The sequence below is a fragment of the Hyperoodon ampullatus genome (assembly GCF_949752795.1).
Source record: "Hyperoodon ampullatus genome assembly, chromosome: 11".
NCBI lineage: Eukaryota > Metazoa > Chordata > Mammalia > Artiodactyla > Ziphiidae > Hyperoodon > Hyperoodon ampullatus.
This window is the reverse complement of record NC_136924.1, coordinates 60,664,721-60,735,396: the sequence shown is the minus strand read 5'-3', so window position 1 is coordinate 60,735,396 and position 70,676 is coordinate 60,664,721. Positions and strand designations below refer to the sequence as shown.

At 46.7% G+C, this 70,676-nt stretch overlaps 4 protein-coding genes and 2 pseudogenes across 6 annotated transcripts in view; 5 read left to right on the top strand and 1 right to left on the bottom strand.

Moving 5' to 3' along the window:
• The first annotated feature begins 562 nt into the window (after positions 1 to 562).
• LOC307060445 (retinol dehydrogenase 16-like) lies at positions 563 to 3,550 on the top strand (annotated as a pseudogene). The gene is made up of 2 exons: positions 563 to 862; positions 3,280 to 3,550. The product of its transcript is annotated as a retinol dehydrogenase 16-like (transcript).
• Positions 3,551 to 10,613: 7,063 nt separating this feature from the next.
• On the top strand, positions 10,614 to 15,279 carry LOC307060224 (retinol dehydrogenase 16-like; the record flags this gene model as incomplete). The annotated part of the gene is made up of 4 exons (XM_079714659.1): positions 10,614 to 10,926; positions 13,249 to 13,507; positions 14,344 to 14,507; positions 15,062 to 15,279. The coding sequence occupies 4 exons, from the start codon at positions 10,614 to 10,616 to the stop codon at positions 15,277 to 15,279; spliced, it is 954 nt and encodes a 317-aa protein (XP_079570785.1).
• A 3,604-nt stretch (positions 15,280 to 18,883) lies between these two features.
• On the top strand, positions 18,884 to 23,346 carry LOC307060999 (retinol dehydrogenase 16-like; annotated as a pseudogene). Its single transcript has 4 exons — positions 18,884 to 19,196; positions 21,279 to 21,536; positions 22,407 to 22,574; positions 23,129 to 23,346. The product of its transcript is annotated as a retinol dehydrogenase 16-like (transcript).
• Positions 23,347 to 24,964: 1,618 nt separating this feature from the next.
• LOC307060444 (retinol dehydrogenase 16-like) lies at positions 24,965 to 30,551 on the top strand (the record flags this gene model as incomplete). The annotated part of the gene is made up of 4 exons (XM_079714955.1): positions 24,965 to 25,286; positions 25,932 to 26,190; positions 27,518 to 27,585; positions 30,340 to 30,551. Coding segments are annotated over 4 exons (861 nt in total), but the record flags the coding sequence as incomplete, so codon positions are not given.
• Positions 30,552 to 31,257: 706 nt separating this feature from the next.
• On the top strand, positions 31,258 to 41,735 carry SDR9C7 (short chain dehydrogenase/reductase family 9C member 7; the record flags this gene model as incomplete). Its single annotated transcript, XM_079715931.1, is given in 7 exon segments — positions 31,258 to 31,344; positions 31,346 to 31,607; positions 34,977 to 34,981; positions 34,985 to 35,235; positions 35,890 to 36,062; positions 41,518 to 41,543; positions 41,547 to 41,735. Coding segments are annotated over 7 exon segments (945 nt in total). The 5' UTR covers positions 31,258 to 31,305.
• A 21,074-nt stretch (positions 41,736 to 62,809) lies between these two features.
• Positions 62,810 to 70,676, bottom strand: part of LOC307060864 (17-beta-hydroxysteroid dehydrogenase type 6) — a gene marked incomplete at both ends in the record, with an annotated part of 10,373 nt that continues 2,506 nt past the window's right edge. The window contains 3 exons of the mRNA XM_079715691.1: positions 62,810 to 63,027; positions 65,494 to 65,657; positions 70,035 to 70,293. Coding sequence (XP_079571817.1) covers positions 62,810 to 63,027; positions 65,494 to 65,657; positions 70,035 to 70,293 — 641 coding nt within the window. The remainder of the gene's footprint in view (positions 63,028 to 65,493; positions 65,658 to 70,034; positions 70,294 to 70,676) is intronic.

Below are 70,676 nucleotides of genomic sequence, written 5' to 3'. Positions count from 1 at the left end.
GGGAAGATCCCACATGCCGCGGAGCAGCTAAGCCCGTGCGCCACAACTGCTGAGCAACCCCCGCTCGCCACAATTAGAGAAAGCCCGCACACAGCCACGAAGACCCAATGCAGCCAAAAATAAATAAATAAAAATAAATTAAAAAAAAAAAAAGAAATGCAGGGGAAAAGGAGAGTGGAAGAGGATGTTGCGGTGATCGTTCATTCATCTCTGTCAGATGCTAGGCACTGCCAGGTCCCGGAAATACAAGAAGATGAGACTCAACCCTTGCCCTCGGGGGGATCTGAGGCAGCAATTCTCTAGAATTCAGCACACACAGCACAGTCCGTGTGGCTTCATTAACATGAAACCATTGCTTCAGGCTTAACCTGGAACTTCTGGATTTCACTAAATCCAGAAGTCACTAAAGAGGGTGAACAGGAAAATCTTGAGGACTCCATGCCAGAGAGCCTGGAGGCTGGTTGGCCAACCAACATCATGTGTGTTCTTTAGTCCTCCAGTTTGAACACTAGCCTGACTCAAGTTTCACCCCAGCCTGCCTGTGTCTGTCCCCTGCAAAGCCATGTGGCTGTACCTGGCAGTTCTCGTGGGCCTGTACTACCTCCTGCGCTGGTACCGGGAGAGGCAGGTGGTGAGCCACCTCCAGGACAAGTTCGTCTTCATCACGGGCTGTGACTCGGACTTCGGGAACCTGCTGGCCAGGCAGCTGGACCTGCGAGGCTTGAGGGTCCTGGATGCATGTCTGATGGTGCAGGGGGCCCAGCAGCTGAAGGGCCAGACGTCAGACAGGCTGGAGACAGTGATGCTGGACGTCACCAAGACTGAGAGCATCGCTGTGGCCACTGAGTGGGTGAAGGAGCGTGTGGGGGACAGAGGTACCACCCATATTTCTCAAGTCTAACTCCTCTCTGTGAAGTGGAGACCCCTTGACAGCTGCCTGGAGAAGATTCCCAAGGTGTTTTCCAGGACTTGAAGTCCTCCCTGTGTTCTTCTCCTCACCTAGCTTACCAGCCAAGCCTCTTCCATCCCACACCCACCTTGCAACCTTGAGACTCTGCAGCCTGGGGCAGAGTTTTCCCTGATGAGAATGTGTCCTTGCAGACTTCCTGTCTGGTGTCCCCTCCACTGTCGGTAAGAGGTCTGGGTTTCTTTTTTTTTTTTTTTTTTTTGTGGTAGCGGGCCTCTCACTGTTGTGGTCTCTCCCATTGCGGAGCACAGGCTCCTGACGCGCAGGCTCAGCGGCCATGGCTCACGGGCCCAGCCGCTCCGCGGCATGTGGGATCCTCCCAGACCGGGGCACGAACCTGTGTCCCCTACATCGGCAGGCGGACTCTCAACCACTGTGCCACCAGGGAAGCCCGAGGTCTGGGTTTCTTGATGCTGAGTGACCAGGGGGATCAGGGTGCAGATTCTGGAGGAGGGGTGGAGATGGGCACTCTGGCTGGAAAGCTGCATGGGGGGCTGGGGGGCAGCACTGGAGCTGAGCTGAGTTCTCAGCACTTGATCATGTTCTTGCTGGTGACCCCTAGTCATCCGACTTGTGTTTAAATGTCACGCATTTTTCAGATGTCGACACTGAGCTGTCAGGACTTGTCTAAGGAAGGTCAGAAAACTACTGTGGGGTCACTTTCTCTTTTTCTTTTTCTTTTTTTATTTACTACAGTTCTGTCTTTTTTTTATTGGTGAGGGAAAGAACATTAATTTCTTTTATCTTAGTATAAATGTAAAACATGATCATTGTGGAAATGGAAAAGTACAGGGATGAAAACCAAACTCACCCAAAATCTCACCACCCAGAGATAAGTACTGATAATATTTTGACATACATGGTATTATATTTTGCATATAGTGGTATCTTAATTCTTCTCATTAAAAGAAGTTAATAAATTTTACAATATAATAGAAAAATTTCAAAAACATAATTTTTAATAATGGAATATTGTATCCTTTAGAGTAACATTACTTACTAAAGCAGTACATCATGATATAATATGTAATGGTTTCCTAGATTTTATTCATTGTGTTGAACGTAAATGGCGTCTTGGTAAGATTTATTTACCGAATTTTCTAGTCTATAACCATGTATATTTTTGTTTGTTTGGTTGGTTTTTTGGTTTGTTTTTGCCTTAAAAATTTTTTTTTACAATTTTTAAAGGTTACATTCCATTTACAGTTATTACAAAATATTGGCTACATATCTCATGTTGTACAATAATATAACCCTGTATGTTGATTGGGTCTTTGGTGTCAAATATGGTGGGAGAATATACATTCCTACAAGGGCTGACTTGGTACAGAGCAGGGGAGGGACTAACTCTGTGTATTAATAATTCCAAACCCTGCACCCAAGTCCTCTGACCCTGCTTTTCTGCTCTGAGTTCTGTTAGTTGGTTAAGTCTTTAAATTCTTGGTACATGTCTCTGAGTCTTGCAGAGAGGTTTCCAGGAAGCTGGGTGACCTGTGAACAGAGGGGCTTAGGGCCAGAGTGGCCTCCTTGGGTGGGAGGAGAGGGTGGGTTTTTCTGGGGCAAAGTGTAAATTCCGATTTGGGCGAGGGTGGTTAATAGAGGCAGCCCTGCCTCCCCCTGAAAGCCTACCCCATGGAATTCCCCAGATTCCTGCAGGAACATTGCTCAGTATCGATGCGGGCATTTCAAGGCCAGGCCCTAGAGGTCAATACCAGGCCTGTCAACATGTTCTCCCAAACCTGGGATTTCAGGTCTGTTTTACCCAGCCAATCTCCACCCAGATATTACTCATCTTTTTGTTTTTGTCTTTTATCCCTTATCTTTTAATCCTCTCTTCCCCTCCCTTCCTCATTGTCTCTCTCTGTTTCCCTCTCTTTCCCTCATACTAGCTGTCGAGCACTCAGTCCTGCAGCTGTCAGAAAATCTGAAAATGTAGGTGAATATTGATAATGTCTGCAAGGACAACATGGACTGTGAAAACCCAAAACTTCAGCCTCCGAGTTCCAGACTATGGACCCACTAGATTTCCTCAGCCTCAGTCCCGGCCTTCATCCAACCTGGGGTGCTTGCCGCTTGTCACCAGGCAGTGGGCTGAGCGTGAAGACTGAGTCAGGGGGGCGGCGCACCTTCTGTCCTCCAACCGCTTACAGGGTCTGGTCTCCCCAAACCCGCAGGCAGCATGTTGGTCTCTGTTCCAGCTGTTCCCCCTGCAGCCTCTCTCCTAAAGTCCTCACTGGGTGGAAGGTGACTTGGAACCTCAGCTGGGTCCTCACTTATGGGCCCAGCACGGTGTTGCCCTCTCACCCTCACAGTTCCCGGGACTCTGGGGCCTGGTGAATAAAGCCGGCATCTCCATGCCCACCGCACCCAATGAGTGGCTGACCAAACAGAGCTTCATGAAGATACTGGACATGAACCTGTTGGGGGTGATCAAGGTGACCCTGAGTCTGCTGCCCCTAGTGCGGAAGGCGAGGGGCCGTGACGTCAATATCTCCAGTGTTGGGCCGGGTGTCTCTCTTTGGTGGGAGCTTCTCCATGTCCAAGTACAGTGCTGAGGCCTTCTCAGACCCCCTCAGTTATTAGCCTGGGATGGATGCACTTCCTCTGTCCTCCTGCTTCTGTGCTCTGGGGAAGCCTTTTACAGGGGTTTCCTGTCACCAGAGAATTCGAGGCCCATCCTTCCAGGTCCCTCTCTCCTGCTCTGTGTAGGTCTTTCACTGGGAAGAACCCTTTTATCTTTTGGATGTCCAGGTGGGTGCGAGGCCTAAGGAGTTTGATTCAACATATTCCTGCCTTGTGTGAGGGTCCACAGTCACCAAGTGTCGGAGACAGAATTGGAACTGATATTATTTGGCTGTGAAGCCCATCCATGTGCTCAACTGCTGTGGTATTTGGGTTCTGGGAGCCCTGTGGGGAGTGTACCCCATGAAGCCATTTATCCAGGGAGCTACTTAATCATATCTGTGAGAGAGACTCCACGGGCTGCAGGGAGAGGGCGCTTTTAATTGTGTGGAGCTGTGTCCACAGGCAAGGTGATGTTCCTTAGAGGAACGATGTCCAGGGGGTTACGCAGGTGGGAGAGGGAGAGAAGGGACTGAGGAATATGGCAAAGGTAAATTGTGCCTAGTTTGGTGTTTGATTAGAGGTGAGGGGAAGAAGAGGAGGTAGCATTTAAGTGGTGCCTTGCCTCATAATTGGTAGGATTTAGTGCTAAGAATTATAAGTTTGTAAAATATTTGGAAATATATTCAAATTTTACACAGAAGTAATACCATCATCATAACATTTCTTCTCCTGGCTTCTATACTTTACAACTTTCCAGAGGTTTCCATTTACCCAACACAGTTTACTTTGGTGACTTTGTTTTTTGGTGCATTTTTGTGTTTTGTTTTGCAAGACCTCTGAAGTCCTTGTCCCTCTCCCTGTGTCCCTTGCAGGAGAGAGCGCTCTACTTTGGGGTGAAAATAACTATGATCAAGCCTGGTCAAGACAGCTATGTCCAGTACTGAGGTGCTTTCTCGAAGTTTCCAGGCTGCATAGGATCAGGCCATCCCAGAGGTCAAGGTACTCTATGGAGAGACATTCCTGTCCTTAGATGAGTGAGCTGTGGACCTTGGGGAGTGAAGCAAACTCTTGTCTGGAAGCCTGGGTCCATCATTAGCACCTCTTCCAGTCTCAGGTCCATCCTTCGGGCTCTGACTCACCCACACAATGGGAACATGAACTCCATCCCCACAGTCTCGTGTGGTCAACTTGTAACATAAGGAAAGTATCCAGGCTTGGTAGACGTGGGGACCAGTGTCTCATTGGAACCCCTTGTTATCTGGAGAGAAAACTGAAGCCAAAAATAGAAGATAGCCGTACTCATGGCAAGTTGATTTTCAGGTGTGTATATTTCTAGAGTTTGTAGAGACCTTCAGTTTATGCAGTGCGCATATTCTCAGGAATAGAGCAAGAGGGGGTTTAGTCTGGAGTGTGACCCTGGGGTAAGAGGTGGGACACACTGCTTGAATGATTTGTAACATGATTTGGCAGGACCAAGAACCTTTTAGAAACTTTTTCCTGAAGTTGATCTAAAAGTGGGAGGGTTGGGAAGTGAGGATATATTTGTATGGCATCTCCTTCTGGATAGTCATGAAGTCAATTGAAATACTGAAGCCAAGATGACCTGAGAATATCTCCTCATGTGGGACTGCATGGATCATGCCCTGACGCCTGCCACCCCCAGATCCAATACTCACCTGGCTGTGATGGCATGGTCATCTATCTCCCCGTGAGCTACTTGCCCGCCTTCCTGATTGATTCAATGATCTACTGGAGATCCCCAAGGCCTGCTAAGGCCCTGAAACCATCAACTAGAAAAAAAAAAAAAAAACCCACAATGTAAGAGCTGTGAGTTGAGTTGATTTAGTGTCTTCCTGAGTACTATGGCCCAGGGTAGAGCCTCTCAGATACCTCTGAGGACCTGCCCCGAAGAGGCAGAAGGAGAAACCAGCACCTCTGTGATTTTGGTCGAGGGGTATGTGCAATCAAGCATACATCTAGGTAGAAGGTTTCTCCTAGTCACAAGGAACAGATAACTCAGTTAATGATTTTAGTGCTTTCTTAAGTATGGAAACATGCAAGATTCCATGGTAATAAAGAATTTCTCCAGAAATGTTTCTATCTAAGGGCCTGTTCACTATTTTCCCAGAGCAGAGCTCCTCATCCTGATCTTTGTTCTGAATTCCTTTCAAGGTATATTGTAGGTCAGCAATGTAGTGACTAATGACTTAATACTTGTAGAACCGGATGATGAGTGACATTCCTTGTTTTTTATAACCAAAGACTGGGGTGCATGGTAAGGGGGAGTTGGGGACTGTGTGGGGAGGGGATGCATCGGGGGAGGGAAATAAAGTGGAGAGAGGGGTTCTCATGTCACTGGGAACACCCATCCCACCTCAGTCCCCACCTCCTCCTCAGGCTTCTCTTGGGACATTACTTAGGATTCTGGGGATATTAGGAAGAAAGGAACAAGTTTTGTGGCTGAGGAACAGGGGTCAATAGCTCACGTATGTGTCCTGTTCCTTGAGTGGCCTCTCAGTGCCTCATGACCCACATGCAGCTGTGATAAGTCCACACTTTGGGGAGGGTGTGAGGAGCTGGCAGTGTCTCGGCCCCCCACCCTCTGCCCCTGTCCACCTCTTCCGGGTGTGCCTTGGCCCTGGCCAGTCTCGCCCTCCCACGGGATAAAAGTGGTCTGGGGGAGGTAAAGGTCCCTCCCCCCCGAAGATACCTGTAGACGGGGGTGTGTGTGGAGGGTGACCACCAGCCTGACACATCAGCCTAGGTGCCAACTCAGCAGACCTTGGCTGGAAAGGGCTGTCCTCAATAGGGGTCCTGACAGAGGACACAGAAACCAATTTTTGTTTTGTCTTGAAACCATGCATTTCCATTGATTATATTTTCCTGAAAATAAAAGTTGAAAAGTTTACGCAGGCCCAGTGATTGGGACCGAGGCCTTGGGCAGCAGTGGGTGTGTGCCTACGAGAGGAGGAGTCAGGTGACCTCACAGAGGAGAAGGGGTGAGTGGGGTGACCTGAGGAGGGATTGGAAGAGGGAAGTGAGGTCATCCCTTCATCCACAGAAGTGAGGGGCTAATGTGTCTTTCTGGGGCTTCTCAAGTGACCTGGGTTCCCAGGATTAGACACAGGATGGACAAACAAGGAGAGGTGTCTAAGGGGCAGGCAGGGCCCAGACCCTTCCCTGGGGGCATCTAGTCTCTCTCTCACCAGAAACCTCTCTCTGTGGTCCTCCCTCTGTCCCCTCCTTTAGAGTCACCACCGTCCATCCTCTGCCAACCTCCGCGTCCCCTGGTGCAGATCCCCTCCCCCGACCCTCCAGTGGAGGAGAGTGGGAGTCACTTCTGGACCCCAGTCTTATGTTTTCTGCTAATCTTTACTGAGCACCTACTGTGTGCAGGGCAGGAATTCCCTTGATGTCCCAGTGCTTCCTGAGACCCCGACTCTTTATGTGTCCACTCTTCTCATGATGGTCTGAGTATGGACTCAGTGCAGAAGGCATCTGTTCAAAATCATACAGATTTCTGGGCTGAGTACAAATTGGAGTGGGAGGGACCTCTCCAAGTGTCAACTAAAAAACTTGAACTTTTTTCTCCTTTTGTTCAAAGTCGAGGGTATGGAGTCTTTAGGGGAACCTTATGTTATAGAACAGTATCACCATTTTTGAGCAGAGAGTGAGTTCGAAAGTTGCAAGGCCACTGAAACTCAAGCCTGTAGTGAGCACTTGGTGTCAGACAGGGGGCTGCTGAAGAGATAAAGATGGCTAGGAGTTTCCTCAAGGATCTCTGAGTCCTTCAAGGCTGTCATGTCAGCCCCTCAAGGTCTATCATGTCTACCTCTCTTTTTTTTTTTTTTTTTTTGTGGTGCGCGGGACTCTCACTGTTGTGGCCTCTCCCATTGAGGAGCACAGGCTCCGGACGCGCAGGCTCAGCGGCCATGACTCACGGGCCCAGCCGCTCCGCGGCATGTGGGATCCTCCCAGACCGGGGCATGAACCCATGTCCCCTGCATCGGCAGGCGGACTCTCAACGACTGCGCCACCAGGGAAGCCCCTATCATGTCTACCTCTTAAATGCAAAGCTAGAGCTTCATACTTGATCTGAAGACCCCAGATGTTCATATTTTTATTTATACACACACAGAGAGAAACACTCAGAGCCAGATTCCAAACAAACAAATCAAATAAAGCATCATTGATTCACTTTACGCCTTGGGGGTATGTGTTCAGGAGGTTTGGACTCACCTCCAGGAATCCTCTCCAGAATGTCAGAGAACTTGTGAGATTAAAACCCCTGGCCCTCCTTGCTGGTCCTACACAGGGGTGGGGAGGCAAGGGTTACACTGAGATGGGTTCCATGGCCCACAGTGTGGACTGTGACTCAAGGGCCCCAATTCAGACAAGATGGAACAACAAATGCGTTGAAAAAGAAGTGCAATGCACACCAGCCCATGTCCTCAGCCTAGACCCTCAGCAGAACCCCATTTCTCCTCCTTCCAGGCTGCCTTCCTTGGAGAGGGAGCCAGGTCTTGTCTGATGGACCTGTGCAGGGACTGCAACCCATGCTACGAGGATTCAGGGGAGTGCCACAAGGAAGCTGCTGTCACTCTTTCCCTCGGCTGTCCTGGCCCTTTGTGAGTCACATAGGGTCAGTGACTCCCCACCTGTAACCCTCATCCCCTCTGAGCACCAGATCTTCAACACCTGAAGGCCCTGGTCTGTTTCTACATTTTTGGGTCTCCACTCCAGACAGTGGAACTGCGTACATGTAGAGATGGAAACAAGCTTGCACAGTTAGCCCTTACTCTCTACCCCTTCCAGCTCCCCCAGTTGTTACCTATACCTCCCCCTGTTTAGAGGACTCGTCCTGGGTAGAGAAGAGGGAGTGGGTGGGAGATGGCCTTAAGCTTGACAGTGGTCCCCACTGAGATGCTGTTGGGCTACGCCGGGGGGTGTGTGCGTCAGCTCCAGCTCACATGAGGGTCACAGGTGTTGTCCTGGAATCTGGCCCAACTGCCCTTCCCAGGACATAAGGTGCAGAGATTTTTGTCAGTGAGTCTCCCTGACAAGGTAGCCTCTGAAGGATTTCTTCTTCTGATCCCTGCAGCTCCCAGGTGAGTGAGTGTCACCCGAGGCTCCTCTCTCTTACTGCTCTCTCCGTACCTTCCTGGGGTTGTTTCCACCTGGAATGTAGTCTGAAGCTCCTGAGACCCCCGCAAACCATCATATTACTTTCAGGATTCACAAAAAGGAAGCAGATGGCATAAGGGCCAGGACATGTCTTCTGCATGGCCCCTTGGGAGTTTATGGTTGAAGGAATTCGTGGTCACTGAGGAAAAAACCCTCTTGTTTCTTCCAAGTAAAGAAACCACGACCTTCTCCCATAGCAGGGTTTGTGTTTGTCTAGGATTTGCATGTCAACCCCGCTTCCTGACAGTTTCCAGGGCGCCGTCCTTCATCCTTGCCTTCTTCGTCCTCACCTTTTGGGAAGCCCCTGTAGGAGGGTCCTGGTGGTCACCCAGGAAGCAGGCACAGGCTGGTTTCTGCAAGACGAGCCTTTCTATTACTGCTGCCAACTCCCACCTGAGGGGCAAACACTTGCAGGATGACAGTCAGCTCCCTGCACTTGACAGTTACTGTTAAAGGCTGAATCTGTGCCCCTGTCTGTCTTTGTTGGCTGCTGGGGTGGGTTCCAGGGGCACTGGAGCCTCTGTTTGCTTGGGGAAGCCTCTCCTTCCCTCCCAGTGCCTCTCGTATTTCCTTACTTACCAGTCAGAGCTGTGGTAAATGTGGACGGTCAGGAGATGCCCAGCGCCCTGAACCAGGCTCCTTCTGTCTCTGTCCCACTCACCAGCTCTGTGCCCCTGATGGGTCCACGCCCGTTACTGAATAGTATCCTCCACCTCACGGTGAAAGTCCCTGCATGCACAGCTGTTCTGGGGTCCAGCCTCTGGTCATTTCTGAAATCTCCTGAGGGGGCAGCTCCCTCCTCTTCTCCATCGTCACCCTGATACAACTGACCTGATTCTTTCCAATTATTGGGCTTTACAGCACACCCTGATCGGGGGAGGTTCGCACACCCCACCCCATGATCCCTGCTCAAATCAGTCTTTTCTCAGGGTCTGAATGGTCTGGATTCCGGGTGTGGTGCCGGGCAGGGCAGGGCCTCACTCAGCACAGGAGGGGCAGAGGGCAATGTAGCCGGGCACCCAGGGCTGTGGGCAGGGCATCTTCACAGAGCGAAAGGGGAACAACCGTTAGACCAGCTTTGTGTGAGTCCTTCCAACAACTGGCCCAGCATCTGGGAGACGTCTCACCATTGCCTGTGTCGCCCCCATTCCCTTCTTGTCCCCTCTCCTTGCCTCTGAGATCAGACACCCCCGCTGTTCTCCTGAACACCTTTCAGGCCCAGGGAACCACTTCATCAGGAGAGACCTTATTCTCGTTTGCCTTCCCCTTCTAATCCTAGAGAGGCTGAGAGGGACTTAGTCTTTCGAGAGTGAATTCTGTGAGCTGAGCCAGAGGAGGAGACCAGGCTCAGAGGCTAAGCCAGCTGCCCAAGGTCACACAGCTTGTTGGCAGCAGAGGTGGGTTTTGAAGCCACTTGTGTCTTGATTCCACGTGTATTCCCCTTGTAAGAATCTCCAGTAGGTAAGGGAGACCCTGGTCCCAGGCTGAGCAGGAAAAAAGGAAGAAGATAGTTGTGAACCATGAAACCTGGGATATAAGGGTTACAACGTTTGGAGGTGGGGTGGAGAGGGGAGACGTGGGTAGAGGGCAACAGGGAGGAGTGGGAGCACCAGGAAGAGGTGGCTGGGAAAAGTATTGTCATCCTTAAGAAGTTGTGTTGGAAACGCAATGACATGTATTAGAAATGCTGTGAGCGTACCAAATAGCATGCATTTGGGATTAGAATCAATAATACTCACCAAAGAGGGTGAACAGGAAAATCTTGAGGACTCCATGCCAGAGAGCCTGGAGGCTGCTTGGCCAACCAACATCGTGTGTGTGCTTAAGTCCTCCTGTCTCAACACTAGCCAGACTCGAGTTTCACCCCAGCCTGCCTGTGTTTGTCCCCTGCAAAGCCATGTGGCTGTACCTGGCGGTCCTTGTGGGCCTGTACTACCTCCTGCGCTGGTACCGGGAGAGGCAGGTGGTGAGCCACCTCCAGGACAAGTTCGTCTTCATCACGGGCTGTGACTCGGGCTTTGGGAAGCTGCTGGCCAGGCAGCTGGACCTGCGAGGCTTGAGGGTGCTGGCTGCATGTCTGACGGAGCAGGGGGCCGAGCAGCTGAAGGACCAGACATCAGACAGGTTGGAGACGGTGATCCTGGACGTCACCAAGACTGAGAGCATCACTGCGGCCACTGAGTGGCTGAAGGAGCGTGTCGGGGACAGAGGTACCACCCAGATTTCTTTTTTCTGTTTATTCTTCTCTCTCTGTGAAGGGGAGACCCATTGACAGCTATCTGAGGAGATTCCCAAGGTGTTTTCCAGGACTTGAAGTCCTCCCTGCATTCTTTACATCGCCCAGCTGACCAGCAAACCCTCTTCCATCCCACTTCCACCTCCCAAACTTGAGGCTCTGCAGTTTGGGGGAGAGTTTTCCCTGATGAGAATGTGTCCTTGCAGACTTTCTGTCTGGTGTCCCCTCCTCCCTCAGCAGGAGGTGTGGGTTCCTTGATGCTGAGTGACCAGGGTGATCTGGGTGCACTTTTTGGAGGACAGGTGGAGATGGGCGCTCTGGCTGGAAGGCTGCATGGGGGGCTGGGGGGCAGCACTGGAGCTGGGCTGTGTTCTCAGCACTTGATTATGTTCTTGCTGGTGACCCGTAGTCGTCCTACTTGGGTTTAAATGTCACCAATTTTCAGATGACAACATTGAGCTGTCAGGACTTGTTTAAGGAAGGCCAGAAAACTACTTAAGGGTTACTTTTTCTCTCGCTCTCTTTGTTTTCTGTTTTTCTTCTTTTCTTTTCCTTCTTTTTTTTTTTTTTTTTTTTTTTAAATTACTACAGTTGTGCCTTTGTTTTGCAGGGGAAGGAGAGAACTTGAATTTCTTTCTTTTTTTTTTTTTTTGCGGTACACGGGCCTCTCGCTGCTGTGGCCTCTCCCGCTGCGGAGCACAGCCTCCGGACGTGCAGGCTCAGCGGCCATGGCTCACAGGCCCAGCCGCTCTGCGGCCATGTGGGATCTTCTTGGACCGGGGCACGAACCCGTATCCCCTGCATCGGCAGGCGGACTCTCAACCACTGCGCCACCAGGGAAGCCTTGAATTTCTTTCATCTGAGTATAATTTAAAACATGATCATTGTGGAAACTCAGAAAAGTGCAGGGATTAAAACCAAACACTCTCAAAATCTCACCACCCAGAGATAAGTACTGATAATATTTTGACATACATAGTATTATATTTTGCACATATTAGTATCATTTTCTTTCCACTAAAGAAAGATGTACAGATTTACAACATAATAAAAATTTCTTCCAAAAATTAATAAATTATGATTGAGAATATAATACCTTTTAGAATAGCATTACTTAATAAAAAGTACCTCATGGTATGATACATAATTATTTCCTACCTTTTATTCATCATATGCAACATAAATGATATCCTGGAAACTTCTTTCTACCCAGTTCCCTACACTATAACCACGTATGTTGACTGTGCCTTTGATGACAATGGTTGGAGAATATTCTTCCTACAAGGCACACGTGTTACTGAGTAGGGGAGGAACTCATCTCTCTGTGTGGATACTTCTGGCAGCCCTATCCCATCCCTCAATAGCCTGCTCCTGCCACCCTGAGGCCTATGGTTACCAAGTCTTTAAAACCTTGGGATTGTGTCTTTGATACTTGCAGAGAGGTCTCCATTAAGTTGGGTGAATCTGCTCCAAGGAGATGGGACTAGAGTGGACTCCTGTGTGGGTGGGAGGAGAATATGGAATTTTCTGGGGTAGGGGGTGAACTCTGTGCTCTGGGGGTGATGGGTAAACAGAAACATCCCTGCCTCCCCCTGAAAGCCTACCACCATGGAATTCCCCAGATTCCTTCAGGAACATTGTTCAGTATTGATGCGGGTGTTTTAAGGCCAGGCCCTAGAGGTCAATACCAGGCCTGTCAACATGTTCTCCCAAACCTGGGATTTCAGGTCTGTTTTACCCAGCCAATCTCCACCCAGATATTACTCATCTTTTTTTGTCTTTTGCCTTTTGTCTCTTTTATTCCTCTCTTCCCCTCCCTTCCTCATTGTCTCTCTATATTTCCCTCTCTTTCCCTCATACTAGTTGTTGAGCTAGTCTCAGTCCTGCAGCTGTCAGAAAATCTGAAAATGTAGGTGAATATTGATAATGTCTGCAAGGACAACATGGACTGTGAAAACCCAAAACTTCAGCCTCCGAGTTCCAGACTATGGACCCATTAGATTTCTTCAACCTCAGTCCCGGCCTTCATCCAACCTGGGGTGCTTGCCCCTTGTCACCAGGCAGTGGGCTGGGCATGAAGACTGAGTCAGGGGGGTGGCGCAGCTTCTGTCCTCCAACCGCTTACAGGGTCTGGTCTCCCCAAACCCGCAGGCAGCATGTTGGTCTCTGTTCCAGCCGTTCCCCCTGCAGCCTCTCTCCTAAAGTCCTCACTGGGTGGAAGGTGACTTGGAACCACAGCTGGGTCCTCACTCATGGGCCCAGCATGGTGTTGCCCTCTCACCCTCACTGTTCCCAGGACTCTGGGGCCTGGTGAATAATGCCGGCATTTGCACGCCCATGGCACCCAGTGAGTGGCTGACCAAACAGGACTTCGTAAAGATGCTCGACGTGAACCTCTTGGGGATGATTGAGGTGACCCTGAGTCTGCTGCCCCTAGTGAGGAAGGTGAGGGGCCGTGTGGTCAACGTCTCCAGTGTCATGGGCCGCGTGTCCCTCTTTGGTGGAGGCTACTGCATGTCCAAGTACGGCGTGGAGGCTTTCTCAGACTCCCTCAGGTAATGGCCTGGAATGGAGGTCTTTCCTCTGTCCTCCTGCTTCTATGCTTCTGGGGGGCCCTTCTACAGGGGTTTTCTTTCTTTAGAGACCTAATGGCCCTTCCTTCTAGATCCCTCTCTCTTGCTCTGTGTAGGTCTTTCACTGGGAAGCACCCTTTTATCTTTTGGGTGTCCAGGTGGGTGCGAGGCCTAATATGATTCAACGTATTCCTGCCTTGTGTGAGGGTCCACAGTCACCAAGTGTCGGAGGCAGAATTGGAACTGATATTATTTGGCTGTGCAGCCCTTCCATGTGCTCAACTGCTGCGGTATTTAGGTTCTGGGTGCCCTGTGGGGAGTGTACCCCCATGAAGCCACTTAATCAAATCAGTGTGGAGACTCCACGGGCTACAGGGAGAGGGTGGCTCTGATGTGGGGGATCTGATACCGCCGGCAGAGAGATGCTCCCTAGAGGACAGGTGGCCAGGGGGTTAGCAGGGTAGGAGAGGGGAGAGAGGGGACTGGGGAGTATGGGAAAGATAAAACGTGCAAAGTGTGGTGATTGATTGGAGGTGAGAGGAATAGGAGGAGATAACATTTAAATGATGCCTTGTAGCACAATTGGTAGGATTTAGAGCTGATAGGCACAGGTAAAATAATTGGAAAAATATTCACACTCTATACAGAAGCAATACCATCATCCTGAGTTTTCTCCCCCTGGCTTCTGTGCCTCACAACCTCTGAGAAATTCCAGCGTATCCCACCCCAGTCCTATGTTGGTGTCTTACTGTTGTTTCGTGTTTTGTTTTGCAAGAGGATCTCTGAAGTCCTTGCCCCTCTGCCTGTCTCCCTTGCAGGAGGGAGCTCTCCTACTTCGGAGTGAAGGTGATGATGGTTGAGCCCGGTTACTTCATGACCAATATGACCAGCCCTGAGGTGTTTAATGGAAGCCTCCAGGCATCATGGGATCAGGCCAGCCCAGAGATCAAGGAACTCTATGGAGAGAAGTTCGTGGCTGACTGTGAGTGAGACCTTGGGGAGAGAAGCAAACCCTTGTCTGGTAGCCTGGGTCCATCATTAGCACCTCATCCAGTCTCAGGTCCATCCTCCAGTCTCTGAGTCACCCACATAGCGGGGACATGACCTCCATCCCCAGGGTCCCATGTGGTCAATTGGTGACCCAAGGAAAGGATTCAGGCTTGATAGACCTGGGGACCATTTTCTCTTCCAAAAGTCTTTTAATTTGGTAAGGAAACTGAAGCCAGAGAGGGAAGACACCCGTGGAATCATGGTAAGCTGGTGTTAGAACCAGCTTTTTTCAGGTGCCTCAATTTCTAGTGTTTGCAGAGACCTCCAGGTTATGTAGCACACATATTCCCAGGAATAGATCCAGAGGGGGCTTAGTGTGGATAGAGACCCTGGGTTAAGTGTTAGGACACACTCCAATGAAATCCATGGATTTGCTTTGGAGTATGATTTTGGAAGAGAAAGGAATTTTTAGAAACTGTCAGGTTGATCTGAAAGTGGAAGCATTGGGAAATGAGAATATTTTGGATGATGTCTCCTTCTGGACAGTCATGAAGACATCTAACTTAATGAAGCCATCATGGTCTGGGAATCTGTCCTTGGTGACCAACTGCATGGAGCATGCCCTGACTGCCTGCCACCCCCGCACCCGGTACTCCGCTGGCTGGGACGCCAAGCTCTTCTACCTCCCCATGAGCTACATGCCCACCTTCCTGGTGGATCTCATGATGTACTGGGGTGCCCCACGGCCTGCTAAGGCCCTGTAACCCAAGACTGGGGTGCATGGTGGGGGGAGCTGGGGACTGTGTGGGAAGGGGATGCATCAGGGAGGGGAAATAGAGTGGAGAAAGGGGTTCTCATGTCACCAGGGACACCCATCCCACCTCAGTCCCCAGGCTTCTCCTGGGACATTACTTAGTTCTCTGGGGATATTAGGAAGAAAGCAACAAGTCTTATGGCTGAGGAACAGGGCTCATTATCTCACGTCTCTGTCCTGTTCCTTGAGTGGCCTTTCTGTGCCTTATGACCCACATGCAGCTGTGAAAAACCCACATGCAGCTGTGAAAAACCCACACTTTGGGGAGGGTGTGGGCAGCTGGGAGTTTTTAGTCCCCCATGCTCTGCCTCTGTCCACCTGTTCAGATGTATCTTTCCCGTGTCCAGTCTCCCTCTCCCCCAAGATAGAAATGGACAGGGAGATAAAGGCCCCTCTTGCCTGAAGGCATGTGTTGACAGTGGAGGGTGACTACCAGCCTGACTCATGAGTCTAAGTGCCAACTCAGTAGACCTTGGCTGGAATGGGATCCTGTCAGAGAACAAAGAAACTGGGTTTTGATTTATCTTGGAAACAAGAATTTCCATTGATTATTTTTTCCTTAAAATTATAGTTGAAAAGTTCACCTGCTTGAATGCATGCTAGAGCTTCATGCTTAATTTGAAGACTCCTGTTTTTCAAATTATTATTTATACACGTAAACACTCACATACACACACAGACACCCAGCCAGTCACACCAAACAAACTGAAATCAAATAAAGTATCATTGATTCACTTTATGCCTTGGGGGTATGTGTTCAGGAGGTTTGGACTCAGCCCCAGGAATCCTCTCCAGAATGTCAGAGAGCTTGTGAGATTGCAAATCCCTGGCCCTCCTTGCTGGTCGTACAGGGGGGTGCAGGGCTGCACTGAGATGGGTTCCATGGCCCACAGTGTGGACTGTGACTCAAGGACCCCAATTTAGACAAGGCAGAGCAACAAAAGCACTGAAAAAAGAAGTGCAATGCACACCATCCCACGTCCTTACCCTAGACCTTCCGTAGATCCCTATTCCTCCTCCTTCCAGGCTGCCTTTCTTAGGGAGGAAACCATGAGGGTCCATGCGGCTGTCACAAGGAAGTTTCCCTAATCCTCCCCTTGGCTGTCCCGGTGGTTTTTGACAAAGGATCAGTGATTCCCCACTGAAAATCTCATCTCCTCCAAGTATCAGATATTCAGCCCCTGAAGGCGGGATTTGTCTCTCCATTTTGGGAGCTCACTCCAATAGGGGGACTGCATACATGTAGGGCTGGAAAAGAGCTTGCACAATTAGCCCTCACTCCTGGCACCTTCTAGCCCCCTTTGGTTACCTACGCCTCTCCCCTCTTCAGGGAACCCAATGTGGGATGAGTAGAGGGGATGGTGTGGGACGCCCTGTCTTGGCCAGTGGTCCTACTGAGACTGGGCAGAGCGACACCAGGTGGTGGCAGCCCCTGCTCCAGCACAAACAGGCTCACAGGTGCGGCCTCGGAATCTGGGCCAGCTGCAACTCCCTGGACCATAGATGCAGAGATCCTTGTCAGAGAGTCTCCCTGACAGGGTTGCCTCTGAAAGATTTCTTCTTCTGATTCCTGCAGCTCCCAGGTGAGTGAGTGTCACCCCAGGCTCCTTTCTCTTACTGCTCTCTCCGTACCTTCCTGGGGTTGTTTCCACCTGGAATGTAGTCTGAAACAGCTGAGACTGCCGCAAGCAGTCATATTACTTTCAGGGTTCACAAGAGGGAAGCAGATGGCATGACGGCTGGGATGTGGCTGCTGCATGGCCCCTTGGGAATTTATGGGTGAAGGAATTTTTGCTCACTGAGAAAAAAAAATCTCCTGTTTCTTCCAAGTAAAGAAACCAAACCTTCTCCCTTAGCAGGGTTTGTGTTTGCCTAGGATTTGCATGCCGCCCTGGCTTCCTGACACCGTTTCCACACAGCTTCCAGGGCACCATCCTTCATCCTTGCCTTCTTCATCCTCACCCTTTGGGAAGCCCCTGTAGGAGGGTCTTGGTGGTCACCCAGGAAGCAGGCACAGGCTGGTTTCTGCAAGACGAGCCTTTCTATTACTGCTGCCAACTCCCACCTGAGGGGCAAACACTTGCAGGACGACAGTCAGCTCCCTGCACTTGACAGTTACTGCTAAAGGCTGAATCTGTGCCCCTGTCTATCTTTGTTGGCTGCTGGGGTGGGTTCCAGGGGCACTGGAGCCTCTGTTTGCTTGGGGAAGCCTCTCCTTCCCTCCCAGTGCCTCTCGTATTTCCTTACTTACCAGTCGGAGCTGTGGTAAATGTGGACGGTCAGGAGATGCCCAGCGCACTGAACCAGGCTCCTTCTGTCTCTGTCCCACTCACCAGCTCTGTGCCCCTGATGGGTCCACGCCCGTTACTGAATGGTATCCTCCACCTCACTGTGAAAGTCCCTGCATGCACAGCTGTTCTGGGGTCCAGCCTCTGGTCATTTCTGAAATCTCCTGAGGGGGCAGCTCCCTCCTCTTCTCCATCGTCACCCTGATACAACTGACCTGATTCTTTCCAATTATTGGGCTTTACAGCACACCCTGATCGGGGGAGGTTCGCACACCCCACCCCATGATCCCTGCTCAAATCAGTCTTTTCTCAGGGTCTGAATGGTCTGGATTCTGGGTGTGGTGCCGGGCAGGGCAGGGCCTCACTCAGCACAGGAGGGGCAGAGGGCAATGTAGCCGGGCACCCAGGGCTGTGGGCAGGGCATCTTCACAGAGCGAAAGGGGAACAACTGTTAGACCAGCTTTGTGTGAGTCCTTCCAACAACTGGCCCAGCATCTGGGAGACGTCTCACCATTGCCTGTGTCACCCCCATTCCCTTCTTGTCCCCTCTCCTTGCCTCTGAGATCAGACACCCCCGCTGTTCTCCTGAACACCTTTCAGGCCCAGGGAACCACTTCATCAGGAGAGACCTTATTCTCGTTTGCCTTCCCCTTCTAATCCTAGAGAGGCTGAGAGGGACTTAGTCTTTCGAGAGTGAATTCTGTGAGCTGAGCCAGCGGAGGAGACCAGGCTCAGAGGCTAAGCCAGCTGCCCAATGTCACACAGCTGGTTGGCAGCAGAGCTGGGTTTTGAAGCCACTTGTGTCTTGATTCCACGTGTATTCCCCTTGTAAGAATCTCCAGTAGGTAAGGGAGACCCCAGTCCCAGGCTGAGCAGGAAAAAGGGAAGAAGATAGCTGTGAACCATGAGACCAAGGACATAAAGGTCCAATGTGGAGAGTGGAGAGGGGAGAGGTAAGCAGGGGAAACAGTGAGGTGTGGGAGGACCTGGAAATGGTGGTTGTAAAAGATCCTCAAGGGGTTGTGTTGGAAATACAATGACATCTATTAGAAATGGTGTAAATGTACTAAAGAGCATTAACACTGGGGCCAGAATCAGTATTACTCACCAAAGAGGGTGAAGAGGAAAATCTTGAGGACTCCATGCCAGAGAGCCTGGAGGCTGGTTGGCCAATCAACATTGTATGTGTTCTTAAGTCTTCCTGTCTCAACACTAGCCAGACTCGAGTTTCACCCCAGCCTGCCTGTGTCTGTCCCTTGCAAAGCCATGTGGCTGTGCCTGGCGGTCCTCGTGGGCCTGTACTACCTCTTGTGCTGGTACCGGGAGAGGCAGGTGGTGAGCCACCTTCAGGACAAGTTCGTCTTCATCACGGAATGTGCCTCGGGCTTTGGGAACCCACTGGCCAGGCAGCTGGACCTGCGAGGCTTGAGGGTGCTGGCAGCATGTCTGACGGAGCAGGGGGCCGAGCAGCTGAGGAATCAGACGTCACACAGGCTGGAAACGGTGATCCTGGACGTCACCAAGACAGAGAGCATCACTGCGGCCACCAAGTGGGTAAAGGAACATGTGAGGGACAGAGGTACCACCCATATTTCTCAAGTCTAACTCCTCTCTGTGAAGTGGAGACCCCTTGACAGCTGCCTGGGGAGATTCCCAAGGTGTTTTCCAGGACTTGAAGTCCTCCCTGTGTTCTACTCACCCAGCTTACCAGCCAAGCCTCTTCCATCCCACACCCACCTCGGAACCTTGAAGCTCTGCAGCCTGGGGGAGAGTTTTCCCTGATGAGAATGTGTCCTTGCAGACTTCCTGTTTGGTGTCCCCTCCTCTCTCAGCAAAAGGTCTGGCTTTCTTGATGCTGAGTGACCAGGGTGATCGGGGTGCACTTTTTGGAGGACGGGTGGAGACGGGTGCTCTGGCTGGAAGGCTGCATGGGGGGCTGGGGGGCAGCGCTGGAACTGAGCTGAGTTCTCAGCACTTGATCATGTTTTGCTGGTGACCCCTAGTCATCTGACTTGTGTTTAAATGTCACGCTTTTTTCAGATGTGGACACTGAGCTATCAGGACTTTTCTAAGGAAGGTCAGAAAACTACTATGGAGTTACTTTCTCTCTCTTTTATTTTTCATTTTTCTGTGTGCGTGTGTGTGTGTGTGTGTGTGTGTGTGTATGTTTTCCTATACTTCTGCCTGTGTTTTATGGTAGAAGGAAAGAACTTTAATTTCTTTTATCTAAGTATAGATTTAAAACATGATCATTGTGAAAAACGGGAAAAGTACATGGATAAAAACCAAAGTTACCCCAAATCATGCCACCCTCAGATAAGTACTGATAACATTTTTACATACATGGTATTACATTTTGTACATAATTTGTATCCTAATTTTCCACTGAAAGAAGTTGAACAAATTTACACATAACAAAAATTTCTTCAAAAACATAATAAATAATGATTGAGAATGTTCCATACTTTAGAATAGCACTACTTAGTAAAAAGTACCTCATGGCATGAATGTAATTGTTTCCCACATTTTATTCATTGGATTCAACATAAATGATGTCTTGGTAAACGTCTTTCTACCCAATTCCTTACGTTGTAACCATGTATATTAATTGGGTCTTTGGTGTCAAATACGGTGGGAGAATATACATTCCTACAAGGGCAGGCTTGGTACTGAGCAGGGGAGGGACTAACTCTGTGTTAATAATTCCAACACCCTGCACCCAACTCCCCTGACCCTGCTCTTCTGCCCTGAGTTCTATTAGTTGGTAAGTGTTTAAGTATTTGGTATGTGTCTTTGAGTCTTGCAGAGAGGTTTCCATGAAGCTGGGTGAACTGCGAACTGAGAGTCAGGGGTCAGAGTCGCCTCCTGTGTGGGTGGGAGGAGAGGGTGTATTTTTCTGGGACAAAGTGTAAATTCCGATTTGGGGGAGGGTGGTTAATAGAGGCAGCCCTGCCTCCCCCTGAAAGCCTACCCCATGGAATTCCCCAGATTCCTGCAGGAACATTGCTCAGTATCGATGCGGGCATTTCAAGGCCAGGCCCTAGAGGTCAATACCAGGCCTGTCAACATGTTCTCCCAAACCTGGGATTTCAGGTCTGTTTTACCCAGCCAATCTCCACCCAGATATTACTCATCTTTTTGTTTTTGTCTTTTATCCCTTATCTTTTAATCCTCTCTTCCCCTCCCTTCCTCATTGTCTCTCTCTGTTTCCCTCTCTTTCCCTCATACTAGCTGTCGAGCACTCAGTCCTGCAGCTGTCAGAAAATCTGAAAATGTAGGTGAATATTGATAATGTCTGCAAGGACAACATGGACTGTGAAAACCCAAAACTTCAGCCTCCGAGTTCCAGACTATGGACCCACTAGATTTCCTCAGCCTCAGTCCCGGCCTTCATCCAACCTGGGGTGCTTGCCACTTGTCACCAGGCAGTGGGCTGAGCGTGAAGACTGAGTCAGGGGGGCGGCGCACCTTCTGTCCTCCAACCGCTTACAGGGTCTGGTCTCCCCAAACCCGCAGGCAGCATGTTGGTCTCTGTTCCAGCCGTTCCCCCTGCAGCCTCTCTCCTAAAGTCCTCACTGGGTGGAAGGTGACTTGGAACCTCAGCTGGGTCCTCACTTATGGGCCCAGCACGGTGTTGCCCTCTCACCCTTACTGTTCCCAGGACTTTGGGGCCTGGTGAATAACACCGGCATCTCCATGTCCACTGCACCCAGTGTGTGGCTGACCAACCAGGACTTCATGAAGATACTGGACGTGTACCTGTTGGGGGTGATCGAGGTGACCCTCGGTCTGCTGTACCTAGTGCGGAAGGCGAGGGGCCGTTTGGTCAACATCTCCAGTGTCATGGGCCGCATGTCCCTCTGGGGTGGAGGTTACTGCATTTCCAATATGGCATGGAGGCCTTCTTGGACTCCCTCAGGTTATGGCCTGGGACAGAGACCCTCCCCCTACCTTGGTCCTTCTGCTTCTGTGCTTCTGAGGGGGTTCCTTTCATCACAGACTTAGAGTTCTTTTTTCCAGAACTTTCTCTCTTGCTTTTGCCAGGCGTTCATTGGGAAGCTCCTTTCTAAGTACTTGGTGTCAGGATGGACTTGACGACTGTAGAGTTTGAATGAATTTACTCTGCCCTGGAAGATGGCCCACAATCAGAAAGTGAGGTAGAATTGTCACCAATATAATTTGGCTCCAGTGTGCTCCACCTACACTACTGCTATGATATTAGGTTGGGGGAGCCTTGTTTGCAGTGTAACCCCATGGAAGCAATTAATCAAGGAAAGTAATTAATCATATCAGCAGTAGAGACCCTACTGGCTGCAGGGCTGAGGATGGCTCTGAATATGGGGCAGGGGAGTGATCCCAGGTAGGGAGATGCATTTTAGGGTCCAGTTACACCAGCCCAGCTGATAAATGGCCAGGGGGTAGACTGGTTAGGATAGGGGAGAGAGGAAATTGAGTATGGAGGGGATAAAATATAAAAAGCCTGGTGATCAATTGGATGTGAGGGGAATATGAGGAGATAGCCCTTAAGTGGTACCTTGTAACTCAACGGGTAGGATTTAGAAGCGTAAGCACATGTATATAAAATATTTGGAAAAATATTCAGACTCTATACAGAATAACATCATCATAAGATTTCTCCTTCTGGCTTTTCTGTACTTCACAACCTCCCAGAGTTTCCTGCTTATCGCACTGCAATCCTGTGTCGGTGTCTTATTTTTGTGTGTGTGTTTTTGTGTCTTGGTTTATAAAAACTCTGAAGTCTTTGCCCCTCTGCCTGCCTCCCTTGCAGGAAGGAGCTCTCCTACTTTGGGGTGAAGGGTGGGGGCGATGATCGAGCCTGGTTACTTCAAGACCTTTGTGACCAGCCCTGAGGCAATTTCTCGGGGCCTCCAGGCAGCATGGGATCAGGCCAGCCCAGAGGTCAAGGAACTCTATGCGGAGACATTCCTGGCCTCAGGTGAGTGAGCTGTGGACCTTGGAGAGAGAAGCAAACCCTTGTCTGGAAGCCTGGGTCCATCATTAGCACCTCCTACAGTCTCAGGTCCATCCTCCAGGCTTTGACTCACCCACACAGTGGGCACATGAGCTCCATCCCCAGGGTCCCATGTGGTCAACTTGTAACCTAAGGAAAGGATTCAGGCTTGGTAGACCTGAGACCACTGTCTCATCTGAACTTCTAGTTATTTGGGGAGAACCTGAGGCCAAATATGGAAGATACCCATGTACTCATGGCAAGCTGGCATTAGAACAGCTGGTTTTCATGTCCTTAGATTTATGGTTTGTAGATACCTGCAGTTTATGTAATCCAGACATTCTCAGAAATGGAGTTAAAGGTGCCTTGGTGTGGAACCACGTGTTCCTGGGGTAAGAGTTGGGGCACTCATTTGGGAATTTAGGTGGATTCAATTTAGGGGGTCTAGGGATTCTTAGAAACATTGCTCCATAAGTTGATTCCAGAGTGAGAGTGGATGGAGGGGGGAATATATCTAGATTCTTTCTCATTCTGGACAGGCATGAAATCAGTTGGCTTGTGGGAGACAAAGTGCAGCCAGGATCTGTCCTTGGTGACCGACTGCATGGAGCATGCCCTGACCGCCAGCCACCCCCGCACCCGATACTCCCCTGGCTGGGACGCCAAGCTCTTCTACCTCCCCGTGAGCTACACGCTCACCTTCCTGGTGGATCTCATGATGTATTGGGGTGCCTCGCGGCCTGCTAAGGCCCTGTAACCCAAGACTGGGGTGCATGGTGTGGGGGGGAGCTGGGGACTGTGTGGGGAGGGGATGCATCGGGGGAGGGAAATAAAGTGGAGAGAGGGGTTCTCATGTCACTGGGAACACCATCCCACCTCAGTCCCCACCTCCTCCTCAGGCTTCTCTTGGGACATTACTTAGGATTCTAGGGATATTAGGAAGAAAGGAACAAGTTTTGTGGCTGAGGAACAGGGGTCAATAGCTCACGTATGTGTCCTGTTCCTTGAGTGGCCTCTCAGTGCCTCATGACCCACATGCAGCTGTGATAAGTCCACACTTTGGGGAGGGTGTGAGGAGCTGGCAGTGTCTCAGCCCCCCACCCTCTGCCCCTGTCCACCTCTTCCGGGTGTGCCTTGGCCCTGGCCAGTCTCGCCCTCCCACGGGATAAAAGTGGTCTGGGGGAGGTAAAGGTCCCTCCCCCCCGAAGATACCTGTAGACAGGGGTGTGTGTGGAGGGTGACCACCAGCCTGACACATCAGCCTAGGTGCCAACTCAGCAGACCTTGGCTGGAAAGGGCTGTCCTCAGTAGGGGTCCTGACAGAGGACACAGAAACCAATTTTTGTTTTGTCTTGAAACCATGCATTTCCATTGATTATATTTTCCTGAAAATAAAAGTTGAAAAGTTTACGCAGGCCCAGTGATTGGGACCGAGGCCTTGGGCAGCAGTGGGTGTGTGCCTACGAGAGGAGGAGTCAGGTGACCTCACAGAGGAGAAGGGGTGAGTGGGGTGACCCTGAGGAGGGATTGGAAGAGGGAAGTGAGGTCATCCCTTCATCCACAGAAGTGAGGGGCTAATGTGTCTTTCTGGGGCTTCTCAAGTGACCTGGGTTCCCAGGATTAGACGCAGGATGGACAAACAAGGAGAGGTGTCTAAGGGGCAGGCAGGGCCCAGACCCTTCCCTGGGGACATCTAGTCTCTCTCTCACCAGAAACCTCTCTCTGTGGTCCTCCCTCTGTCCCCTCCTTTAGAGTCACCACCGTCCATCCTCTGCCAACCTCCGCGTCCCCTGGTGCAGATCCCCTCCCCCGACCCTCCAGTGGAGGAGAGTGGGAGTCACTTCTGGACCCCAGTCTTATGTTTTCTGCTAATCTTTACTGAGCACCTACTGTGTGCAGGGCAGGAATTCCCTTGATGTCCCAGTGCTTCCTGAGACCCCGACTCTTTATGTGTCCACTCTTCTCATGATGGTTTGAGTATGGACTCAGTGGAGAAGGCATCTGTTCAAATTCATGCAGATTTCTGGGCTGAGTATAAATTGGAGTGGGAGGTATCTCCCGGTCATCTTACTTCACCTTCCTCATTATGAAAATGAGGTTATAGAGACTTCAGGGAATGTTATGCCATTGAACAGTATGTTTTAATGTTATATACCTTAAAAAGCGTTGACTTATTGAATCATTTGGAATGTCACAGAAGTAAACATTTACTGAGTGGGATTGACATAAGCACAGACAGTTTCAACTATAAGATCTAGATCAGAGGGAACTCCAGTGTGAACAGGAAGATACCTGAGGACTCCAAGGCAGAGAGCTCTGGAACTCTAGTACGACTATAGCCTTCTGGCTCTGTTCTCTGCCAAGCCATGTGACTGTGCCTGGCAGTTCTCTTGGGCCTGTACTACCTCCTGGGCTTGTACCTGGAGAGGCAGTTGGTGAGCCACCTCTGGGACAAGTTCGTCTACATCACGGGCTGTGACTCGGGCTTTGGGAAACTGCTGGCCAGGCAGCTGCACATGCGAGGCTTGAGAGTTCTGGCTGCATGTCTGATGGAGCAGGGGGCCAAGCAGCTGATGGGCCAGACGTCAGACAGGCTGGAGACAGTGATCCTGGACGTCACCAAGACAGAGAGCATCGCTGCAGCCACCGAGTGGCTGAAGGAGCATTGGGGGCAGAGATACCACCCAGATTTCTTTTGTGTTTATTTACTGAGAAGACTCCCCAAATGTTTTGATTTTCAAAACCTTGATGTTGCCTTGGAATTGATGCAGGTTGTTTCAAAGCTTGTTCCCTGATGTCCAATGTAACCCTGTTCTCTAAATTCTCCTACCCTGGGTTTTCAAGTGTGTCTTTCTCAACCAGCTTGCGGAAAGTGATTATTCGTGGTTTTTTTTTTCTTTTTGGTATTTCTTTTCTTTTTTCATTCATTTCCCTTTTCCTTTCTTTTCTCTAGTTTTCCCTTCATTTCTGTTTCTTATCATACCTCTCTACCTGTTTCTGTCTCTATCCTATATGATATTTGTGAACAGCGCTTTATTTTCCCAAACTCTGTCTATGCACTTAATAAAGATGGGTTTATTGCCTACTGAGTGCCAGGCACTGAGGAGCAGAGAAATGAGAAGGACCATCTCTGCCTTCCAATAGCTCAAAGAATATCCAAACCCTGACACCCTACAGACACCACGCCCACATTTCCTCTCCTGAACTCTTCTCCCTTAGACCTTGTGGCACATTGTTGTTGACTCAATTAAAAAACTCAGTTGGAAGGTGATTTGGAACCACAGCTGGGTCCTCACTCATGGGCCCAGCATAGTGCTGCCCTCTCACCCTCACTGTTCCCAGGTCTCTGGGGCCTGGTGAATAACGCCGGCATCTCAATACCCACAGCACCCAACGAGTGGCTGACCAAAGAGGACTCCATGAAGTTACTGGATGTGAACCTGTTGGGGGTGATCAAGGTGACCCTGAGTCTGCTGTCCCTAGTTTGGAAGGCGAGGGGCCATGTGGTCAATGTCTTCAGCGTCATGGGCCTGTTGAGTCTTTTGGGTGGGGGCTACTGCATGTCCAAGTATGGTGTGGAGGCCTTCTCAGACTCCCTCAGGTATTGGCCTGGCACAGAGGCCCTCCCTTGTTCCTCCTGCTTCTGTGCTTCTTGTGGTGGTGGGGGGGGACTTTTATAGGGGGTTCCTTTCTTCACAGACCTAGAGGCCCTTCCTTCCAGCCCCTCTCTCTGCCTAGGTCTTTCATTGGGAAGCACCCTTCTAAGTTTTGGGTGTCAGGATGGGCCCCAGTACTAGAGAGTTTGCTTCAGTCTATCCCTGCCTTGGATGAGGGCCCACAATCAGAAAGTATCTGAAGCAGAATTGGAACCTGGATTATTTGGCCACAGAGCCCATGTCCATAACCCCTGTGATATTCAACTTCAGGGAGCCCTTGAGTTGGGGGCAGAACATTTGGCTCAAATCAACAGATACTTCTTGGGCACTTCTGTGAGTGTTCAATAAATGTGTTTGGGTTCAAGAAGATTTGGTCCTTTACCTAAAAAGTCTGACAGCTGAGAAAGGGATAAGAGATACAGAAATGCCATGGCTATCATTTTTGATGCTTGTGACTAAGTTAGCCATGGTAGCCTTGGCAGTCAGCAGAATGAGGGGCGGGTCCGGGAGATAAGGGTCTGAGCTGAGGATTGAAGAACTGAACTTGGGAACATGGCAACCTGGCAGAGTAAGGCAGGAAGGCTTTCTGGATGAGGGAATAGTGTCAGCCTAGGCCCAGGGTGAGTAATTGTTGACGGCCTATGCTGTGGGGTCCACCAGGGGCAGGCGGGCATGGGTGGGCTTATGGAGGAATGTGGGCCCTGGGCAGGTTGGGGACCATCTTGCTGTTGGCAATGGAACCCCATGGAAGGGATTTAATCAGGGGAGCTAAAATAGTCAAAGCAGCCTCTAGAGAACCCACTGGCTACAGAGCAGAGAATGGCTCTGAATGTTGGGGAGCTGAGATCACAGGCAGGGAGATGCTCCTTAGAGTACAGTTACAATAACCCAGCTGACAGATGGCCAGGTTGTTGGCTAGAGCAGGAGAGGGGAGGGAGGGGACTGAGGAGTATGGAGGAAGTAAAATGGGCAAACCCTGGTGACTGAATACATGTGAGGGGAATAGGAGGAGATACCATATAAGTGGTGCCCTACAGCACAGTTGGTAGGATTTAGAGCTGATAAGCCCATATATGTAAACTCTTTAGAAAAATATTCAAACTCTATGCAGAAGCAATACCATCTTCATGAGTTTTCTACCCCTGGCTGCTGCACTTCACAACTCCTCAAGTTTTCAAGCTTATTCCACCCCAATCTGTGTTGAGATTTTATTGTTTTTTGTTTGTCTCCTGAGGTTCTGAATGTCTTGTCCCTCTGCCTCTTGGCCTTGAGAAGGGAGCTCTCCTACTTTGGGGTAAAGGTGGCTATGATCAAGCCCGGTTACTTCAAGACCATCATGAGTAACCCTGAGATGTTTTCTGGGGCTTCCAGGAGGCATGGATTGGGCCATCCCAGAGGTCAAGGAACTCTATGGGAAGACATTCCTGGCCTCATGTGAGTGAGCTATGGACCTTGGGGAGAGAAGCAAACCCTTGTCTGGAAGCCTGGGTCCATCATTAGCACCTCCTCCAGTCTCAGGTCCATCCTTCAGGCTCTGACTCACCCACACAGTTGGCACATGAGCTCCATCCCCAGGATCCCATGTGGTCAACTGGTGACCTAAGGAAAGGACCCAGGCTTGGTAAACCTGGGAACCACTGTCTCATCTGAACCCCTTGTTATTTTGGGAGGAAACTGAAGCCAGAGAGGATAGACACCTGTGGACTCATGGCAAACTGACTTTAGAGCAGCCGGTTTTCATGTGTTTAGATTTCTAGTGTTTATAGAAAGATCCAATTTATGTATTGGATATTCTCAGAAGTAGAGCCAGAGGTCGCTTAGTGTGGAACAGTTGTTCCTGGGGTAAGAATTTGGGCGCTTCTTGGAGAATTTGAATGGATTAGTTTGGGACATGGGTTTGTGGGGGTGGGGCGGGGGGGCAGGATTTCTTAGAATGTTTCTTCCCATATCAGAGCTGTGAATTGGAAAGGAGGGATATGGAAGTATATAAGGAAACTTTCTCATCTTGAACAGACATCAAAATAACAGAAAATATTTTGAAAAAATGCAAGTTGAATCTCTGTCCTTGGTCATGAACTGCGTGGACGTGATCTGACCACCTGCAACCCACACACCTGATGACACTCACCTGACGATACTCACCTGACTGGGATGTCAAGCTCATCTACTTCCCAAGAGCTACATACCTTCCTTCCTGATGGATGCCATGGTCTACTGGAGCTCCTCAAGGGCCAGTGTCCCGTGAAGTCAAGATTGGGGTGTATGGGAGGTCTAGGTGGGTTGCTGTGTGAGGGATGATGCTTCAAGAGGAGGGAAAAAAGGTGGAGGGAGGGAGCTCTCCAGTCTCTAAGGTCATGTAACTCATCCTCCTCCTCATCTCTGCTCCAGGCTTCTTCTGAGGCTCTGGGGATATTAGGAAGAAAGGACCAAGTTTTGCAGCTGAGGAACAGGGATCCAATAGCACACATCTGTGCCCTGGTCCTTGAGCAGCCTCTCAAGGCTCTGAGGCTCATGGCCCTCCTGCCACCCTGAGGAATCTGCACGGTTTGGAGGGTGTGAGCTGCTGGGAGGGGGCTCAGGCCCACCTGCTCTGCCTCTGGTCATCTCCTCAGAGTGTGCCTTTGTTTCCTCATCCCACAGGATGGAAATGGCCTGGAGGAGGCAAAGGGTCCTCTCTCCACTGAAAATACCTGTGAGCAGGGGTTGGGGATGCACAAGGCAACCACCAGCCTGACCGATCAGCCTCATGTGCCAGCTGAATAGGAAGGCCACTAATCAGAGTGGGCAGCATTCTCAGTCCTAGGAGAAGAGCCCTCTGTGTGGTCCTGCAGCCCTCCCAACCCCCATTCCATGGCCTGCAATTTTCTGATGTTGGGAGTTTGAGTCCAGGGAAGTGCTGCTTGAGCCAGCAGTCAGCAGACAGGCCCATGAGATGGTGAGTCAGGCCCAGGCCTGCGCTGGGACAGTTCCAAGTCATTCTTTTTCAGGTCTAGAGACAAACCCCTGGATCTCACCAACTGGGACTGTCTGAAGAATTGGGACACTCCTGGGTCTGCTCAGCCCTTGAGTGACATTGTCTGACTTCTTCCAGCCAAGAGGTGGACAGACTTCTGAGATGCCTCCCAGATCCACTGTAGGCAGTGCTGTGTCTTGGGGTGGGTATGATGTAGGTGAGGTTCGCCTCCACCTCCCACCTCCTACCTCCATACCCTGCAGGCTTTGGGTCTGCTCCCCAGGGCTGGGTCCATGAACTGACCCCCACCCCCACTACCCCCACCACCCTTGGTATAGAATGGCCAGACTCTCTGAGATTTGTGGTGACATTCTGGAGCTGACTAACCTTGGTAGATAGATAGCATAGAGCAGAGAGACGCATCCTTGTCCCTTCACTCTAGAGAACTTTGTGGCCCCATTTCTGTGTCAGACCCTCTAGACGGGGAAGGTGTAGGCAGTTGGTCCCAGGTCCCTCAGGATGAGCCTGGGCTCTTTTCTCAGGCCTATCCTGAGAAATGGTGACCCTAGAGGTTTATCCAAAGAACCACCACAAACTCCAGCATAATTCTGTCCCCATATTTTATGCAGCCCTGGGCATGGCCCCTCACTACTCATACCTCTGTCTCATATCCTTGCTTCCTTTTCTTTACTGGCTTCCCTTCTACCTTTCTGTGTGTTCTTTGCCCCATTACCTGGAATCTCTCCCTTCCCTCCAAGTCCTGACCCTGAGAGTTTTCTAAGTCCCTGACCCCAGTCCTCTGCTCTTCCCATATGTCATCCCCTCTCAGGGCCAAGGACTTGGCCCCAGGCCCAGGGAATTCATGGGCCATCTTCATCATCTAGCTGGACCTCAGTCTCAATGATGCTTATCATCTAGCTCGGCCTCAGTCTCAGTAATGCTCATATCAGAACTCTTTGTTCTCCTGCCTTCTCTCCTTATGCCCAAAGTGTCTCCTCCTGACTTTTCTTGACACCTGTGGTTCTACCTGTTATCAGAATCATTTTGACTCCTGGCCTCCCTTCCCTCTACGCTTTCCATTAGCCACTGTGTCAGTTGACTTTACAGTCCCTTCCTTTCACTGACATCACCCCCCCTTCAGGCTCCTCAGCTCAGCCTAGCGTGTATCTGGTCCTGGGGGTAGACGAAAAATGCTCACTGGGGGCCCTGCCCGGGGGAGCTTATGTGTCCTTGGTCCTTGACTCCCTCCATTTGCCTGGTTGCTGGGTGAAGGGGGTGCTGGGCCTGCTTGGAGTGCAGTGGGGACTCCTCATTGGTGACCTGAGCATCACCTCCCCAGGACCCAGGCCCTGAGCCCCTCAGGGGTTTCTGCTTTCTGGGAGCTGGAGCCTCACATAACCAATTTCCCTTAATTGGGGGCCTGCTGCCTCTGACCTCAGGACAGTGGAGGCACATCCACCCTGGGGCAGACCCTTTATTTCTCATCATCTCTCGTAATGGAGACTCACCTAAGGACAGAGAATTCCAAAGAGCTGATAACCTGGAATTCATTTCTCTTGGGGTTTGGAGGGCACAAAACCAGTTTTGTTTGTTTTGCATTAGTGAATTTGTCTTAATTTTTCGACCGAAAATAACGTTACATTTCTTCACATGCCCGCATTCATGACAAATGATTTTGATCCCTGGGCTGGAAGTGGGGGATTTCCAGGAGGGTCCTCTGGGCTGAGTCCTTCTTCCTTCTTTCCTCTGCTCAGACCACCCAGGTGAGCCACTTCTCAGCACTAACATCCCCACTGTGGTTTTTCCCATCCTTGGCATCTTCATCCATTAGGGCTGGGGGAGAGAGAGAGGGAGCCACCAGGGCTGTCTGAAGTGACAAAGCTTCATGTTGAACTTGAATTTCTTGCATCTAGGCAAATTGGCATGGTGATCCATCCACCTATACAAGTTATAGAGTGTCTCACCCAGGGGCTGTGCATCTGTCACTGGCAGCAGAAGGGAGGAGAGCTCTTCTCAACAGGCTCCAGCAGACTGGGGCTCAGAGGACCATCCTCTCCTGCTATCTCCTGAGCCCAATTCTTCTTGGCCATCACCTCTCCCCTCCACTATGGCGGCTATCATGGACCTCTCCTTTATGTACTTTTATGTTCAAGAACTGCAATCTGGTCCGCAACCTCTCGGACAAGTACGTCTTCATCATGGGCTGTGATTCGGGATTTGGGAAACTCCTGGCCATGCAGCTGGTTGATCAGGGCATGCAGGTGCTGGCTGCTTGCTTCACTGAGGAGGGGGCCCAGAAGCTTCAGCAGGATACCTCCTACCAGCTGCAGACCACCTTATTAGATGTCACCAAGACTGAGAGCATCAAAGCAGCAGCCCAGTGTGTGAGGGACCAAGTGGGCGAGCAAGGTGGGATGAATTGCATTCTTTGGCTTTCTCAGTTTATCCTTCTTTTTCTCTCTTTCTCCCACAGGTATCTGAGAGTTATCAGGGACCCTGTTGTTCAGATGGGATGGGAGAGGTGATGTAGAGAAAGGGGCCGGGCCTGTAGCTCAGTGGGATCGGGCCTGTAGCTCAGTGGGATTGGACCTGTTGCAGGGTTTGGACTGTCCACATGAAGAGGTGATTTCCCAAGGAAGTTTTCTTTCCCAGAAACTCAGAGGGTTAGCAGGGTTTGGGGGAGGTTGCACTAGAAGTTCAGGGAGGGAATATGCATTCCGTCTGTCCAAATGTGTAAAGATAGAGTTGCCTCACTGGGACTTTGGTAGTCCTAACTATCAGCTCCTGTAAAAATGTGAGCACATTTCTTGTTGGGATCAGGCTGGGGGAGGAGAGAGGGAACATGAGGTTGGACTCCCTGAGTGGGGACATTTGTTCTCCTTGACTGTGTCAGGCTAGACTGCAGGATGGGGAGAGAGATCTCTCCTCTTCCACATATCATGATGGATACCGGGTTGACCTAAGGGTAAGTGCCTATGTCAGGGTGGCTGCTCTTATTGGGAAAGGAGGCTGTGGGCTAGGGATGGACTAGGGCTGAATGGGGACCCAGCCAGGGATCTTCCCACACACAAGATGACGGTGTAGGAATGGAGGAACCGGGTGGCTCAGTTGTAGAAGGAGCAGCCTGGGGGAAGTCCTGACTCCTGAGGGAACTAATCTGGGGTCTGTGCACACGAGTCAGGGCAGGAGAGCTCTGGGGCCCAGGAGGGGCAGACAATAACTCTTGCTTTATTTTCCTCCTTGGCATTTACCACTATCCAACATTCAATATATTTTACTTATTTTTCTTATTTATTTTCTATTTCTCCTGCTAGAATAAAGCTTCTAGTGGGGGAGGTGTTTTTTCCTTTTATTTATTATATATCCTTAGTGCTTAGAACAGTGTCTGGCATCTTAAGGTGCTCAATAAATATTTGTCAAATGAACTAAGTTATGAATAATTCAGCAAGAGTCAGTTTCTTTCTTCAACAGGGTGCCTCTGCCCAGTGCCCTACATTCAGCTTTGAGCCACTTGTGTTAATGACTCACTGGGTATATTAGTTTCCTATTGCTGCTGTAATAAATGCACACAAAGTCAGTGGCTTAAAAGAGCACAAATTTATTATCTTATAGTTCTGGAAGTCAGAAGTCCAAAATGAGTCTCACTGGACTAAAATCAAAGTGTTAACAGAGCTCTAGGGAAGATTGCATTTCACTGCCTTTTCCAGCTTCTAAAGGCCGCCTGCATTCCTTGGCTCATGACCTTCGTCATCTTCAAGGCCAGCAAGGTTGGGCTGAGTCCTTTTCAGGCTGCCATATCTCTGTTTTTTTGTTTTTTTTTTTGCGGTACGCAGGCCTCTCACTGTTGTGGCCTCTCCCATTGCGGAGCACAGGCTCCGGACGTGCAGGCCCAGCGGCCATGGCTCACGGGCCCAGCCGCTCCACGGCATGTGGGATCTTCCCAGACCGGGGCACGAACCCGCGTCCCCTGCATCAGCAGGCGGATTCTCAACCACTGTGCCACCAGGGAAGCCCCAGGCTGCCATATCTCTGGTTCTCTGTCTTCTGGCTCCCTCTCCACTTAGAAGGACCTTTGTGATTATATTGGGCTTGCCAAGCTAATCCACAATAATTTCCCCATTTTAAGGTCAGTTAAGCAATTTAAATTTCATCTGCTACCTTAATTCCTCTTTCCCATTTAATCTACCATATTCACAGGTTCCAGGGATTAGTATGCGGACATCTCCGGGGAGCCATTGGGCAACATCTTTGGTCTAAGAAGCACTGGGAAATGGGAGGAAGGGATACCAGCATGCTTTCTTTTTGCCCCTCAGAGTCTCTGGACATGACAAGTTGGCATGACCCTAAAGCTGTTCACACTGCTTTGAAAGTTCTCTAGCTCTTTTTGCAGAAAAAAAAAAAAAAATTAAGGTTGTCCTGGTTTGCCAGCAGTCAAAGTTATTTACCAGGGATGATCAGAGGTAGCAGCGAGTGTGTGTCTCTTCTCCACAGGCAGAGACCACTCGGGTTTTACAGTCTTTGGGTCTCAGGAGCTCATTTCTTCCACTGTAAGACAAAAGAGTCTCCCCTAGCTGGGAAGGCTCTGAGTCCTGCCAGCCAGTTGGTCTCCTGGGGTCTCTACTTGGAGGAAGGCAGGAAGATAGGATGGGGACACAGCTTGTGTGGGGACCCCAGGCCTAGGGGAAGGGGTGAACCATGATTGTTGTTTACATCCAGACCTGCCCATGTGTGTGTGGAAGAGTATCTTGAGGCTACAGAGGCCAAGGTGGGGCAGTGAGATAAGAGGAGGGAAAGGGAAGGAACCCCAAGCCCCTTCCCCAAGTGGAATTTTACTTGGAACCTCAATATGTAAGACAAATGAAAATTGAAGTTCTCCTGCATCTCCCTTCCTTATCAGGTTCTGGGGTTCAGCCTGAAAGCTCTCAGGACTGCAAACCACAGGCTGGAAACAACTGTCCTAATCCAGTCAACAATGAACCTGAGGCCCAGGGAAAGGAATTGACTTGTCCAAGGCTGGAGGTAGAACCAGGACTAGAACTTGAGGCTCTTCAAGCCTGGCCCCTGCAGAGCTGAATGACAATACCTAGCAATATTTCTCTCCATTTATACCAACTCAATTTAAATATCTCAAAGGGAGCCCTTTTTACATTCTTCCAAAATTATTTTATTTAAATGTCTTCTGTATTTGTTTATAAGTCTTATTTATTTCTTCTCTGGTTTCTGAGATCATTGAGGAATAAGACCATGTTTTGTTCATTTAATGTCTCTAGCACCTTCCTCTGTAACTGACAGATGCATGAAATGAATGAATGCATGAATGGATGAATGAATGAATGAATGAATGAACAGAGTAATTTTGGTAATGCGTGAAATGGAGTTGGTTTCTTACACTCAGGTGAACAGAGAGGGGGAAGCATGATGGGGGAAGGAATTGAAACATTAATTTATTGGTATGAAAATGAGGTCTCTTCTCCCAGAGCCAATAGCTTAGATGCTATTAGCTAAAGCCTTGATTGTAGCTGGTACAGTGTCCAGCTAGCTGGCAGACTGTGTGAATCAGAAAAACTGCCCCTTTAGGGAAAACCCATTAATAAAAGGCCCATGTTCCTTTGGGCTGTCATAGCTCCCCACCCCACGCTGCCAGACTGGCTGTCTTGTGCCTTGTGACATGCTCAACCATCCTCAGCAACCCTGAGCTGGGGGGTCGTGGACCCTGGTGCTTTTCCAGAGACACTGCTGATTTTTGTCTGGTTCTCCTTCCCTCCACTGCGCCCCCAGGCCTCTGAGCCCTGGTGAACAACGTTGGTGTAGGCCTGCCCAATGGTCCCAATGAATGGCTGACCAAGGAAGACTCTGTGAAGGTGATCAACGTGAACCTGGTGGGACTGATCGAAGTGACTCTCCATATGCTGCCCATGGTCAAGAAAGCCCGGGGCAGGGTCGTCAACATGTCCAGCTCTGGTGGCCGTGTGGCTATCATTGGTGGCGGCTACTGCGTCTCTAAGTTTGGCGTCGAGGCCTTCTCTGACAGCATCAGGTGACTGGGCCCAGGTGCCAAACCACTCAGGGTAGGAGTTCTGGGGGTTTCACCTCAGGAAGAGAGGGCTGGGTGGGGGCACCCTGTGGGCAGGGGAGGTCTGGAGAGAAGATGCTAAAATAGTAGCAGGAGGAAGGTTAGACCTCCAAGGGCCTTCCTCAGGGACCCAGAGAAGAGGGATGAGAAGAGGTGGGGTGGTGATGAGCAGCCTTCCCTCGAGCCGTCTCAGAATAAGCAACACGCTGCTTGGGCCTGTGCGAGTAGGAGGGAGAGTGCCCCAAGCAGACAGAGAGGTCTGGGGGCAGGTTTGCTGTGGGCAACCCTCCGAGAAGGATGCAAGCCTTGCGTAGATCCCTTCAGTCCTTTGCCACCTAGGCGTTGGGGGTGGGGCTGAGTGGGAGGGACCTGGTCAGAGCAAGGCTTTGGTCTAGATTCCTCCCGGCTAGGCTGGCCTAATGTGAATTGTCCAGAGACAGGCTTGGGAAAGGACTTATTTGCATGAAAGCAGTGCTGGGCCTGGTGCAGGGGTGGGGGGCACACCTTCAGGTTCCTGATCTCTGGAGATCAGCTCCTCTAGAGGTGTCAGAGGTGACTTTCCCTGATGATCCTTTGTCATCGTGGAGTCCCAGACTGAGTCCAGCTCTTCTTTCCCAGGCGTGAGCTCCACTACTTCGGGGTGAAAGTCAGCATCATGGAGCCGGGGAACTACCGGACATCCATTCTGGGCAAGAAGGACCTGGAGGGCATGGAGAAGAGCATGTGCAAGCTGTGGGAGCGGCTTCCTCAGGAGACCCGCGAGAGCTGTGGAGAGGAGTACTTCCATATCTGTGAGTTCCCCAGGAGAGAAAGGGATCTCTGAGAGGGATGGAAAGGTCTTGGGGGTCACTGACCCACTTTCATTTTACAGATGATGGGATGGAGGCTCAGAGGGGTTATGAGCCCAAGGCCACACAGCTGGTGGCAGAGCTGGGATTTGAGAACTGCTGGGGGAGTGACAAAACCATAGCTGCGGGGAGATGGGGGTGTTAGGAGAGATGCTGCCCACCCACCCCTGGCACCTGCCTTCCCCCCAAACATCCGTATGCAGATGAATCAGGTGAAAATGCACTGCCATGAGTACAGAGAAGTTATTAAGAGCACAGCTACTTGAGCCAGACTGCCTGGGTTTGAAGCCTGGCTCTGCCACTGACAGGCTAGGAGGAGACTTTGAGAATGTTACCTAGTCGCCTTAAGCCTCAGTCTTCTCATCTATAAAATGGAGTTAATGATAGTGCCTACCTCACAGGGCTGCTGTGAGGACTAGTATCTGTGAAGCATCTCTCATGCACTAAGTGCCTGTCAATTCAGTAAAGAGGAAAATCACACGAATGTTTAAAAGGAAGGAGCTCTGGGAGCTCTCTTTCTCCCTGGCCTAAGGGTCTCCTGTGAATCTCAGGTGTTTCTGGAGCGTAGAGGAGGGACATCACAGCTGTTTACTATTTTGTCCCAAACTCACAGTTTGGGGAATTCTTCCAGTTTGAGGGATGCACAGAGACCCCACCATTGGGGAACAAGAGGAGGGGTGGCCTGCAGGTGCAGCAGAGGAGGGATTGGCCAAAAGACCTGGTGGAGTACCTCGTGGTAGGAGAGAGAGGCCTACTCTGAGGACCAGGAGGCCCCACATTCACTCAGAGCATCTAATCCCAAAGCCAAGCCAGTTGGTTTCAGGAGAGGATCATCCACAAGATTTCCTGCTTCTCTCCATTTCTCCCCTCCAAGTGCCTGGAGGGGGAACAGCCCCTCAGGGCCACCCTTGGAGCTGCCCTTGTGTGGGACAGAAAGGTGGGGCTGGCATTTTGCTGGCTCAGGAGGTTCCCTTGGTCCAGAGTGAAGCAGCCGGCTCTCAGCCCCGTCTTGCTCCATTTGGGCCTCAGTGCCCTAGTCATATATTTCCCTAACCCAGATTTTTTCCCCTCTCTTTTACTTGACTTCCATGAACATCCCTGAGAGGCACTTTCCTGTTGTGGTTAAGCTCTTAGACTCTGAAACTAGGCTGCCTGAGTGTAAATTTCATCTCTCCTGCTTGCCTTGGGCCAGTTACTCAGTTTTCTCATCTGTAATGGGTTATAAAAATTAAATGAGTTAATATATAAAAAGTGCTTAGAATATTATCTGCTTCCTGGTAGGAACAATCTGATTTAAAAGTTTGTTGTTTTTATCTATTACCAGTGTAATAGAGAAAAAGAGCATGGCCTCCTTTTCTCTATTACACTGGTACGTGCGAGCTGTAAGTTCTTGTGTTGCAAAGAGATATTCTTAACTAGCAATCATCCAAAATCCAAAGTGATGAATTTTAAACATATACCCAGAAACTCTGAATGGGCTAAATATAATCACTCAATCAAATTAATGGCAGGTATCTAACTGTCTGGGGGGCAGGGGTGGTTATTTTAGTGACATGCTCTCCTGGACCACATACATCCACAGAGTAAAAAGCCAAGACACCATAACTTAAAAACCATAACAGCCATTTATTCACTTAATGCACATTTTATTGAGAGCCTACCACATGCCAGGCACGGGGTAGGGCCGGGGGTGAGAGTGGACAAAGCAGCAGGGCACACAGCTGGCTGCCTGCAGCTTAAGGCCCAGTGGAGGAGATAGATCTTAATAACAACACACACATTTAGTGACAAATGTGGATAATTACCATGGGGAGAAACACAAAGCCATGAAAAAAAAATAGGGTTGGGAGTGGGGCCCCAGTTTAGATTATGGTGTAGGGAGGGCTTCTCTGAGTTGACTTTGGGGAAGAATAAGTTAGGCATTGTTGGAAAGTGGATAGGCAAGAAAGTTTTTTCAGGAAGGCCCTGAGGCAGGAAACTCTTTAGAGGAATTTTAAAGATACCAGAGGGTGGGGAGCAGTGCCGGGGAGCAGAAAAGACCCAGGATAAATTAGAGCATCAAAGCACACTGAGGATTAAGGATGTGACCTGATTTGTGATTGGGAAAGACTGCTGTGGTTGCTGCAGTATTCCAGGCTAGACATGTCGGTGGTTTGGGCTACAGAGAAGTGGAGGAGATGGGAAGAAGTTGATAGATGCCCGGTGTGTATTAGACCTCCTGGTACTGGGAGGGAGAGAAAGCCATCCAGGACGAGTGCTAGGTTTAGTTCAAGAAAACTGATGGGTGGAGGCATCATTCATTCATTGATTTAGGGAAAAGTCAGGGAGAAATATTTGGAGAAGTATTCCTTGGGGAAAGTAATCTTTCAGTTCTGGACATATTAGAATTCTGTGAGGAGGAAAAAAAGAGTCCTGAGGATCAGTTAGGGCTTTCTCAGTTACAAGTGACAGAAAATCCAACCCAATTCATTTAAGCAGAAAAGGAATTTCTTGACGCTTCTTACTAAAAAGTATAAGGATATGGGCTTCAGGCACTGCCTGATCCAGTCCGCAAATGATGTTCTTAGGACCTGCTTTCACCCTATTTCTTTTTTTTTTTCCAGTACTTATAGATTTATTCAGGCCTGTGAGAGGTCTTAAAGTAACCAGGAATTGCAATAAATATTTGAACAGAGGGCTGGATGTTTCAAATGCTAAATAAATCGATAGAATTAGAGTTAATACACCAGCTGTGCTAATCCATGTGACTGCCCTTTGTCTTGTGCTCACTCAGCTGACACTTGTCCTTTACAATCCAGCCGTGGTAAACCCTTCACTAGCTGAGGAAAAGCTCTATTTTCATTTCAAATCACCCTATTTCTTGGCTCTGCTTCTTCTGTACTGGCTTCAGGCTTACAGCTCCCTCCCCTGTTGGTGGGGTCACATGGCTGCAGCATCTCCTCATCTTCTCCCAGGATAGTCCTTTCCAGTAGCTCCCCCAAACGGTCTACTCTGACTTGGTGGGCCAATGATGGCAGGAACAGAGGGAATTGCAGGATGTATTCAACCCTGAGCCCATCACTGTGCCCTGGGAAATGTGAAGCTCTGATTGGCTCAGGCTGGGTCATGCACTCTACCTAGACCAAAGGACTCAGAATGGAAGAGGCATGGATTCCCAGAGAGAAATCTGTAGCTGTTGCTATAAACAAGGGGAATAGCTGTTTGGGGGTTGGGGGGAGGATAACATATATTCCCTGTGAGTTTCCCCTAAAACTCTCCGTTAGCAAAGAATGATCCAAATTATTTATGGGGTCACTATGAGGCTGGTGTGAAACACAGATTCAGCCAGCATCTGGAAACCTCACAAAGGCGTTTTCTAAGTAGCTCGATGCAGGCAGAAGCTGTAGAGTCTTCAGTGAGGTCCATAAAAGAATGTGTAGAAAGGCGAACTTCCTCTGAAAACCACTGTTGAAGAGCTGATGTCCTTCAGAAGAAAAGTAAGGGTTGGGTTATAAAATACTATAGGCTGATTCATCTGTAGTTCTCTCCATGATTTCAGAGGAAAATTTTTACGCAGGCATTTGACTACTTTTAGATTAAAAATTTTCCGAGTGGTCATACTCTAATTTTTACTTCAGTTTTACTAGTGTTTACTGGGATGCACAGATGAGACAAAATCTCTAGGAATCTAGAAGGGGAGGTCTGAAAGCAAGTATAACGCCACACAAATTGTGCAACAATGGACATGCATACAAAATAAAGCAACAACTGAGCCTGCGCATCTGGAGCTTGTGCTCCGCAACAGGAGAGGCTGCGACAGTGAGAGACCCGTGCACCGCGTTGAAGAGTGGCCCCCGCTCACCGCAACTGGAGAAAGCCCTCGCACAGAAACGAAGACCCAACACAGCCATAAATAAATAAACAAACAAACAAACAGACAAACAAAATGACATAAATTATAAAAACAAAGCAACAGTACAGGGACTTAATTCTGTTGTCACAAAAGCCTTCACAGAGGTGACCATTGGTGTCCTAGTGAGTTTTGAAGAATAAATAGGAGTTCACCAAAAGGGAAAAAGATGGCAAATGTTTCACAGAGGGAGGAGCACGAGCAACACTTTGGAGACCTGACATAGCACTTGTGTGCTTTCGAAGGTGGTGTGGATGCAAGGTATAGATGACAGTAGTCCCTCTAACCGTGTTACCCAACTCTCTAAACTTCAGTCTCTCCACGATAAAGTATTATAATTCCTCTCTCGTGGGTTGTTAGGAGAGTTAAACAAGAATGTAAAGTACTCAGCTCAGCCATATGATAAGGGCTCAACAATCTTAGCCATCGTTGTTATGACTAGTCTGGCTTGAGTGTAAAGTGTAAAGAGGTGGGGATGGGGATGAAGCCAGGAGACATTATGAGTCGGATAGTAGAAGACTTTGATGGCTCCAATAAGAAGTGTGGCTCTAAAAACAAACAAACAAACAAAAAAAAGAAGTGTGACTCTCATCCTGAAGGACTTTGGAGAGCCTTTTATTAAATGGCTCTGAAATGACCTGATCAGATTTGTGTGCCAGGCACCACTTCCTCCTGAGTCCTTGTGGCGCTCAGTGAAGTATGAGTCCCACTGAGCTGCCCCCTTCCCAGAGTCCTGGGGTGAGGGTGCAGATCAGGGTTCCCTAAGCGTACCGTGTGGCTTGTCTCCTATCTGTGTTGTAAGCTACAGCAGACTTGGACCCATCTCCACACCCGTGTGTACGATGCTAACGGAACAGCCCCTCACATTTGCTAGAACATTACAGGTCTGTACCGGTCTGTGCCTTAGCTCATTTGAGCCCCATAATGACCTTATGACCAAAGCAAAGGCAGTGTTACTATTTTTTAATAACATCTTTTCCCTGCATGCTTTTGTAGAAAATTTGGAAACTCTAGGAAGTCCACAGGAGGAAATAAAACCCTCCGGCGACTAGGAATTTCACTAGACAAACAGTATTTTTCCTTATTTCCTTCCAATTTTTCTGTGCACTTATATTCACCTGTTTTCTATCCTCTTTCCTCCACTGTCTACCCTGCTATTATTCATCTTTATTATTCTCTAGGGCAGGTATTATTATCCCCATTTTACAGATGATGATAGTTTAAGCTCAAAGTCACACAACTAATAAGTGGCAGAACTGGACACAGTTCTTCTCATTGCTAGTCGAATGCAATAGTAGGAATTCAGTTCACAACTATTGAATTTGTGAAGAGAAATAAGATTATTTATAGGGTGTTTGTTTAAGGGGCAACCTGGAGCTTGTGAGATCTGCCTGAAATGTTAGATCAGTGGTCTGGTGAAAAAGGAGCTTGGATGGAATTCAGAAGAAACAATTTTTAATGAAGAATAATGGAGCCTTTGATTTTTCCCCCTCTTGTACCCTCAAACAGATACTGACAAGTTAAAGAACACGATGTAGCTGGCAGAGCCAAGGATCAGTGAGGTCACTAACAGCATGGAGCCTGCTATTGTTTCCAGGAACCCCCGCATCCACTACAACCCTGGCCTGGATGTCAAACTCCTCTACCTCCCCTTGGCTAAGTTTCCCACCCCTGTGACAGATTTCATCCTGAGGCGGTACCTTCCAAGGCCAGCAGACAGTGTCTGAGCTGGGGAAGCCCAAGGGGTGGTCAGTGGAGTGTATGGAGGAGGGGGGCGGGAGAAGGCACAGTAGGGTCACATGAGGGGGTATCAGATGTTCTGGGGACACTTGGCTTGGCTGACACCCTACCTGCTGTTGGTGAATTTATGGATAACTTCTAACAGAAGGTGAATGCCTCTTCCCACTCACTGGGGCCTCACAGAAACCTGAGGTGGCCTTTACAGGTTCAAAGACCTGCAGCCTGGCCCCAAGAACATCTGTCACCCAATCAGGATATGGCTTTTTCTTGACCTGGAGGAGTCAAGGAGAGGAAAACTAGTTCCTGCTGAATCATGAGCCTCCCTCAGTTATCACCACCACTGGGAAATTGTGTAGGATAATGTAGCCCACAGGAGAACTCAACCACTTTCCTCTTGTGTCCCTAAATATGCATTAACCTTATTCACATAAACCATTATTTGAAGTATGTAGTAGGACAAACAGGGAGTGCAAGATTATATCACGCAAAAGTTTATCATAGTATTTTCTCTCTCTTTTATGGATTTCTGTATTCATAGGTGATTGGGACTCACATAAAGTAACATTCATTTGTTTAATCACCATTGATTAATTCTTCAAATATTACCTGAGTGCCTACTATAGACAAGGTACTGTGTAGGTGCTGGAAGCATACAAATATGATTAAATCATGGTCTTGGTTTTTCACTCTTTATTTTGTGGGGTTTTTTTGTGTTTTAGCACAATATCTAGTAGCAGAGACAGGATAGCGATAGAAGAAACAGAAATCAGAAAATCAAATTTTTGGAGCTACGAGGAACACTAGAGTTTATCTAATTCAGTAGTTCCCCAACTTGGCTGTATATCATAATCACCTGGTTAATTAAAATACAGATTCCTGGGCCTTGGTGTTAGAAAATCTGATTCATTAGGCTTGGGTGGGGCCCAGAAATCTGTATTTGTAAAAAGGACCTAGATGATTCTGATGCATCTGGGCACTTGGAAACTGCTGATAGTTCCATAGGAGTAACTAATGCTCAGAGGAGGAAGTGACTTATGGGAGGTCCCCTAGCATCATAGCCTTGACAGAACTCAGGTGTTTAGATTCCCAGACTAGGATTTTAGTTACAGGAGAATAAATTCCCGAAATTAGTAACGTTGTCAAAAAAGTCATGAAATGATGGGCTTCCCTGGTGGCGCAGTGGTTGAGAGTCTGCCTGCCGATGCAGGGGACACGAGTTCGTGTCCCGGTCCGGGAAGATCCCACATGCCGTGGAGCGGCTGGGCCCGTGAGCCATGGCCGCTGAGCCTGCACGTCCGGAGCCTATGCTCCGCAACGGGAGAGGCCACAACAGTGAGAGACCCGCATACCGCAAAAAATAAAAAAATTAAAAAATAAAGTTAGAAATAATGTCCCTCTCTAAATGTGAGGTGAGTCATTTTAGAAGTAACCCTACCCAAGAAATGGTTTGCTAGTGTCACGCTGAAGTGTCATGAGAAACTCCTGAGTTTTATTTGGGCGAGACAGGTCCCCAAGAAAGCAAGCCTGACATGTGATGTGTGTACATTACATGCATGCACTTACACTGCAACAAGTGTGAGTACGGGAGGGTTCTGACAGAGGGGTGATAGGTAACATGGAGCCTAGGAAAAGGTAGCCAAAGAGGAGAGCCATGCCAGATGGTCTGCTGCCCTACCCAGCAGAGAGGCTGTTCTAGCCCTAAGGGCTGCTGCTGATCCTCAGGACCCCATAGTTCTAGTGTGGAGACAGAGAAGTTCACTCAGGGTACTAATTTGTTGGAAATATTCTTTAAAATCATCTCCTTCCTTTGTCTCTAAACCTGTCCTCACTAAACAACACTCTGATCAATAATAGGGACTCCAGGTGTTCTTGGTCTCATCCAGAATAAGTGCTATGAAAATGCCCTCGATAGCTTTCATACCCAGAAGTAGTTTCTCCTGTAAATTGGGTTCTTGGTTTGTAGATCAGCCTCCACCCAGAGTTTTATCTTCTTGGGTAATAATGGCTAGAATTAGATGTAAGGACCAGCAAAGCTGAAATACAGAATTGGCTGAGGGATTCTTTACCATCAGAACCCACCAGTGGGGTTCAGCCTGAGGCAAGTGGCCAATTGACCTCCCTGCTGACTTTTCTTTAGCTATACTTTGACTACGAATCTGGTGAATGTAGAATTCAGGATCTGTAGGTTCTGATCTTTCAGTGGAATAAAACTAGTTTTTATGGAAGTGGAAAGAAAAGTTCAGATAGGAAAGAAGTTGGTGATTGTATGGCAAATGGAAAAGCTATCATATAGGGAAAAGGTGAGTCTTGTTGAGGCTTTGGGAATAACTGGTTTCTGTTCATAGCAGAGACAAAAAGAAGATCAGTAGCGTTTAAAGTTGCATGTTGGGACTTCCCTGGTGGTCCAGTGGTTAAGAATCCACCTTCCAATGCAGGGGATGTGGGTTCGATCCCTGGTCGGGGAACTAAGATCCCACATGCTGGGGGACAACTAAGCCTGCGCGCCACAGCTACTGAGCCCGTGCACCTCAACGAGAGAGCCCGCGAGCTGCAAACTGCAGAGCCCACGTGCTCCGGAGCCCGCATGCCACAGCTAGAGAGAAGCCCGCACATCACAGCTAGAGAGGAAAAAAACCCTGCACGCCACAACTAGAGAGAAGCCCGCATGCCTCAACGAAGATCTCGCATGCCACAACTGAGACCTGACGCAGCATAAATAAATAAATAAATAAAAATAAAGTTGCATGTTATTCCTAACAGAGCTTGCTCTTTGTGGGGTAGCCCACTGTCGTGGTGAAGCGCATGGTCCCTGGAGCCAGCTTGTCTAGGATTGAATCCTGGCTCCAACACTTACCAACTGTGTAACCTTGGGCAAGTAACTTAACTTCTCTGTGCCTTGGTTTCCTTAACTCTAAAATGAGTTGATGTGAAGATTAAATGAGATGGTGTACACGAAATGATCAAAATTGCATCTGACATATAGTAAGATATGTTTTTATCATCTAATAATAATTGTGGAGCAGCTTCTTTCTCATGAATTAGATGGGAAAGAAAGCCAACCAGCAGCTTGTTAAGAAGCTGGCATAAAGAATGGAAGAAATGGTTAGCTAACTCTTAAGTCTGTAATCTTTTGTGAATAGTAAAGGGCACAGACTTTTGAGCCCATTCAAACAGGATTTATTGATATTTCCTTTAACCAGGAAATGCTTACATAGCACTTGTTAGGTGCCAGACACTGGTCTATGTGCCTTACAAATACTGAGTCATTTAACCTTCCTTAAAAAAACTTGCTGTTATTAACAGGCCCATTCTACAGATGAGGAACCCAATGCGAGGAGAGCAGAGTTTCAACCCCGACTGTCAGGCTCCAGAGACATGTGGGATGCTGCCCATCTCCCCTCTTCAGACAGGATTGCAACTGCAGAGTAAGCGGACCAAAGAGGCTGGAGCCCAGCACTAACAAACAGTTCTGGTGCAAAACATTTTCTCACTTGTTTGCCTTGTTTAATTTTTTTCCTTCATCAGATTGGGATAAGAGAAGTTATAGCTTTCTTGACATGAATTGGGTTTAAAGTGTGCAGAATTTAATTTTCTTATTAGGATTATAAAGCTGGGAAACATAAACACCTGGGGTCACCAGGTCACTGCACTGCCCCAGCTTTGTAGCAAAGCTGTTACCGACCCTCTCGAGTCAGTCGGCGCAACAAGGGTCCTTCTCCTCAGTGTCTTTCGAGCCAATAAAACGAGACAGTTCAGTTCAGAAGCAAAGGAAAGTTTAATTCTTTGATCAAAGAATGGTCAGGTGCGAGCCCTTCCTGTAGAGTGAGGTTTTCCCCCGCAGGTCGTGGGTGGGGCTGCTCTTTAGGGATCTTAGTAGCTGGGAGGGGGCAGAGTTGTTTTTGTTTTGCTTTTTAATGGTTGTGTTGGGTCTTCGCTGCTGCGCAGGCTATTCTCTGGTTGTGGCGAGCGGGGGCTACTCTTCATTGTGGTGCGCCGGCTTCTCATTGCGGTGGCTTCTCTTGTTGCGGAGCACGGGCCCTAGGCACACGGGCTTTAGTAGTTGTGGCGCACAGGCTCAGTAGTTGTGGTTCACGGGCTCTACAGCGCAGGCTCTGTAGTTGTGGCGCACGGGCTTAGTTGCTCCGCGACATGTGGGATCTTCCCGGACCAGGGATCGAACCTGTGTCCCCTACATTGGCAGGCGGATTCTTAACCACTGAGCCACCAGGGAAGTCCAGGGGCAGAGTTTTTGCTTGACGGCACAGCTGTGCTGCTCATGCTCCAGATCACTCTGCCTGGTGCAGCATCTCTACACACGGCGCACGACTGCCATCTTGAATTGCAGTGCCCTGTGCAGCGCTTCTCCACACGGTCCACCGAGCTGAGGTGTCAGGCGCAGCCATTACGCACTAGGAACTCTGGTCTGAAGTGCTGGCTGCAAGGCCTCTGCACGCGGCACCCTATGAGCGAGTAAAACAAGACGGACTCAAAGGAAAAGAAAAAAAAAGTTAGACTTTATTTTGTTACCCAAATTCTTTTTTTATTTCCTGGGAATTGTTAATGGGCTTTGCTGGTGACAAAACCACAGTGAAGATAAGTGATTACTCTTAGTTATGTCAGGCAAAGTAAGGGCTGCAAGCACTTACTATACTTGACATTTTGTGCTGGTAGTGAGTATATAAGAATTAAATTTGGTAAATTCCTGATTAGTCTGTAGTGTGTTTCATTTTGAAGGTATATTACTGGCCTTGGCAAAGTTTATTCTCCTTTTAGAACTTTTGGAGCCACAGAGATTGTTTAATAAGTTCAGTGTTGGTTTGTTAATAAGAAATTAAAGAGGGGGACTTCTTGAGGCAATGAAAACTCCATGTTCCTTTTACCTCTAAGTCTAACCTGTAACAGAATTAAAGGACAGGGACTGTGTATGTTTGTCTCTATGTTCTTAGCACCTAACACAATACCTGGCACATAGTAGGTGCTCAGCTCATGCTTGTTCCATTCAATTGAATCTTGGGGTGCAACAGAAATGTGCTAGGTTAAATGCTCGATTCGGAGAAAATACACTGAATTTTAGCTGAAATCCTAACAGCAATTATCTTTGGGTAGTGAGATTCTTGTGCTTTTTATTTCCTTCCTTATCCTTTTGATATTTCTCCAAAACCACAGCTCTAGTCTTTGCAACAGATGACTGCTTACAGAAATGAGTGCCCTTCTCCTTATCTCATTCCTTTTTAAATTATGGTTTTTAACTTTACAAAACTGGTAACTTTACAAAAATTATATGGGCACAGCAGTCAAATAGTTGCTATGAAGAGGAAATGAGGACACCCTTCAGATTCTTTCAGTCAATTATTTTGGTACTTACCTCTATATATCTAAATAACATGCTTATGTTGCTTTTTTTTTTTTTTTTTTGCGGTATGCAGGCCTCTCACTGTTGTGGCCTCTCCCGTTGCGGAGCACAGGCTGCAGACGCACAGGCTCAGCGGCCATGGCTCACAGGCCCAGCCACTCCACGGCATGTGGGATCTTCCCAGACCGGGGCACGAACCCGTGTCCCCTGCATCGGCAGGCGGACTCTCAACCACTGCGCCACCAGGGAAGCCCTGTTGCTTGTTTCTGATTTGTGTATTTTCCATTGATTTCTCTATGGGGAGATAAGACTTTAACCTGTTTCACCACTCCCATCCCACCCCCAGGTACATTCCAATCACCCTCATCCTTGCAGAAATTTGGCCAGATTGTTACTCAGTGTTGGCATTATGCTGACTTTGTAAATAATTGTTTTTGATTCCCTGCACAATATTTTATTTTCTCTAGAGTTAATAATTATCTTTATTGGCTTACTTTTTGATCTTTTACCGCTAAATTGACCTTCTTCCCTTCTCCCTTCCCCCTCATCATTCATATTTAATTGATATTGTCTGGGTGTGGAACCCCAGAATGGAAAGCCCTTTCTTTCTGAAATTTTAAGACATAGCTCCCTTCTCTTCTAGCTTTCATCATTGCTATTGAGGAATCTGATGCCATTCTGACTCCTGACCCTTTACAAGAATCATGTTTCCCTCTCTGGATGTCTGTAGGATCTTCTCTGTAGGATCATATGGTAGCTCTACCTGAAGTGGGGAGGGAGGGTGGAGAACTGAAAGATTTGAAGGCTGAGAGTAGAGGAAGAGGGAGTGGTGGATCAAGGGTGAGAATAAAGATTTAGCAAAAAAATCAATGAGAGTGGAAATAGTTGATGGGGCAAGGTGATTGCGAAGAGTGAAAGGAAATAGGATCCATAGCCTGAGTTGGAAGAAAGGAAAATCTGTTCTTTGTACTATGGGCAAAATGATAAGGATTAACTGGGATGTGGATAAATTGGTGGAGTGGAATGGGGCAGGGCACTGAAAGAGATTAACCTGAGGTATCTAATTTCTCATATAAGTAAAAGGCAAGGTCATCTCCTGAGAGAAAAGGAAATATGAGTGGATAAATGCAATTAAGGGAGGTGAAGAGAGACTAGAGGTTGGGGAGCATGAGGGGAAATTGATTAGTGACCATGTAGTGGCACCAACCTTCACAAAAGCTGTGGAATTGGTTAACTGTAGTGCTCAGCAGTAGGGATGTAAGAGCAGAGAAGTGGCCATTGGTTTACCCATATTTGAGGGTTTGCTTCATTGGGTAGGGGAGCAAAATCTGTCACCCCAATATGTGTCTTTTGGGCATGAGGATTATTTTAGGCTAATTATATTTAAGAAACAGAAGACTCAGGAAGTCCTTCTTTTTACCTCCTCCTTAACTGCCTACAGAATTTGGATACAGGGCCTAGTCCAGGGAGAGCACTATCACCAGAGATACCCACAAAGAATGTGGGCTAGGTATGGTAGGGGGAACTCTGCAGGGCCTGGAGACCAAAGTCCTCTCTGTCCTATTGTCTCTCCATGGCATAGCAAATATTTGTTTACGAAACATTTGCTCTTTTTCATCTTCCTGTGAATTGCCTTCCTTCCCTTTGAAGTCCCAGACCCCTACCTGCTTCTCCTTACTCCTGAATGACATATATACCTCATTTTGCCTGTCTTTGGAATCTCCCATGTTTGCCTGGAGTCCTCGTATATAATTAATTTAATTTTTTTTCTTCTGTTAATCTGTCTTATGTCATTTAAATTATTCAACCAGTCAAAAGAACTAAGGGAGAAGAGGGGAGAATTTTTCCCTCCTAACAGTTGGTAGGGTCAAAGGAACTGGGGACAGAGTGGAGGACATAACATCATATTGTTGGATTTAGGTTAATCCTGGGGTGGGGGTGGGTGGTGGAGAAAGCAAAGGGGCAGGGTGATATATTGCAAGAATATGAAGGGCTCTAAAAACTTATCTTTAATTTAGAAAATACATAAAAAGCTCATAGGGAGAGGCCACAACAGTGAGAGGCCCACGTACCGCAAAAAAAAAAAAAAAAAAAGCTCATATATATCAATAAGAAAATAACTGAACACAAAAATCATGAACAAGAAATAACAAAGAAATGAAATGTTCTGCCTCACTAGTGAGCAAAGAAATGTGAATTTAAATACTGAAATAACATTTTTCATTTTTTGTAGTAACAAATACAAACTTTTTAGAAAGACAAATTCTAAATGCTGGTAAGTTTGGGGAAAATGAACATGTTCAAACACTGCTGAGGGTAAAGATAACTACAATACTTGTAGAGAATAATTTTCAAATTTATCAAGGGTCTTCAAAAATTTATATCCTTTGAATTAGCAATTCCACTTCTTGGCACCTACACTAAGGAAAAAAAACAAATGCAGAAAAACTCTCACACAAAGACATTTGTAGCAGCAAAATTTACAAAATTGAAAAGTTAGAACTTAACTAAATGTTTCATAATATAGGAATCCTTAAACAAACTTTGCTGCTGAAAGATGTGCTACTACATAACCATTATAATGACATTTTGAAGAAGTTTAACGGCATAAGAGAAAGGTTTCGGTTAAATTAAAAAGGCAGGATACAAAGCTGCATATTCAGTATAATCTGAAAGATGTATATACAAACATTATTTAAAAACTAGAAGGAAACACATCAAAATTTAATCATGATTATCTCTAATTGATAGAATTATGGATAACTTTTTTCATGTTTTTCTATATATTCATATTCCCTGTATATCATTTCATAATTAATAAAGTAAATAAAATGCACACATTTTATTTTTATTTATTTTTATTGTAGTAGAACATATATGACATAAAGTTTACCATTTAAATCATTTTAAGTGAGCATTAAGTATATTCACATTGTTGTGCAACCATCACCCCCAGCCATCTCCAGAACTTTTTCATTTTCCCCACCTGAAACTCTGTACCCATTAAACACGAACTTTCCATTTCCCCCTCCTCCAGGCCCCGGTAACCACTATTCTACTTTCTGTCTCTATGAATTTGCGTATTTTAGGTACCTCATATAGGTGGAGTCATACGATCTTTGTCCTTTTGTGACTGGCTCATTTCACTTAGCACAGTGTCTTTGAGGTTCATCCACATTATAGCATATATTAGAGTTCCATCCCTTTTTGAGACTGAATAATATTCCATTGTATGTATGTACCACATTTGTTTATCCATTCATCCATCTATGGATATTTAAGTTGTTTCTGCCTTTTGGCTATCGTGAGTAATGCTGCTATGAACATGAGTGAACAAACAGCTATTTGAGTCCTGGCTTTCAATTCTTTTGGGTGTATACCTAGAAGTGGAATTGCTGGATCATATGGTGATTTTGTTTAATTTTTTGAGCCATACTGTTTTCCACAGTGGCTGCACCATTTTACCACACATTAAATATTTTTTTAAGGAATTATATTTTTCTTAAGCACCTAGACAGGAAGGCTGATATTGTAAATCTATCCAAGTTAACAAATGAATTTAATGTAAACCAATTGGATTTGACAGATTGGTAATGAAGTACACCTGGAAGAAAAATGCTTGGGAATATCATAAAAATATTTGAAAAAGAATAATGAGCGGAAACGTGCCTTACCAAGTGTCAAAACTTGTTTTGCCATAGTGATAAAACTGCGTGGTCTTAACACAGAGACTTACAAATAGTTTTGTAGAATACAGAATCCCCAAACAGAATCATGAATATATGAAAATATAAGGATGATGTTTTATTTTATTTTATTTTATTAAACATTTTTATTGGAGTATAGTTGCTTTCCAATATTGTGTTAGTTTCTACTGTACAGCAAAGTGAATCAGCAATACGTATACATATATCCCCTCTTTTTTGGATTTCCTTCCTTTTTAGGTCACCACAGAGCACTGAGTAGAGTTCCCTGTGTTATACAGTAGGTTCTCATTAGTTATCTATTTTATACATAGTATCAATAGTGTATGTATGTATGTATCCCAATCTCCCAATTCATCCCACCTCCCCCTTTCCCCCTTGGTATCCATATGTTTGTTCTCTACATCTGTGTCTCTATTTCTGCTTTGTAAATAAGATCGTCTATACCAATTTTTTCAGATTCCACATATATGAGTTAATATATGATATTTGTTTTTCTCTTTCTGACTTACTCCACTCTGTATGACAGTCTCTAGGTCCATCCATGTCTCTACAAATGACCCAATTTCATTCCCTTTTATGGCTGAGTAATATTCCATTGTATATATGTACCACAAGGGATGATGTTTTAAATTACTTAGAAAAGAATGGATTTTCACTAACTGGTATTAGAACAATTGACCATCTGTGCCAATTATCAATTTGTCTCTTAGCTCCAAATTCATTCTTCAGAACCTGCTCTGTGACAATGGACTGGACTGTTCAAGCAGTTCCATTTTTTTTTTAATGTTTATTTATTTATTTATTTAGGCTGCTCCAGGTCTTTTTTTTTTTTACATCTTTATTAGAGTATAATTGCTTTATAATGTTGTTAGTTTCTGCTGTATAACAAAGTGAATCAGCTATATGTATGCATATATCCCCATATCCCCTCCCTCTTGAGCCTCCCTCCCACCCTCCCTATTCCACCCCTCTAGGTGGTCACAAAGCACCAAGCTGATCTCCCTGTGCTGTGCAGCTGCTTCCCACTAGCTATCTATTTTACATTTGGTAGTGTATATATGTCCATGCCACTCTCTCACTTTGTCCCAGCTTACCCTTCCTCACCCCCTGTGTCCTCAAGTCCATTCTCTATGTCTGCGTCTTTATTCCTGTCATGCCACTAGGTCCATCAGTACCATTTTTCTAGATTTCATATAGATGCGTTAGCATGCGGTATTTGTTTTTCTACTTCACTCGGTATGACAGACTCTAGGTCCATCCACCTCACTACAAATAACTCAGTTTCGTTTCTTTTTATGGCTGAGTAATATTCCATTGTATGTATGTGCCACATCTTCTTTATCCATTCACCTGTCGATGGACATTTAGGTTGCTTCCATGTCCTGGCTATTGTAAATAGTGCTGCAATGAATATTGTGGTACATGTCTCTTTTTGAATTATGGTTTTCTCAGGGTATATGCCCAGTAGTGGGATTGCTGGGTCATATGGTAGTTCTATTTGTAGTTTTTTAAGGAACCTCCATACTGTTCTCCATAGTGGCTGTATCAATTTACATTCCCAACAACAGTGCAAGAGGGTTCCCTTTTCTCCACACCCTCTCCAGCATTGCTCTGGGTCTTAGTTGTGGCACATGGGACCTTCATTAAAGCATGAGGACTCTTAGTTGTGGCATGTGGACTTCTTATTTGCGGCATGCGGACTCTTAGTTGCAGCATGCATGCGGGATCTAGTTCCCCAACCAGGGATCAAACCTGGGCCCCCTGCAGTGGAAGCATGGAGTCCTAACCACTGGACCACCAGGGAAGTCCCTCAAGAAGTTTCTTAAATTAAGTACTGTCAATAGAGGCTAGTAGAGGGTGTTGGAGGGACATTACAGGAGGAAGGGTGTCCTTCCTGGTGTGTGTGTGTGTGTGTGTGTGTGTGTGTGTATGTGTGTGTTCCATGGCCCTTAGAGACCTCACAGTCTGAGTCTAGGCCTGACGATCACCTTACTTTGGCCCTCTCAATGCAGACAAGTTTTTTTAATTTCTTTTTTTATTGAGATATAGTTGATATACAATATTATATAAGTTGCAGAAGCACAGCATACTGATTCACAATTTTTAAAGGTTATATTCCATTTATAGTTATTATAAAATATTGGCTATATTCCCTGTGTTGTACAATATATTCTTTTTTTATTATGTTTTTTTTTTTAATTTTTATTTTGGCTACATCAGGTCTTCATTGTGGCATGTGGGATCTTCGTTGCGGCATGCAGGAGCTTTTTGTTGCTGCACGTGGGTTTTCTCTCTCTAGTTGTGGCGCATGGGCTCCAGAGTGCATGGGCTCTGTAATTTGTGGCACGCGGGCTCTCTAGTTGAGGCGTGCGGGCTCAGTAGTTGTGGTACGCGGGCTTAGTTGCCCCATGGCATGTGGGATCTTAGTTCCCCGACCAAGGATTGAACCCACGTCCCCTGCATTGGAAGACAGATTCTTTACCACTGGACCACCAGGGAAGTCCTTGTACAATATATTCTTGTAGTTTATTTATTTTATATCAATACACAGTAGTTTGTACCTCCTCATCACTTACCCCTATTCTGCCCCTCCCCCTCCACTCTCCCCACTGGTAACCACTAGTTTGTTCTCTATATCTGTGAGTCTGTTTCCTTTCTGTTATATTTACTAGTTTGTTTTATTTTTTAGATCCACATATAAGTGATATCATACAGTATTTGTCTTTCTCTGTCTTATTTCACTTAGCATAATACCCTCCAAGTCCATCCATGTTGTTGCAAATGGAAAAATTTCATTCCTTTTTACAGCTGAGTAGTATTCCCTTGTGTGTGTGTGTGTGTGTGTGTGTGTGTGTGTGTGTGTGTGTGTGTGTCTAAAGCTACCTCTCTGCAAAATAAGATTTTAAGATTTACGGAGGCAAACAAATGATTAGAGAAAGATAAAATGAGTCCTGAAGGCTAAGGCTCTTCTTTGGCTACTTTGTCTCAGACTCTGCCTCTGGCACCATCTTCCTCCTTCCTTTCTATGTTGCCTATGCCTCCTCTATACTCTCAAATCTCCCATACTAATTCTCTTGCCAAACTTCCCCTTTTCTCTGAAACTCTCCCCACTCCCTTTTCCTCTGAACTTGTCAGAACCTGTCCCTTTAAAATTAAGCCTTCTGGGTCTTCCTTGGTGGTCCACTGGTTAAGAATCCACCTTCCGGGCCTCCCTGGTGGCGCAGTGGTTGAGAGTCCGCCTGCTGATGCAGGGGATACGGGTTCGTGCCCCGGTCTGGGAGGATCCCATATGCCGCGGAGCGGCTGGGCCCGTGAGCCATGGCCGCTGAGCCTGCGCATCCAGAGCCTGTGCTCCGCAACGGGAGAGGCCACAACAGTGAGAGGCCCGCGTACCGCAAAAAAAAAAAAAAAAAAAAAGAATCCACCTTCCAATGCAGGGGATGTGGGTTCGATCCCTGGTCGGTGAACTAAGATCCCACATGCTGTGGGGCAACTAAGCCCGCGTGCCTCGACCACTGAGCCTGTGTGCTCTAGAGCTCATGTGCCACAACTAGAGAGCCTGCATGCCGCAGCTACTGAGCCCTTGCGCTCTGGAGCCCGCATGACAACAACTAGAGAGAAGCCTGTGCGCCACAAGGAAGAGCCTGCGAGCCGTAATGAAAGATCCCGCATACCACAACGAAGATCCCACATGCTGCAACTAAGACCTGACGCAGCCAAATGATTAATTAATGAATTAAATTAAGCCTTCTGAGGATCCATAGGGTAAACCATTAATTTCTTATGTTCCCTGAACTAAAGTTGAACCGTAAACCATAGTCAAAGATTTTCCCAAAGTAACTGAAAATCCTCACAGATTTGCTGAGGAATTTAATATAGTTATTCAACCATATCAGCTTGGTTTCTCTGACTTACATCAACTAGTTCATATGCTTGTCGGTGAAGGCCAGGCCCACCATTAGATGAAAACTTACTGGGAAAGTCCTGTAAGTTCTCTAGAATTACATCTAGGAGACCAGCCTGTTTTTTATATGGTCAGGCTCAGGCAATCACTAGGTGACTTCATCAAGAAATTCCTAGGGATTTTCCAAAGCCTGTTGATTGGAACCAAATTCAGGCTTGTACACAAAAATCTGATGAACCTGTTCATAACTATTGTAATCAACTTCAGATTGTTTTTGAAGAAAATTCTGGTCTTCCTTCAGATGTTGATAATACCCAGGTAGCTTTTAACTCTATGTTTATTAATGGGATGAACCGGGAGCTTTCCCTTTTAGTAAAAAGGACCAGGATGGAATCAGAAACTATCTCCACTCCAGATTTAGTTAATCTGTCAAACCAGCTCCCTTATACTCTCTAGATGAGTCATCTCTAAGGAAGACCACCAAAATTCTTAATTTACAATTCTGGAAAATGAAGGCTCCTAAATGAAACCAACACCCTCCTAGTTTCTGCTATTATTGCAAAGATCCAGGACACTGGGAAAGAGATTGCTCCAAAATTAAGCACTTTAGGTGCCTTCAGCCGTCTAACCAGCCTTTCCAACTTCCTCCCAACTCTTAATGATGGGGCTCCAAGGAACTGTAGTTGGGACTCTCCCCAATCCTCCCACCTAATCAACTTTCAGAAACATTTCTCCAGATTGGGGATGAATCTTTTCCAGTTCTAACTGACACTGGAGCCACACTCTTGGTGCTCAGCCCCACTACTATAAAGCAGCCCCTGCCTCAGAGAGCTAAAACAGTTCAAATAGTGAAGATCTCCAATGAATAGGCTAAGAGGTTCCTTTTATATGTTCCATCTCTGATGTTACTAGAGCTGATTCTGGAAAAACTGATTGTTTGTCCCTATTGAATTAGCTACCATCCTTCTTATAGACAAAATCTCCAAATGATGCTGGCAAAATTTATAGTGCATCTCCCATGAAAATTCAAATAGGTCCCTCAAAATCTCTTCCCAATATTAATCAATACCCTGTAAGTAAAGAAAGCCCTTCAAGGCATAAAGCCCATAATAGAAGATTACACAGCTCAAGGCCTCATTATCCCTTCTACTAGCCCCTGTAACACTCCCATTTTACCAGTAAGAAAATCTAAGGGCCGCTGGTGGAGGTTTGTCCAGGACCTCCGAGCAATAAACAACATTGTTATCCCTTGACACCCTGTTGTTCCTAATGTTCTTATGTTACTAGCATCCATTCCCACCGAAAGTAAATTCTTTTCTGTAAATTACTTATGCAGTGCATTCTTCAGTATTCCAGTTGATGAAGCTAGCCAATACCTTTTCCCTTCATTTGGGAAGAAAAACAATTCACTTGGACAGTAATGCCTTAGGGTTTTACTGTGAGTCCTTATTTCTTCCAAATCCTGAAAGCTGATCTGGATGATATAAAATTCCCTGGAGGTTCTACTTTGTTGCAATACGTGGAGGATTTGATTTCTTTGCTCACCTTCTCAAACTTCCTCACAGGACGAAAGTATCTACTTGCTAAAGCTTTTAACTTTAAAAAACCATAAGGTCATCAAAGAAATTTTTCTGTTTGCCCAAACCCTGGTTTGATAGGGCAACAGTCCGCAACCTTTTTGGCACCAGGGACTGGTTTCATGGAAGGCAATTTTTCCACGGACGGGGTGGGGGGGGGTGGGGAGGGGATGGTTCAGGCAGTGATACGAGCGACGGGGGGGTGATGGGGAGCAGCACAGGAAGCTTCGCTCGCTTGCCCACCACTCACCTCCTGCTGTGCAGCCCGGTTCCTAACAGGCCACGGACAGGTACCAGTCCATGGCCCAGGGCTTGGGAACCCCTGCAATAGGTCATCTGATATCAGAACAAGGGCTACACCTAGATCCAGATAGACTTTGTGGTGTCCTAAATTTCCCCAAACCCAAAACTAAGTGAGGTTTTCTCTAGCTAGTTGGTTAGTGCCAAAATTGGATTCCGAATTTCTCTTTTATGGTCAAACCTCTGTATGTTTTACTAAACAATAACAACTCTGACCCAATTTTATGGACAACATAGTTTTCAAGTCCTTAAAGGAGTTTGATGAACCCAGTGCCCTTAGTCCTACCAATGATCAGATTCTTTTTTTCCTTTTTGTATTTGAAAAGGAGGGAAATGCCCTTGAGGTACTCACCCAAAAACATTGGACCACCATTGACCCACTAGTGTATTATAGCCAGAAGCTGAACCCTGTGGCACAGAGATTCCCCCCTACCCCCTTGCCCTAGAGCCACTCAGTCACTGCCCTTTTGGTTAAGACTATCAGAAAAATCATTATGGGATCCCCTTTAACCATTTTTGTACCTAATACAGTAGAAGCTCTCCTGAATTCTCATCACACACAACATTTCTAAGTCAGCCACCACAACTCTTATGAAGTCTTTTTGTTAACCGCCCCTCACATTACTCTTTTATGTTGTAGTAATCTTAACCCTGCTACTCATTTTATTGTTGTTTCAATAAAAGTTATATAAATTTAATGACTCTCAGGGAAGAATTAAAAACATCCCCATGTCCACATATCAGCAGAACTCAATTTATACTTGTTATTCTTTTTTTTTTTTAATTGAGGTATAATTGACATACAACATTATAATAGTTTCAGTTGTACAACATACATAATGATTCCATATTTGTATATATTGTGAAATGATCACCACAATAAGTCTAGTTAACATCCATCACCACACAGTTACAGAATTTTTCTCTCGTCATGAGAACTTTAAAGATTTACTCTTAGCAATTTTCAATAGGCAATACAGTATTAATATAGTTGCCATGCTGTGTATTATATCCCCATGACTTACGTATTTTAGAATTGGAAGTTTGTATGTTTTCATCCCCCTTCACCCATTAACCCTGCTACTCTTCTTCCCTCCATTGCCAACAAAGTCCCTCACAATTTCTTTTTTTTTTAAATTTATCTATTTATTTATATTTTATTTTTGGCTGCCTTGGGTCTTCGTTGCTGGGCGTTCTCTAGCTGCAGCGAGCAGGGGCTACTCTTCGTTGCGGTGTGCGGGCTTCTCATTGCGGTGGCTTCTCTTGTTGCAGAGTGTGGGCTCTAGGCGCGCGGGCTTCAGCAGTTGCGGCACGTGGGCTGTAGAGTGCAGGATCAGTAGTTGTGGTGCACGGGCTTAGTTGCTCCGCGGCATGTGGGATCTTTCTGGACCAGGGCTTGAACCCTTGTCCCCTGCATTGGTAGGTGGATTCTTAACCACTGGGCCACCAGGGAAGTCCCTCTCACAATTTCTTAATGCTGACAGATCATCTTCTCACTCTTTGTGATGATCTAAAGGAAGTTCCTTTAGGTAACACTGACTTCTTGCGGTTCACTGCTGGTTCTTATTTAAAAGGTGACAATGGCAAATATTGTGCTAGGTATGCTACTGTAACTTCTTTTGATGGATTTTCCTACATTTGTAGGCAAATGGATTTCCTACAACTTCCTGTGTCTAATGGATATAAATATGTTTTAGTCATGATCTGTATGTTTTCACACTGCACTGAAGCCTTCCCTTGCAAGCAGGCTACTGCCTCTTCTGTGGCTAAATTCCATTTGGAAAAGATTCCATTTGGAAAAGATTACCCCTACCTGGGGAACTCCTCTCAAACTTGATTGAGGAACCTATTTTACTGGGCAGATACTTCGACAAGTTTGCACTCTTTGGCCAGTTTTACAACATTTTTACTGTGTTTACCACCCTCAATCCTCTGGTTTAGTTGAATGCACCAACAACATTATTAAGACTTATTTGGCAAAATTTGTAGAGGCCCTCCAAATACCTTAGCCAAAAGCATTGACACTGGTCCTTCTTATTTCAGATCCACCACTTTTGGAACTCATAAAGTCTCACCCTTTGAGATAGTACAGGATGCCCAACACACTTGGCTCCTGCTTCTCTTTTTTTTTTTTTTTTTTTCCGGTACGCGGGCCTCTCACTGTTGTGGCCTCTCCCGTTGTGGAGCACAGGCTCCGGACGCGCAGGCTCAGCGGCCATGGCTCCCGGGCCCAGCTGCTCTGCGGCACGTGGGATCTTCCCGGACTGGGGCACGAACCTGTGTCCCCTGCATCAGCAGGCGGACTCTCAATCACTGCACCACCAGGGAGGCCCGGCTCCTGCTTCTTTTGACCCACAACTGATAAAAGGAGAGAAACTCCAGTATTGCAAATGCCTAATTGTTTCTATTAAAAATAGCCATGTTTTGTTAGAGGAGTCTTTTCACAGTGGACTCTCAGGAGATGAAGACCTTAAGCATCACAAGTTGCAAAATGGAGATTTCATCTATAACAAAAGACATCTCCAGAAGAACTCTCTTCAACCTTGTTGGAGAGGCCCCTATCAGGTACTGCTAACCAACCCTTCTGCCACTGAACCCCAAGGAAAAGACTCTTGGATTCATGTGACACACTTAAAGAAAGCACCGACTAATGAGAACCTACTGTATAGCACAGGGAACTCTACTCAGTGCTCTGTGGTGACCTAAATGGGAAGGAAATCCAAAAAAGAGGGGATGTATGTATACGTACAGCTGATTCACTTTGCTATATAGCAGAAACTAACATAACATTGTAAAGCAACTATACTCCAATAAAAATTTATTTTAAAAAAAGAAAGAAAGAAAGCACCAAACACTGACTGGACCTGTACATCATCCGGTGACCTAAAAGTAAAGATTTCCTGGAATTGAAGCAGATGACATCTGATGAGACAGCTTTTCCAAGATATTTGGGTCAGGCCTATTGGAAGTTTGTCACCAAAACTTTGATGGTGACACTATGCTTCAGATGATCTCCAATGTCTATTTTCTTGATAACGTATGGACTTTAGATAAAAAGAAGTGCCTGGGCTTCCCTGGTGGCGCAGTGGTTGAGAGTCCGCCTGCCGATGCAGGGGATGCGGGTTCATGCCCCAGTCTGGGAGGATCCCACATGCCGCAGAGCGGCTGGGCCCATGAGCCATGGCTGCTGAGCCTGTGCATCCGGAGCCTGTGCTCCGCAACGGGAGAGGCCACAACAGTGAGAGGCCCATGTACCACAAACAAACAAAAAAAAGAAGTGCCTGAGTGGGGCTTCCCTGGTGGTGCAGTAGTTAAGAACCCACGTGCTGACGCAGGGGACATGGGTTCAAGCCCTGGTCCAGGAAGATCCCACATGCCACGGAGCAACTAATCCTGTGCACCACAACTACTAAGCCTGCACTCTAGAGCCTGCGAGCCACAACTACTGAAGCCCACGCACCTAGAGCCTGTGCTCCGCAGCAAGAGAAGCCACCGCTATGAAAAGCCCGTGCACCACAACAAAGAGTAGCCCCCGTTCGCCACAACTAGAGAAAGCCCGCATGCAGCAATGAAGACCTAACGCAGCCAAAAATAAAATAAATAAATTTATTTTTTTAAAAAAAGAACAAAGCTGGAGGCATAACCCTCCCAGACTTCAGACAATACTACAAAGCTACAGTAATCAAAATAGCATGGTATTGGCACAATGGAACAAAATAGAGATCCCAGAAATAAACCCACACACCTATGGTCAATTAATCTCCGACAAGGTAGCAAGAATATACAATGGAGAAAAGACAGTCTCTTCAGCAAGTAGTGATGGGAAAGTTGGACAGCTGCATGTAAATCAATGAAGTTCGAACACTGCCTCACACCATACGCAAAAACAAACTCAAAATAGCTTCAAGACTTAAATATAGGACTATAGGGACTTCCCTGGTGGCGCAGTTGTTAAAAATCCGCCTGCCAACGCAGGGGACACAGGTTTGAGCCCTGGTCCGGGAAGATCCCACATGTTGCAGAGCAACTAGGCCCGTGAGCCACAACTACTGAGCCTGCGCTCTAGAGCCCACGAGCCGCAACAACTGAGCCCACATGCTGCAACTACTGAAGCCCACACGCCTAGAGCTCATGCTCTGCAATGGCACCGAGGAGCCACTGCAATGACAACACTGCACACTGTGACAAAGAGTAGCCCCCGCTCGCTGCAACTAGAGAAAGCCCCTGTGCAACAAAGAAGACCCAATGCAGCCAAAAATAAAAATAAATTTTAAAGTAATTAAAAAAAAAGACTATAAATGATACCATAAAACTCCTAGAAGAGAACATAGGCAAAACATTCTCTGACATAAATCATAGCAACGTTTTCTTAGGTAAGTCTCCCAGGCAATAGAAATAAAAGCAAAAATAAACAAATGGGACCTAATCAAATTTACAAGCTTTTACACAGCAAAGGAAACCAGGGGGGAAGGGTTGGGGGAAGGGATAGTTAGGGAGTTTGGGATCAATATGTAAACACTGCTATATTTAAAATGGATAACCAACGAGGACCTACTGTATGGCACAGGGAACTCTGCTCAATGTTATGTGGCAGCCTGGATGGGAGGGGAGTTTGGGGGAGAATGGATATATGTATAAGTATGGCTGAGTCACTTTGCTGTGCACCTGAAACTATCATAACATTGTTAATCAGCTATACTCCAATATAAAATTAAAAGTTTTTAAAAAACATTAAGAAACTATTATAAATTAGAGTACAGGGACATGAAAATTAAATCAAAGTGTGATCCTGTATTGGATCAGTTGAAATGGAATGGATAATTCTATGATCTATTTAACTATCTAAAGAATACTACTGAAAGTATTCTGAAATCAGAGAAAACAGGCAAAAAAAATTAAAGTGAATAAAAAATTATGCAAATAAAAAAGCAAGGTAGGGAGTTCTCTGGTGGTTAGGATTCCAGGCTTTCACTGCCGTGGCTTGGGTTCAATCCCTGGTCAGGGAACTTAGATCCCACAAGCCTCAGCATGGCTCAAAAAAAAAAAAAAAAAGAAAAAGAAAAAGAAAGGTAATAATTAACTCCAAGAAAAACAAAAAAATTCACATGCTAATAATGCAAACACTATTAATTTAACTGAAATGTGATAAAAATTATATTAGAAATATGGGGATAAAGGAAATGGTCAGGAAAGTGGTGTAAAAAGCTAAATTCTCATTTACCCTAACAGGAAGTTAACTGAGAATATCTAAAATTAATAAATCACGAAAAACAGTATGAAGTATATTATTCAGAAATATAGCAGTAAATACCAGAAAAAATAGCTAAAAGTCAAAAGCATTCACCTCTGAGGAACAGCAATGAAGGTGGCGAACTGTTTGTTGTGTTTTCATTTTTAAGCTTTTGAGTATTAACTGAATTTTTAACTATGTATGTGTATATTATTTTGATTTAAAAACTAAAAATCATTTCTTTTTAAATAAGGAAGAAATATATCCCAAAACAGCTGGCAAATAGGGAGGAGAAAACAAAATTAAACATTTATTAAAAGTACCAAAGTATAGGGCTTCCCTGGTGGCACAGTGGTTGAGAGTCCGCCTGCCGATGCAGGGGACGCGGGTTCGTGCCCTGGTCTGGGAAGATCCCACATGCCGCGGAGCAGCTGGGCCCGTGAGCCATGGCCGCTGAGCCTGAGCGTCCGGAGCCTGTGCATCCGGAGCCTGTGCGTCTGGAGCCTGTGCTCCGCAACGGGAGAGGCCACAACAGTGAGAGGCCCGCGTACCGCAAAAAAAAAAAAAAAAAGTACCAAAGTATAGACCCATTTCAAGTTAAGGATAAACAGACCCACATTTATCAACAGTCCCTGAGCAATAGTTTATCACAGCACAGAACAGCTATTCATTTACATTAAAAAATAACATCAAAACAAGCTAAATTGTTTCCGGTCTACTCTGTTTAATAGGGCAAGGAAGATTGATGCATTTTGGAAATACTATCATCAAAAAATGGTTAAAATAGTAAAGATTCATCACCTAAAGGAGTAAGCTTTGGATATCTGGAATAAAAACCTATTGGTTCTCTGATGGTGCCAGATAAATGAGTTTAGGCAAAAAAGCTTATTGTTACAGAAAGTATAGATGATACATAAAGATTATTGGGACACTAACAATCAATTTCAGATTTTTGTCTTCTTCATTTTAAGATCCATCAACCAGTTTTCTTTAGACTGCCTGGGCTGGTTTGGGCCAAGATCTAGTCAATATGTAGTCTGCCAGTGATGTAGGTAAATAAGATAGAGGGATGAAGAAAAATTGAGCATCCCAGCCAGCTGAGTATCGAGTGCGGGGATGCACAGATGTCACGGCATGTTCCATACAGTCAGTAACCAGGTTCAGGTTTGTGCTACAACTCAACAACCCTTGTTTCAGGAGATCGTGATCTGTATACAAAAAGAAAAATGGTGGTCAGCAATCTTATTGCTTATATTTTTAAGATCCTGTTGCTTGCAGTCACAGAAGTCTAACTACATTTAATTGCCACAAGGATTAGGCCAATCAGACCTGTGCTTCCCAATATAACAGCCACTAGCCACATGTAGCTAATGAGCACTTAAAATACAGCTACCATGACTGAAAACTGAATTTTTGGGCAGGTGGGAGGTGTTGCCGCGCAGCACAGCTTGCAGTGTCTTAGTTCCCCAACCAGCAACTGAAGCCGGGCCCCAGCAGTGAAAGCGCCAAGTCCTAACCACTGGACTGCCAGAGAATTCCCTGAAAACCGAATTTTTAAATTTAATTAATTTTAATTTTAAAACTCAATTCTGTTATTGGAAAACTTTTAAATATGTTTGGAACAATATAGGTATGTGAATCTACTTTTTCAACTGGAAATTTTTTAACATCTTTATTGAGATAATTCACATTCATAAAAACCATCCATTTAAAGTATACAAATCAACGACTTTTAGTATATCCAGAGTTGTGCAACCATCATCACAATCTAAGTTTAGTACATTTTCATCATCCCAAAAAGAAACCCCATACCCATTAGCAATCACTCCCATTTCCTGCCAACCCACCCAGCCCTAGGCAACCACCAATCTACTTTCTGTCTCTATGGCTTGCCTTTTCTGGACACTTCATGTAAATAGAATCATACATTGTGGTCTTTTCTGACTGGCTTCTTTCAGGGGCAAAATGTTCTCAAGGTTCATCCTGTCATAGCATGGATCAGTACTTCATTTCTTTTAATTGCCAAGTAATATTCCATTGTAGGGCTATACCACATTTTGTTTACCCGTTCAACAGTCGATGGACATTTGAATTGTTTTCACTCTGGGGCTCTTATGAATAATGCTGCTGGTAACCATAAATTGTATTAATCCAAATACAGAAGAAGTACCTCCTAGGAAAATTTAGCATGCAAGTTGAGATGTGCTATAAGTGTAAAATACACACCAATTTTCAAAGACTAATAGGAAAAAGAATATAAAATATCTTATTAATAGCTTTTATATTGATAATAAATGTTGACATGATAGTATTTTGGATATATTGGTCTTAAATAAAATGTATTATTAAAATTTATTTAACCTGTTTCTTTTCCTTTTTTAAAAAGTAGCTACTAAAAAACTTAAGATTACATATGTAGCTCTCATATATCTGTTGGACAGCACTGATCTAGATTATTCTGATCCATGGACAAGTATATGAACAATTTCAACTCCTTAAATCATGAAATACATATATCCCTCCTTTTACATATGGTCACTTCTTAGTAAATTCTATTTTCCTTTGAGTTCTATTGCCAAACTACATGTACTCGCAAGGGGAAACGAATTCCCTAATAGTTTAAAACTTTAGGTGGAGAAGAGCTTAGAACAATGGCTGTGCCCCTGACATGTTAGGAACTGTAGTTCTCTAGCTTGAGTTCTGAGAGGCTGAGGAAGTTTTCTGTCAGCTTTTCCTTGTTCCAATTTCTCTCCCCTCTGTTGATGGTGACCCTCTTAGGGCTGATGCACCCAGAAGACAGGGTTGTAGGTCGGGACTCTTCTGTCTGCACATCCCCCTTCTTCTTTTCTCTGTACCGCAATATCACCCAAAGCCAGGGACAGGGTTACTGCTACCCACCACGGGGCCTTTTTGTGAAAGGGAAAAGAGAGCTGCTCCCTTTGCCCTTGGCAAGCTGCTGACTTCTCTGTGTGAAGAAAAAGCATCCCTTCCCCCTAGGAAGGTGCAGGTCCACACAGTGTGCATGACTTAATTCTACTTAGAGGACTGCCTTCCTTGTTCCCCCAAAACTGCCTCCTCCTCCAGATCATCAGAATGGCATTCTTACATGAAATTAAACCATCTCACTCCTACAAGGCTCCCAGGGCCTGCACATGAGGTCTAGCCTCTGGGAATGGCCAATAGGGCCCTGCAAATCCGGTCCTAACTCACTTACCTCTCCCCACCTATATATACCCTCCCTCCCCTCACAATAAAATGTGGAGTTTGTGGCTAGGCTGTTACCCAAAGGGTAGATAATATTGAAGGCTGAACTTTAGTTAAGCAGGCCCCCCACACCAGTCCTGACAAACTGTGGAGGAGCACCCCCTCCCAAGACCCAGAGGCTCCATGCCTCTAACCATGTAATACCTCCCTGGTGCTCAGGTGGCCAGGCTCACAGGTGGCAAGGCAGGGCAGGCCCTGGCCCTAGGCTGCCTATATGGCCTCTTCCTCAGCTACAACAGCCATCACCAAGCCAACCATGAAGGCACTGGGACCTTCCTGAACCCCTCTTGTCTTGGGAAGGCTTTGTTTAAGGAGCTTTTTTCTCAGAAGATCTACCAATCACTCTCCACCAACCCTCTTTGTCCTTCTCATGCAAGGTTATCCATTATACCATCAAAAGAAAAGCTCACAGGTATCAAAAAACTTCTGTCCATAGGACTCCTTAATATGCACAGGGACTTCTTTCCAGACTTGTTTCATTGCCTCTGAGGACTTCTGCATATCTGTCATTCCTGTTCTGAAGTAGCCAGGCTCAACTATGCTGATTTTCACCCCAAAATGTTGAAGCTCACGCCTAGGAAAAAAAAATCCTCAAGTTAACTCCTCTGATTGAAAGATACCACAATTTCAATGTTCTCAGGGAAAAAACAAAACAAAACAAAAAATAGTTGTAAAAACACCTTTACTGAATATTTTAAAGAATAAAGAAATGGAAAGGAAAAAATTAAAATTTTAAACATCCCTAGATGCAACAATTGGGACATGATTATACAAACTACCATAACCGGGCTTCCCTGGTGGCACAGTGGTTGGGAGTCTGCCTGCCGATGCAGGGGACGCGGGTTCATGCCCCGGTCCGGGAGGATCCCGCATGCCGCGGAGCGGCTGGGCCCGTGGGCCATGGCAGCTGAGCCTGCGCGTCCGGAGCCTGTGCTCCACAGCGGGAGAGGCCACAATGGTGAGAGGCCCGTGTACCGCAAAAAACACAAACAAAAAAAAACCCCTCAAACTACCATAACCATTCAATCCCACACCCACTCATTTAACAGAGTTATTAAGTTTCTACCATGTGCTATACACTGGAAATATGAAAAATACAAGGAATAATAAAGAAAATTAGCATTTTTATGGCATCTACTGTGCTAAGTGTTTTACATGCACAATCTCAGTAAATTAAGACTCTGTTCACCACCCCAAAAAGCTCACAGTGGGTGAGTCTGACAAGTAAGCAAATAATTGCAATACAATTCAAAAGAATTTAAAGGAGAGGTATTCAAGGAGCTACATAAGTAGAGAGGAGGATGTAGATTTTCTGAGGGAGTCAGAGAAGGCTTCAGTGAGGAGAAAATGTTTCAGTTGAGCCTCGAAGGATAAAGAGGAAATTTCCCAGTGAGGAAAGAGGTGGAATGGAATACCAGGCAGCAGAAACTGCACACACAGAGCAGGGGGCTGTGCAAAATTACAGTGTGTTCAAAGATTGCAAGAGACCATTAGTGGAATATGATGTGGGCATTAAAATTACAGGCCATTGGTCATTCCAGAATATTTGGGTTAGTTCAAAAAACAGTTCCAAAAATACTTATCAGGAGCTGTGTATGTACCAGGCACTGTGCTAAGTGCTGCCTTCACCAAGTAAAGTAAGATGACATGGTGCACCATGTGAGAGGTATTCTCTCAGTACTCCAGGGACAGTGATGAGGGGTGCTCCCTGATCTAGAGGTTCAAGCAGCCTTACTCGAGAAGATGAAGCCCAAGCTGATGTCAAGGAGAAATGTTTGGAACCATGGTCCATAAGAAAGTAAAACATAAAGCATCATGAGCCTCTAAAGCCATGAGTGGTTCTCAAAGTGTACACCCCAGATCAACAGCATCAGCATCTGGGAGCTTGTTGGAAATGCAGATTATTGAGCCCCAGTCCAAACTTACAGTCAGAAACTCTGGGGGTGAGAACCAATAATCTGTCTGAACAAGCCCTTCAGGTGGCTCTGAGGCATGCTAAAAGTTAAGAACCACAGCTCTAAAGGAGAAGCCTCCCTTATCAAACCAAAACCTAAAACTTTCCAAGTCAGAGCTTCAGAAAATGATTCTCCAGGTGCCTGTGTGTGCTGGGGAAGAAGGAGGGGCTACGCAAGCCAGGGGTGCTTCAGCCCTCTACATTGCACTTCCCTTTGCAGCTTTCTCACAGATTCCCAACACACCACAATATCTCCAGCCCCTCTAAAACTCCAGTTCAAGTGTGGGACAAAACTTCCTTTTCCTGTTTAATCCTTAGCACAATTAAGGCAAACTGGAATTTTCTAAAGGAATTAGTGATTTAAAGGTTGGAAGGGCATATCTTTGTTCTTGGTCTGGGAATGAGTCAAGGAGTCCAAGAGTCATGAGTGGTAGTAAATCAGCAGGCAGCAGCCCTGTGGAAATAGACAGGATGTTGGGTAGGCAGAAAGCCAGTCAAGGTGCCTGCCACATAGTAACAATTCATGTAGTGTCCACTGTTATTTCCCTATTCCCTTCCTAAGCAGATAATATATGCACAATGTATTAGATATATACCAGTCATGGCATGTGGTAGGCTAAATAATGGCCCCCAAAGATATCAGGTCCTAATCCCCGGAACCTGTAAATGTTACCTTATGTGGCAAAGATTTTGCAAGTTTGATTGAGTTAAGGATCTTGAGATAGGAAAACTGTGCCAGATTATCTGGGTGCATCCTAAATGCAATCACAACTATCCTTATAAGAGAGGCAGAGGTAGATTTGAAGACCAACAGAGGAAGAGAAGGCAGCGTGATCATGAAAGCAGAGATTGGAGTGATGTGGCCACAAGCCAAGGAATGCTGGCGGCCACCAGAAGCTGGAAGAGGCAAGTCATGAGTTCTCTCCTAGAGCCTCTGGAAGGAACATGGCCCTGTCAACAACTGATTTTAGCCCAGTGATACTGATTTCAGACTTCTAGACTCCAGAACTGTGAGGGAATAAATATGTGTTGTTGTAGGACACCATACACCATAAATTACTTGTGGTAATTTATTACAGCAGCCATAGGAAGCTAATACATGGTGCCTATAATATTTATAGCTCATTTCCAAGTGAAACTGCCCTAGAGTCAGCCCCTGCTAAAGGAGAGTCTGTGCAGCACTATTTTGTACCATGTGACTGCACCCTCATGTCTATAGCTGACTGGACCAGGAATGGTACTTGATGGGAGGGGAGCCCCTCTCAGGACTAGATAGTGACTCTGTCTGTTATTACCTATATGGCCTTGGCAAACTACTGAACCTCTGTGCCTCAGTTTCCATAGATATAGTCAATACAATAAAGATAAAATAATTCCTTCCTGGGCTTCCCTGGTGGCGCAGTGGTTGAGAGTCCGCTTGCCGATGCAGGGGACGCGGATTGGTGCCCCGGTCTGGGAAGATCCCACATGCCGTGGAGCGGCTGGGCCCGTGAGCCATGGCCGCTGGGCCTGCGCGTCTGGAGCCTGGGCTCCGCAACAGGAGAGGCCACAACAGTGAGAGGCCCGCATACCGCAAAAAAAAAAAATAAATAAATAAAAATAATTCCTTCCTCATTGGGTTGCCATGAAAATTAAATGATTTATTAGATGAAAAGTACTCACAACAGTGCCTGACACATAATAAGTGCAAAAAATATCACATGATGTGGTGTCACCCGGCACACAAAAAATGAACTCAGCCAGTAGGAATCTCTGTCTCAGAAATTAAAATATAAGGGGGACTATAAAAAGAAGGAGCAGCTGATAGAGGGGCATGAAGCTGAAATGATGTATTTTAAAAAACCAGGAGGTAGAGGCAGGGCGATTAGGGATTGTGGCAAACTGAAGCTATAAGAAAGAAAAGAAGCTATTAGATAAAGAAAAGATATACAGAGTAAAGGGATGGAAAAAGTTAGTTAGAAGCAGATGAGCACCAGAAAGAGTCACTGTGAAGAAACGAGGACAGGTTTACTTTAAGGAGGAAAGAAGACAGTCATCCTCTCTCCAGAAATGAAATTTTCTTAAGGATAAGTCTTGAGAGTTAAAATGTGATGTGGTGGGCTTCCCTGGTGGCGCAGTGGTTGAGAGTCCGCCTGCCGATGCAGGGGACACGGGTTCGTGCCCCAGTCCGGGAAGATCCCACATGCCACGGAGCGGCTGGGCCCGTGAGCCATGGCCGCTGAGCCTGCGCGTCCGGAGCCTGTGCTCCGCAACGGGAGAGGCCACAACAGTGAAAGGCCCGCGTACCGCAAAAAAAAAACAAAAAAAAAACAAAAAAAAACAAAAAAAAACAACAAAAAAAAAATGTGATGTGGTGACAGTAGACAGAGACTTAGGGTCAAAACACAGGTCTGCCAAATCATGGTCGTTGCAGCTGAACTTTGAGAAAGATACCAAAATCTGAGCCTCAGTTTCCTGTATAAAACAGACTAGTAATAATACCTACACATCAGATTTTGGAAGTGATGAAATAAGATAATGCAGATGAGGGCTTCCATGGTGGCACAGTGGTTAAGAATCCGCCTGCCAATGCAGGGGACACGGGTTCAAGCCCTGGTCCGGGAAAATACCACATGCCACAGAGCAACTAAGCCCGTGCGCCACAACTATTGAGCCTGCGCTCTAGAGCCCGCAAGCCACAACTACTGAGCCCGTGTGCCACAACTACTGAGCCCACGTGCCACAACTACTGAAGCCTGTGTGCCTAGAGCCTGTGCTCCGCAGCAAGAGAAGCCCTAGTAATGAGAAGCCCGCGCGCCGCAATGAAGAGTAGCCCCCACTCGCCGCAACTAGAGAAAGCCTGTGCGCAGCAACAAAGACCCAACGCAGCCAAAAATAAAAATTTTTTTTAATTTTAAAAATTAAAAAAAAAAGATAATGTAGGTGAAATTGACTAGCATGGTGTCTAAGACATATTTAAGTGCTCAGTAGTTGCTTTTGTTTTAACCTGAGAGTTACCTCAGAATATCTGAAAAGGCTTCCACTCCATACTTGGTGGAACTGTAGACTCCTCCAAAGAAAGCAATTCTTCCCAGAATGCTGGAGACATTGACAATCCTCCCCTGTGCTCTCCTTACCAAGGGAAGCATGCTCAAGGTCACCTCTATCAAACCAATGAGGTTCACTTTGAGGGTATTCATACAGGCCTCAATCTTCAGCCACTCAGTGTAGCCATGTGGGTGAAAAGTGCCTGCGTTGTTGACCAGACCCCAGAGCCCTGAAACAATAAAAATCAAAGCAGGAGTTCAGTTTCACACAAAAACGACAGACTTCTACCTTGATCAATCTTCCTGCTGAAGACAACTAAAAATGCTAGACAAAACATATTTTTTCAATCTTCTTAAACACATCTATCACTAAGAAGGTAAAGGAAATTCAGGCCAAAAACTAAGAGAAGGCACAAATCCAGAGGATAAACAGAACCCTGATGCTAGCTTTTGATTCGAGGGAATTTGCCAACCAGTGTGAATTTGAACTTTAGTATTTATAGCATCAAAAAACATATACAGGGCTTCCCTGGTGGTGCAGTGGTTGAGAGTCTGCCTGCCGATGCAGGGGACATGGGTTCGTTCCCCGGTCCGCGAGGATCCCACATGCCGT